This window comes from Phalacrocorax carbo, chromosome 5 (assembly GCF_963921805.1).
Source record: "Phalacrocorax carbo chromosome 5, bPhaCar2.1, whole genome shotgun sequence".
Taxonomy (NCBI): Eukaryota; Metazoa; Chordata; class Aves; order Suliformes; family Phalacrocoracidae; genus Phalacrocorax; species Phalacrocorax carbo.
Window position 1 is genome coordinate 19,063,567 of NC_087517.1, and position 62,381 is coordinate 19,125,947.

Here is a 62,381-nt window from a genome sequence, read left to right on the forward strand (position 1 = left end):
ATTTGTATACATCTTTATTCTCAATACACCTAAATAAATCACAAAAATGTAAAGGAATGGAGAATGAACAAAAGGTTAAGGTAGTGAAGAAAATGCAACTGCATGTAGAGTTCTAGTTAGTGATCTATTTAATTCATGCTTAATTAAATAGCCCTATTTCTTTGAGGAGTACGTCTACACTTTTTCTTTTTGGGGAACAATAATATGACATAGTCTTAAAACATCAGTTGTTACATGTATTCTATTAAACAGCAGCACTTCACTCTATGAAGTCCTTAAGTTTCTTAAGGTTTGTGTGTATTTCACAGTGCTTAGACAGTTCAGCCGTACAGAATAACCTGGGGCTGGATCTATCATAGGCAGTATTTAAATGCCCCAGTAGGAACCTGTGGCACATATTTAGGTCCCATGGGCACACACAGACTTTGGAAACAGAAATCTCTTTACAGTCAGTGAACCTGGAAGAAATACTCAGATGCTGTTGAAATTAATCCAAGTAACTAAGTCAAAGAATCACAGGATCTCTAGAGATCATCCCCCTGCTTAGAGCAGGGTCAGCTAGAGCAGGTTGCCCAGGGCTGTGTCCAGCTGCATTTTGAATATCTCCACAGATGGAAACTCCACAACCTTTCTGGGCTATCTGCTCCAGTGTTTGACTGCCACGACAGTAAAAACACTTTTTCTTCTGTTTAAAAATAATTTCCTGTATGTCAGTTTGTGCCTATTGCCTCTTGTCCCTTCACTGAATGCCATGAGAAGAATCTGTCTGCATCTTCTTTACTCTCCCCAACTTTAGGTATTTAGATACATTGATAAGATCTCTCTGAGCCTTCTCTCCTCCAGCTCTCAGCCACTCCTCGTCTGACAAATGCTCCAGTCCCTTAATCATCTTTGTGGCTCTTTGCTGGATTCATTCCAGTAAATGCATATCTTTCCTGCACTGGGAAGTCCAGAACTGGATCCAGCACTCCAGATGTATCTCACCAGTGCTGAGTAGGGGGAAATGATCACCCACCTCGACCTGCTGGCAACTCTCCTCCTAATGCCATCCAGGATACTGTTGGCCATCTTGCCACAAGGGCACATTGCTGGCTCATGTTCAAGCTGGTGTTCACCAGGATTCCCAGGTCCTTTTCTGTATAGCTACACCCCAGCCGGTTGGTCCCCAGACCCTAGCAGTGTGTGTGGACATTACTCGACAGATGCAGGATTTGGCACCTCCCTTTGTTAAACTCCATGAGATTCCTCTTGGCCAATCTCTCCAACATGTCAAGAACCCTCTGAATGGCAGCACAACCATCTGGTGTATCAGCCACTCCTCCCAGTCTTCAGATCTCTGCCAACTTGCTGAGGGTACAGTGTCCCATCATCCAAGATCATTAATGAGTATGTTAAATGGTATTGACCCGAGGAGTACACCATTAGTCACTGCCCTCCAGCTGGACTTTGTGCCACTGATTATGACCTTTTGAGCCTGGCATTTCAGCCAATTTTCAATCCACCTCACTGTCTACTTGTCTGGTCAGCAGTTTCTTAATGAGTCACACAGAATCACAGGTTGGAAGGGACCTCAGGGATCATCTAGTCCAACCTTTCTAGGAAGAGCACAGTCTAGACAAGGTGGCCTAGCACCCTGTCCAGATGACTCTTGAAAGTGTCTAATGTGGCCGAGTCAACCACTTCCCTGGGGAGATTATTCCAACGGTTGATTGTCCTCACTGTGAAAAACTTCCCTCTCGTGTCCAATTGGAATCTCCCCAAGAGCAACTTGTGTCCATTCCCCCTTGTCCTCTCCATGTCACTCCTTGTAAAAAGGGAGTCTCCATCTTCTTTGTAACTACCCTTTAAGTACTGGTACATGGTGATGAGATCCCCTCTAAACCTCCTTTTCTCAAGGCTGAACAAACCCAGTTCTCCCAGCCTATCCTCGTATGCCAGGCTTCCCAGTCCTTTGATCATCCTGGTGGCCCTTCTCTGGACCCCTTCCAGCCTGTCCACATCTTTTTTGTATAGCGGGGACCAGAACTGTACACAGGACTCCAGGTGTGGCCTGACAAGCGCTGAGTCCCTGGGGGACTCCTCTTGTGACAGGTCGCCACTTGGAAAAGGAGCTATTTACCACCACCCTTTGGGTGCGGCCTGTCAGCCACTTCCCCACCCACTGCACAGACCACTTCTCTAGGCCATAACGCATTAATTTCTCCAGGAGGAGGCTGTGGGGGACCGTATCAAAGGCCTTGGAGAAGTCAAGGTAGGCAATGTCCACTGCCCGCCCCATGTCAACCAGGCAAGTCACTTTGTCATAGAAGGCCATCAGGTTTGTCAAGCACGATCTGCCTTTAGTTTGGGCACCTTTGCTATGAAAAACTCAAATGCTTTTTCTAAGAAGAATCTGAACCCACATTGATCTAGATTAATTCAGTAACTACCAGGCTAAAGCAAGTTCTCAGTGTCTCCTTTTGGAGCTGATCCACTTTATTCAAAGCACAAATATTTATTAGAGCAAAGTGGAATTTAGGTCTCCCTCTTCCCTTTGCCCCACAAATGAGTACTGTTAGTACTGGAGCACAGTCTCACTCATATTCTCATTGTGACCTGTTGAATGTTTGCATATTGGTATAAAGTCTAATGGTTAGACTATGTTCCCCTCATGAATCTAGCCCTTGACCTGACAGACTGAAGTCTTCAGAAAGACAAAGTGCTAAAAGTTTATTGATCTTAACTTTAACTCGGGCACAGATGCAGAATGCAGTTGTAATCCTACCTTAAAAATAGAATGATCCAACCACTAATTTCAGAAGTGAATCCTTATGGAAACAATGACCATATTTGTTAAACCTAGCATTTATCTTTAACCTTTACTCCCACACACTTTTATAGCCATGAGCCCTGCCAGAGAGGACATGACAGAAACGGCAAAGTAGGAACAAGCAAAAAGGAACCCAAGAGTCTTGACTTTAAAAGCAAAAGTTAGTGGAGACTCTAGGTCAGAGTATATTTTATTCATCTAACAAAACGTGTTTAAACACAAACATTGGACATAAAAAGAAAGCATGAGCAAACGCAAACATAGTGCTAGAGATAACTTTAACAGAAGTTGCCTTCAATTGGTTTATTTTTATAAACAATACCATGGATTTTAAAAGATTGCTGATGCTGTAATATAACACCATAACAATGCTGTAATGAAACAAGTTTGGGATGGTAATCTCACATTTTTAACCCAATACATAACTGAAAATAGACTTCTTTTATCCGTTTCATTACATTGCCATTTTAGCTCCTTCCTGTTACTGCTATCATCCCGAACTGAGAATAAAAGTTACTTCAAGTTTAGTTGGAAAAAAGAACTTTGGAAATTAAATTTTACCAACAATTTTCTGGCAAAACATGTATCTGTCTGGCCTCAGAAGCAGTCTGGAAACAGTGGTGGAATGAGGTACTTCACACTGTTCCTGTGAGCAAGTTTCCCCTTAGTAACAAGGTGTTGTTTTTGCAATTTGCATGGTACTTGGCAATCATTCTCCCTAGAAGACCTCCAAAGAATAATTTTTCTCCCCATTTTATATGTGGAATACTCAAAGCAAAAAACAGGTGAGTTGGCCAAGATGACACAGTGATAGTAGTAAAGCCAGTAAACAGAGTCTGGACCACCCCAGCTTCCAGCATCAGGGGAATCCTTTTACCCGTACCTGCCACTAGACAGCACAACAGCAAAATGCACGTCTCTGCCCAGGTTTTTCTCTGCAATAGAGAAATAAAGACTGGTTGATTCTTGGCTGATCATTGCTTTGATGTCATTTGGCTACTTGTTTGTTATTAATATTGTAATTGCCTAAGCAAAGAAACAGCGATGCATGCTTGCACATCTTGAATAGCGCACCTGCTGGGATTTGTTTGCTTGGTTGGTGGTTGGGTTTTTCTCAGAAGGGCAGGATGAAAGCAGCAGGACCCACAACCGAAGGCATCTCATACAACTCACACTTCACCAGCAGGAGTCAGGGTTGGGTCCCTTTTGCATTAATTCCTGTGCAAATGTGAGGATGTCCCCTCCAGCCTTGAAGTGTACGGTAACGTACTAAGACTCATTTGTGGTCACTCTGAGATGCTTCAGTTTAATGCTTTCTGTCAAAAATACTACAGGTGTTCTCTACATAACCAGCTGCAATTTAAATCAGTCTGGGAGGGACAGGGGACTGTTGCAGCATTCTGGAAATGGCAACACTTTATAGTTACTCCAGTTCATGATTTGTAATAGCTGTCCATACACATACAAGTTGTATCAAAGCAACTAAAGAGTTGCAAATAATCAGAAAATGGACAAGTTCAGAAGGTACTTTGCTAGCTATTGTATTGCCTACCGGATGGGACTTTAGCTAAGCTTGTAATACCACCTACAGCACGAAAAAGTAAAAAATATGCACATCTCTGATATTAAATTAATTAGCAAGCAAATCAACTTTTAAAAGCTTGCCTAAAAATAATAAGATTTTTCTCTAACAATCTGACACCTAAAATGACTACATGCTGAATTGTGGGGAATAAAACAAAAAAGCAGTCCACCATCCCGCATGATCTATTTGTTTTAAACAATAATGCATTCTGCTACATCTATTTTGGAACTTACTTGCTAACAGCAGATGCCCCTATGCTGCAATCAACATATCAAGCAGGAAAAGAGCTCCAGTGTTATGCAAATGGTGAAAGTTGTTCCTAAATTTCTTCTCCCATCTTTGGGGTATTTTTTGTACCAGGATGTTTTTTCCCTTTAATCTGTTTTTTTTTCTGTTTCCATTCATGATATAATTATAGCTAAGACTGGCCACAAGTTAAACACTGAACTGTGCTGGAATTTGGTATAGTGCCCATTTCTGACTCTTCCTTTCTTCTATTCCTAAAACACCTGAAATGGAGGGGGGGGGGAAATACCTGCACATACTATAGAGCCACCTCTCTGGCCAGGTTGTACAGGAAGTATTAGAGCATCCAGGTGGAGTGAGATGTAAATATGTCAAAGCAGAGCCTACTGTCTAAAGACTATCATGCTTTTTTTCTCTTTTTTTTTTTTTTTTTATATTAGGTATCTGAATATTTATCACAGGAGCTTTTGAATAATATTTTCTAAGGCTTAGTACACAGTTTGATGCTCCTCTCCTCTTTCCAGCTTTGAAAATCTCCCCTTTCCTTATTGCAAAGTGGCCAAGAGGCTGACAATAGTCTTCCTCCACCCATCCCCTTATGATTTATATCACAATAAATATATAACTTCTCTTCATTCCCTGAAGCCATTCCTTAATGTTAGACTTATTTCAACCTCAGGACTGCTGAATCAGACTCATTTTCTCCCGGTAGTACAGGACTGAATTGTTACCCATCGTGAGGAATTCAGTGATAGATCACAAGTTGTCTCCTCCCTTTCTGCTTTCTGTAAGTATTTCTTTTCCAAAGAGATCTACACTATTTTTTATATTTTCCCAGAATGTTTCATATGCATATTTCCAATTCAGTCTCTTCCCTAGAGGGTTAATAATTAGCAAACTGGCTTCCCCAGCTGGTTTTGTTCAAAGTGCTCTCATCCTCCTGAATTCAGTCAACATCTATCACAAACAAAGACGTCAAACAAAACATATTAGGCTTCAGTATTCTCTTGTGAAGTTTTGGCCTCCAGCCAGAAAATTTTGTTATTTTCTATGTAAGCTTTATTTTTCTTTCTCTGCCCAGCAGTTAGTATGGATCAAAAGAACCACCGTTTTAAAATGCAATCATAACAATAACAAACACTAGCACTGACATAGCACTGTGCACCTTAGGTTAAGACTTGCATCTGTTTTGGGTGTCCTTGTATTTGGGAATATGCTCCAATGTGGGCTCTCTGGGGCTCCAGCTTTTTTCAGCATCCCATGAATGTTCCTGTCTCCAGAGGGAGACAGAAAACCTCCTCGCTGTTCTAGGCCTCTCTTTAAATACCATTTCCAGAAACGTTGAAGAATGTCCATACCAGAACTAATTTTCTTCTTTTTGGTGTTGTTATCTAAATGGATTAAATGCATCCAATTTCAAAAAGGAAATGTTTAATGTTTTTTTTTATGATCCTGGTAGAACTGGCATCAACCGTTCCTGCCCTTTCTCATGGTTTATGGCTTTGCTTTGAATGTCATGGGCTTTTCAGTCTATCCAGCATCTCTTGAACCAGATTTGGCCACAGACACACTCCAGCAGACCCACATGGAGCTAGGTACAGATATTTGTAAGTCTGTCAAAAGCTGCCCTGTAAGTCAGTCATGTCTCAGTGCCAGCCATGTCTCAGTGCTTTGAACCAGGCAGCTGCTGTGCAGAAAGTTGCTGTTTCCACTAACACGTTACAAAAGAGGAAGAAAGGGGAGCCTGGGACATTGCTGTCTCATGCGCCGAAGTGAGGGCTGCTGATTCTCCCAGCAGGCTGTCCCCACCTGGCATGCAGCTCCACACCTGCTGAGGGAACAGGACCGCTCAAAGGTACCTCATAGAGATATCTGCAAAGTACAGCCCAAGTGAACAGCTCATCAGGCATCCCATCACCTGCGTCTGTGACTTCTCTGGGGGAAACAAAAACAAAATCAAAGAGAGTAAAAGAAATCAAAGCAAGAAAAAACATTTCTTTTTTGCATGTATCCTTTTCTTTTTGTATTCTTCGTGTAGCAGTTCTGGGCTTTCACTTCCTTTACCCTGGATGTGGATTTTAGTTACCCAGAGCAGGTCGGGCTGCTGTACTAGATGAATTGGATGATTCAGCTTTACTCTTTTCAGAATGGTCTCTTTCTATCCTGAGCCAGACCACAAATTTAACCAGAGGCGTTTCCCACATCCCAGTTGCATGGAATTTGTGTCCACAGAGATCCTAAATCCTGGCTGTTGAACACTTGTGTGGGTCAGAAGCCTAGAAGCTAGGTTTGGGCTAGAAGGCAGTGGGATGATGCATCAGCAGTCCCACAAATACATACACACCAGTATTTTCAGGTCAGGCTTACTCATGTTCACACAGACTGAGCTGAAAGGGCTGTCAAACAATGTTGTGAATCTATTCCCCAGCAGTGGTGGTGGATCGATTTGTTTATTTCTAAATCACAGTTACCCAATCTAACAGTGCATACCGCCATTGAAAGTGACCCTACCACTTACATTGCCTGCTTACTGTTCAGCCCAGCTATTCCCATGGTTATCTATCACATATTTTCTGATGTGGTTTCAGTCAATTACTACTTGTTCTAGTCTTCCCAACTAGTAGAAATAACTGATCCCTGTTCTCTTTATACTTTTGCTTTCACCTGTGATCAGCTCTTCATTTCATCTTTCCTTCCATGAGAGTTTGCTTTGTGCTACATCAGAGCAAGTAGGCAAGCAACCTGTAAGAGCAGCTGAGACTCACCCAACTTCCACTTTACATTCAGGCAAGACTGACGCAAATTTATATGTAAATAGCAGTAGTTTAAAACAAAATCATCAACACGGACTAGATTCTGGAAGGTCAGGGGAAGATGGAGGATGGATGGTCAAGGACAAGATGGAGAAAGAAGCCCACATTTGCTTTCCCTCCCTCTTCTGTAACTTAACTGCACCAGGACACCCAGATACATGGTGCGTACGCTCCAGAGGTCCCATGTTCCATGGCTCAAGGCACTCCAGGAGCTGCAGTGATAAAATCAACATGTCATCTGCATTCCTGGGTACCATGTGTGGAGAAAAGCCACTCTACTATTTATACTACAACTATTTTAAAGGATAAAGTAGCTGCTGTTTCTATAGGTATTCTATTAATCTGTTCTTTCCAAATGGAAAGCCTCCCAGAGCTGTTCCGATGCATTTCACTGAATGGTACCTAACATTTTTATAGCCACTGTGTGTCCCATATGTACAACACCATCTCCAATATTTGCTTTTGAAAGAATATTTAAAGTGATTAATTTTGCCTCTCAACATCATTTTCATCCTACAGGACAAGCAGGACACGGTATGTGGCAGCAGAAACATTACCTTCTTACCTTTTCAGAAAGAATCCTTCTGATATTCTTGAGTATTAAGTATCAGAAAATAAATATCCAGGTCACATAAGCATTTAGGTAGGTGTCAGATTTCAGATACATAATAGGTGAGCGTGCTAGTATTTGGAGAAACTTCCCTAAAGAAGCTAGTCCAGATATAGCAGTATTATGCGTAACCTGTGCTAGGACCATAACAAATGAAGCCTTACATGACTTTGAACATTCTTTTACTTTGCATTAAAAGTTTGTGTACTCCAGCTCATTGGCAGTGTCCAATGGCAGGGATTCTGCCTGCATACCTGAATGAACCTGAAAGCATCAAGCTCTGGGATGGAGTCCCAAATCCAGTGTCAGTGAAGCCACGCAGCCCAAAACTGATGATGAGGTAGAGTCTGTCTTTTATCAGCCCCGTGCAAGCTTGCTTTTGGCTTCCAGCAAGGGCTTTCCAGGGCCTTCTCACCTACAACACACACAAAGTTTATGGGAGGAAGCAGCAAAGCAGATTTAATCAGGTCATGACTGGGTTCAAAGGCCTAAGATCATGCTTTAGAACAAATTACCTGAATAAATAGCTTCACAAGAGGAACATACTTGACAGGATAATCTTCAGTATTCACTATAAAACTGAAAGAAAAATACAGAGGATTTTTTGTACAACATAAATGGAAACTTTTAATTTAAGATGAACCTCCATCTATAAAAATCTGAAAAGGCACAGGGATAGTTTTATTTTTCAGATGTGTGGTCTGAGACATTGACCCAGCTATTGCCTTCTACCTGTCAAACCAGTGGTGGTGGATGGCCTTCAGGTACCCACTGACTGTCACCATGAGCTGCAGGATGGCTGCCTCCATGGAAAGCAGGTTGCTAGTTAGGCCTTTATGTGCGTGGTTCAGAGAAAGGTCTTCACTGTTTGCCTGGGCTAGCATGCAGAGGAGAGTAACTTCTAGCCCACTACACAGTGCAAAATTTATCTTGTATCTGCAAACTTATCTGTTGTTCTCACTAGAACGATGTTTTGAAGCATTTATTTCTGAGAATTGAAGTGGAGATTTAGTCTGTAGGCTGAGGTTAAGAAAAGAATAGGATTTGTTACAATAGCAACAAGCCAACGAACAAAAATAAGCATCAGAAATAATGGAAATGGTAGTAGAAGCATTTTTGCCAATATCTAGCTGTACACTTCTGGCAACGATTGCAGTTGAGGATCACTTTTGTGGTTATAAATTACCATGGTGTTACCTGCAAGCACTGCGGCAGGCTGGGTCTAGTACACTTCCTTAGACAACTGCAGCTGCTTTGTCACAGAAGGATCAGGAAAGTCTAGAAGAGCTGCAGTATAAGGCAACAAGATTATCAAAACTAAGACTCCGAAGTGAGGCTTTATTAAAAAAATGATTCTCAATGCCCTTTTTCATGGTTAAGTTCCTAAGATCAGAATCCAAATCATGGTTATCCTGTGTAAAGATAGTGGATATAGAAAGGGATCAGCAACTCTTACTCTGAGTAACTTATGGAATAAATAGAGGGGAGGAGAAAATAAATCTGCTTTCAACAGTGCTGTGGAATGATTACTTACGCAATGGATGTCTAAAATGTCTAATAGTTTTTATTTCTATGTCTTCATTTTCATTTTCCCACATAAATTAGTAAGTAAATGCCTGCATTGACACAGTCAAGAAAGAAAACATCAAAACAAATCCATTCACAGCAAAGAGACCTGGCTGGAGCATTTTCAGTGAATTACCTTTCCATCAAAAGGATCAGAACCAAACATACCACAAATACATCTATATTGATTTGTTTTAATACTCAGGAACTCAAGTGGATTTTTCCATCACTCACCAAACAAAAGAAAAACACACAGACCAATGTAAGGACTTGCATTATCCCATTCCAAGCATTTCAGTGCATCCTATTAAACTTGTTGAGAATGAACACGAGGACTTGGAAAGCCGTCTTAACACAGCTTTGTAATGTTGCAGCCATGGCTAAGAACGGACACTGATAGCTGCATTCCTGCAACTTGGGACCTCCTAACCACGATGACAATGCCAATGAAGAGATACTTGGGGCACTAAAGCAAGCTTCTGGCCAACAGAACCTGGTCCTTATGGTGACTTCAACTATCCAGACATCTGCTGGAAGAACAATACAGCAGCTTGCACATCATCCACCAAGTTCCTGGGCTGCTTCCTCATACAAATGTTAGATGTGCCAACCAGGAATGAGGAGCTGCTGGACTTGCTATTCACAAACGAGAAAACCTGCTTTGTAATATCTCACTTAGTGATAGCCTTGGCTGCAGTGACCACAATATTGTGGAGTTCAGGATCCTGCTGAGCAGACTGAAGGTCAGTTCTGAGACAAGGGTTCTGGATTTTAGAAGAGCAAAGTTCAGTTCACTCAGGGCTCAGTTGGGAGGTATTCCTTGGGATGCTTCCATGGAAGGCAAAGGAGCTAGTGAGAGCTGGGAGTTCTTCAAGAACTCTCTTTTGGAAGCACAAAACCAGTTTATCCTCTATAAAGGGAAGGAAAGTAAGCAGCGCAAGAGCCCTCTTGGCTCAACCATGACCTCCTGGGTCTACTCAAATCCAAAAAAAAACCATACCAGAGATGGAGAAGTGGTGGATTATCTATCGAGAGCTACAAGGGCATTGCCAGAGTGTGCAGAGATGCAGTTAGAAAAGCAAAAGCCCAGCTCAAATTGAAACTGGCCGTAGATGTCAAAAATAACAAGAAAGGTTTCTTCAGGTACGTCAACCATAAGCAGGAAAAGAAGGAAAACATAGGCCCACTGTTAAACGGAATAGGAGAGTCAGTCACCAATGATGCTGAAAAGGCAGAGGTCCTCAACACTTTCTTCACCTCTGTCTTTACCAGCACTGTTGGGTCCCAGGCTTTGGGAACAAAATTGCTGGTTGATCCAAACACTGACCCACCATCAGTGAAGGAGGAGTTAGTACGTGAATTATTACAGGAGCTTGACCCCTACAAATCGATGGGCCCTGACACCATCCACCCGAGGGTGTTGAGAGAGCTGGCTGACATCATCGCAAGGCCGCTCTCCATAATCTTTGAGGAGTTGTGGAGAACGGAGGATGTCCCAGAGGACTGGAGGAAGGCAAATGTTACCCCTACCTACAAGAAAGGCTCGAGGGAGGATGTGGGTAACTATAGGCCCATCAGCCTTACTTCAATCCCTGGGAAAGTTATGGAACAAATCCTCCTGGGGGCCATCACAAGTCAATTGAAGCACATGATTGGGAAAAGCCAACATGGCTTCACTAAAGGCAGATCGTGCTTGACAAACCTGATGGCCTTCTATGACAAAGTGACTTGCCTGGTTGACATGGGGCGGGCAGTGGACATTGCCTACCTTGACTTCTCCAAGGCCTTTGATACGGTCCCCCACAGCCTCCTCCTGGAGAAATTAATGCGTTATGGCCTAGAGAAGTGGTCTGTGCAGTGGGTGGGGAAGTGGCTGACAGGCCGCACCCAAAGGGTGGTGGTAAATAGCTCCTTTTCCAAGTGGCGACCTGTCACAAGAGGAGTCCCCCAGGGACTCAGCGCTTGTCAGGCCACACCTGGAGTCCTGTGTACAGTTCTGGTCCCCGCTATACAAAAAAGATGTGGACAGGCTGGAAGGGGTCCAGAGAAGGGCCACCAGGATGATCAAAGGACTGGGAAGCCTGGCATACGAGGATAGGCTGGGAGAACTGGGTTTGTTCAGCCTTGAGAAAAGGAGGTTTAGAGGGGATCTCATCACCATGTACCAGTACTTAAAGGGTAGTTACAAAGAAGATGGAGACTCCCTTTTTACAAGGAGTGACATGGAGAGGACAAGGGGGAATGGACACAAGTTGCTCTTGGGGAGATTCCAATTGGACACGAGAGGGAAGTTTTTCACAGTGAGGACAATCAACCGTTGGAATAATCTCCCCAGGGAAGTGGTTGACTCGGCCACATTAGACACTTTCAAGAGTCATCTGGACAGGGTGCTGGGCCATCTTGTCTAGACTGTGTTCTTCCTAGAAAGGTTGGACTAGATGATCCCTGAGGTCCCTTCCAAGTTATGATTCTGTGTCTGCTGCTCATTTAATTAAACTTCAGAAGGATCTGGAGCAGATGCCTCTTATTTTTCTCTCTTGCACAGCTCATTTTGTCACCTCCGTGTATACCACTACCATCTACTGGCCAAACCGAGACTGACGTGTTTCCAAGCACCAAGCTCAACCTTAATTCATACCATCTCAGAACAGAGCGTTAACGCCTGTGAATTTGTTCCCGATGGTTACTTACACGAGGGCTGCATCAGATTTTAAGAGATCAGTGCTGGCCTGCAGGGGTTTAAAATCAACATTCCACTGATAACCAAAGGATATATTATTACAGCTCAAGAAGAAGCCTCATTGTTTGGTTTTGATTTTTTTTTTTTGAGCTGAGGATTTAGAGCCCGGTTGATGAATGTGTGCAATTTAGCTTTTAACCAAAAGATTTGCTTATATATAAATGCCCCAGAGGAAGGATATGCCACAGATTTCATTACAGTGCGTTTATTATTGCAAGAGACTGAGGATGCCTGTTACTACACTAAGGAAGGGGCAAGACGATGGCAAAAAAAAGTAGGAGGCTAAATTAAATAGGAATTTGTGTGATGGTGCCCTGGGAACCAGAGCTGGTCAGATCTCGCAGTGCGCAAGACTACTTTTGCCCTACACTCCCTCCAGACTGTTCTGCAAAGATTTTAAGCAGCCTCACAGCTCCTCTCTCATCATGACCCAGCCACAAGAGTGCGTGTGTGTGTGTGTGTGCATGCATGTGCAAAGACAGAGGAAGGGAGGAGAATCCCTGCATGAGGAAGGGCAGCACTGCACCCAGGAAGCACAGCTGGAAAGGGCTTTGCTTAGGTGTCATGTTGCCCACTTACAGTCTTGTGCCACAACCCTTTCCTCTGCCTGGTCATGCTGGACATCTCCAGCATACATATGCTCCCGTTGCAGACCCCTGTCCAGCTGGGATGAAATGGCTGCATCAGGCATCTCTGTCCCTCAGAGAGATGCTGCGAGGACTGCTAAAGGCACTAGGAGGTATATTTTCTCCCAGGACACAGCCTGCAAAAATAAGCACACATATCTTTTTTTCTAAACCCTGTTACCTGGTAGACAAGATTTGTCATACATAGGCCTGATTGTATGTGTTTATCTCTGGTGTGGATACACTTCCATCCTCCAAGCAAAGGAGTGGTATGAAAACATCTAACACTTCCCTTTCAGTACCCACATTCAAAGAAGCTGGCATGGCAGAGGAAAACGCAACATTCATTTGCCTGCTCAGGCTCTGGCAAACCCAGTTCTTGGATACAGGAATTACTTCAGTGTTACCATGGAAGATACTGCTCTCCCAGGGATGCAGGGAACAGACATTGGGCTGGGAGAACATCTGTGCATCAGCACCATGCTCCCATCCACCATCCTCGCTGCAGGTGCTGTGGCTCATTCCTCCTCCCAGCACCTCCTGCACACAGGTCCCAGGTCATCCTCGTCCGTGCCCTGGGAAACAGGGGAGCCTGCAGTGCCAGTGGAGACTGTCTGCAGTGCCCAGGTGTGGGTCCAGCCATGTAGCCAGAGGGAGTGGGATCCAAGCTGTCCCTCTCCCACAAGGATGACCTGGTGCAAAGCCTAGGAACTGCTGGGATGAGACACTAAAGCCTGGCAGCTAATTAAAGCTGGGGAAAAATTCAATAAGAATTACAGCCCAGAAAATTATTATTCACACTTTAATTTTCCAGTTGTAATACAGTGAACCTGGCTGCCAATGTCATCAAAGTCAGCATTAAAAACATAGTCACCACATACTCTGATCAGAAACAGTATAGGAGACCTTTGATTAAAGGAAAACAAATTAAAGCTATGGTAACAAAATCCAGAACAAGGACTGGAAAGCAATCAACGATTACGCTCTTGAGAGGATAATACCTGTGATTATAAAGGTTAAATGATGAAGGATTTAAAAATAAATATTTAAGGGCCTCTTCCCTCAAAACCATTTCAAAGTATGAAGAAAACACTGCTTGAACTATTTTTCCCTTAGTGCAAGATCATCTACATCAGAGTCAATGTTAATCAACGATCATTATTTTGAGGTTAGGGCTATTTCAAACGTATTTAAATGATTACAGCATACCTGAAGCAAAACTGATAAAATGCCTATGTCAAGTTTTGTGAAAAAAATATACACCCTTGTTAAACACATCAAAATCTGACATGAGTCTGTATAACTAGGTAACAGCACTGCAGCCTGATTAAAACACAACCTCGGAGACAACACAGCTTACTCTCACAAACAAAAACCATCCTGCAAGCCATGCTGCTTGCTGTAAGGAAGCAGCAATTACAGTTGTCAGTGAATGTGGTGAAGGGGATTTGTTGGTTTAAGTTCATCCAACTGTAGTTGAAATAGGTGAAATTCTCATGGGGAAGGGAGGGATGGTCACAAACTTTTTTTTTTTTTTGTGGGTTTGGTTTTTTTTGTGGTAGAGAAGCTACCACAGTTCATACATATAAACAGCAGATGATCTGGCAGTTGTACTGAAAAGTTGCAGCCCACAAACTCTAATAGTAGACTTCACATAAAAGCAGTCCCTCAGATAAAGCTACAGAACTAAGAACAAACTTTAAAAACATTACTGAAGACTAATGTATGGGGTCAAACCATTAGACAAAATATACACAGAAAAGCTATTTATATTTTATATGATGGAAAAATCTCAGATTAAGAACGTGTGATAGCTACACCCACAGAAGTTAGCTGAAGATGATATTGGGATCAAAACCATCTGCGGCCTCTGACAACATTGTTGAACGGTTCTGTAAACCAGCACAGAAATATTCTATGTACTATATATATATAGCCCTACACATAATTATGACATCACAGACAATTTTTGCAATGTGTCTAGAATTGGCCATGTGAAATCTAACTAAAAGGCAGTCATACATTCCTGTGCATGTGCACAAATACTATGTAAAAGCATTTCAGTTGGCCTTAGCTGCTTGCTTAATTCTCAGGAACATACCTCCATCTTAGGGCTCTTGCAGAATTGCTAGAATGAGTCATCTTAAAACAAACAAACCAACAAACCCAACAATAAACGCAGCCTTTTGCAGCAGCTTTTAGAGATGACTGAAAGCCAGTTACTTCAGCCATTCTGAAGTAACTCACCATGATTAACCATTTGTTTTCCCATGCTGCAATAAACATAAAAAATAAAATCCCCTCAAACCTCCTGGGTATTTTCAGAGGCATAGCTGGAGGACTGGTTAGGGCTGGGGGAGCCTCATGAAGAGTAAGCGATGCTTTCCTAAGGCTGCTGTAACTGAGGTAGTGCAGAGACCTGAGCTGGGTTCTTCACAACCATCAGCCTGCAGAACAACTGGTCAGTGAAATTTATCTCCTTTGTTAGCACCTTTGTATGAACACTGAAAGTGAAAAGTGTCCTTTGGAGGGTCTGCTACATGGAGTTATAGGACTATAGCACCTGTTGGGAACAGCAATGTGCCTCCCCACTTATTGTCCTTAGCTTTTGAGAGCAGGGTCTCAGAAGAGTGTACGTGAATACTACTTGCAGAAATATTGTAGGTGAACAGTAAAGCAATTTATTACCATAACTTCAGCAAGATTTTTAACAATTCTTTCTCTTCAAATGGATATTGCCCAAAAATGTCTTTAAAAGAGGTTGATGGGATTCAATTTCTGAAATAAGCTAGGTGAGAGATCACATAGTTAAATCTTTAACAGGACATTGGATACATCTCAAATGAATATGTTAACTTCAGGATGACAAAGTCCATATGCCGTTATATCTCTAGACTACTTTATCTTATAACATGAACCATCATGGGCCAAACTACCAAAACTCTACAATCCCGAGTCAAAAGTGACTTCACCTCTCTGTAAACTTGGAAATCCACCTGGCAAGACTCCACTGTCTGAAAAATAACTGTTCATTTTGCAGAAGGAATGGCTATTAAGAAAAAAAAATCTACCCCATAATTGTTGGAATATGTTTCAGTGTTCCTAAATTCAAGGCCAAATTTTAATGCTGGCTCATGAGCAGATTCTGCGATGTATAAAAAATAAACACAAAAGCCCAAACATTCCCAAAGGAAAAAGCTGCATGAAAATGCCCGCTGCTCTGGGGCCTCGGACATGACTGTTCCACGTGAGTGGTTGGAATTTTATGGTGTAGAAGTATTTTCAGTTCCTGGCTTGTCCCAAAGGAGCCAACTTCTCTACATTTCTGCCACGCATCCTCACCTCATCCTGCCACAAAGCAAAAGTGCTCCAAGGTAGGGAGCCCCTATGGCATTCATACTGATGGCTGCCAGGGTTTCTCTGGATGTGGGTACCCTGGGGGACTACCAAGAAGGAGTAAACCACTGTAGATTGCAGAGTTTCACACGGAACACATGATCACTTGCTATTTCTCATGAATTAATTGTCGCTTCTCTCAAAATCAGAAATGAGGATGCTTTCTTCCAAAGCAGGAACGTCAGTGTTGATCTGTGGCAAATAGGCATTTCTGACCCACAGTATCCTGCGGAAGAGTTGGTTATTCTGTTTGTACAGGCACCACAGAAAAAGGGAAATGGCAGCCAGCATCACCAATGTCACGATAACAGCCAGAGCTGCGAGGCCACGGTACGATGCTGAAAGGGAAGGACAGAAATTGTTATTAAGCAAATAGTTATGACTATATACAAGTCTAAATATAAACATAGGTGTTTTATGGAAACATATTATCACCCCTTACATGTCACACATTTTAAATTACAGGTTTAACAGTTACCTCACAGAATATCGGCTCAAAATGTGTTATTACTCCTTACAAAAAATTATTAAGAAAGTGCAGAAGAAACTTACATTTCTCAGAGGGTTCTGTTGCATCGATATCTGAAATAGAATCCAGAATGGTCATAAAATTACCCATAGAGCTAACAAAAGTTACTACATATATTCATGGTGAAATTGACACTGAGAAGACAATCTACCTAAAACCATACAAAAGCAGGCTGTTCTTTAACTTTCCTATGTCAATGGGATTCCTACTGGCCAAGTTAAACATGGCCTAATCTGTTATCTAAAATCCCTTAAATCTGGTGGAATATATTAACTGACGTTTGTGCAAGGATGAGCAGCGGCATTCATTAAAGTGCAAATGCATGAGCAGATCTGTGCAGCAGTAGATTAACCTAGCTATTGAGTCCAACAGTGACTCAGGCATTTTGGGTGGGCCCTCAAAACACTTTTGTGTCTCTCACGGACCCACATTCCTACTGACGTGGTGTCTGTGCAGCTCTCCTGGGCTGTGCCTGCCCGTCCTGCAGGGTTTGTGGAGGTCAGCCTGATATTCTGCCATACAAGGCGAGGCTGAGATAACTGGGTTTGTTCAGCCTTGAGAAAAGAAGGCTTAGGGGAGACCTTATCACCAGTTCCAGTATTTAAAAGGTGGCTACAAAAAAGAGAGAGACTCCCTTTTTACAAGGAGTCACATGGAAAAGATGAGGGGTAGTGGGTACAAGTTACTCCTGGGGAGATTCCAATTGGACACAAGAGTAAAATTTTTCATCATGAGAACAATCAGCCATTGAAATAATCTCCACAGGAAGTGGTGGACTCCCCAACATTGGACACGTTTAAGATTTGGCTGGATGGGGTGCCGGGCCACCTTCTCTAGACCGTGTTTTTGCCAAGAAAGGTTGGGCCAGCTGATCCTTGAGGTCCCTTCCAACCTGGTATTACACAGTTCTCTGATTCTCTGCACATGGCTCACCCATACAGCAGAAAGTCTACCACAGTTGGCAATAACGCAATGGCTGCCCAGGCTCCTCAACAGGAGGTTACCATGCCTGGTTGGGTTTTCTACAAGTATTTTGTCTAATACCAAGGGCCAGAATTATTTAAGTGAAAACTAAGAACAAATAAGCAAGTGACAGGAACACGTGAAACAATGGTTAAAAGGACACAATTACCTTCTTTTATGGAATAACATACCTGTATCCATTTTACATATGAATCCCCTTTTTTCTCTGCATGGAGATAATTGCCAGACTCCATCTGTGGTCCTCAGGCTGATACAGAAATTCCCTTTGAGATGATCAAATTCAGGCTCCCTGATGCCCCAGTTAGAATAATTTAAGGGAGAGCCATCAGACCAGGAGATTGTCTCATCTAAGGGCAGAGGTTATAAATCAGTGCAAAATACCATAGTGTTTTGATAATTATCTGTTTCAGTTGGACTTATCCTCACATCAATAAACACTGAATAAAGAATACCACTGTTTGGCCACTTTATTACTTTCTTTTTTTTAAGGATTTAAAAATATCCCTTGACAGGGAAGACAGCCTGTAGTACTTCTTTAAGAAGAAAGTAAAGGCATTCACATACATGAATACATATTGAGTGTCAGAACACTATGATTACAGAAAGCTTGACTGGTTTTACTATGTCATAAACAGGTAATAGGCAGCAAAAAACATCTCAAAAGATAATGGTGTTTCAGAAGATGGTTACACCAGCATTCAAATAAAAGCCAAACCAAAAACCAAACCAGATTCTTTACATGCAGTTCTCTTCCACCCAAAACTTACTGTCTGTAACAAGCAGGATGTCCATCCAAACCATTTGCACAGAATAACTAAAACCGTGCAATTCTTCCAGAATGAAAGCATTTTCATCTTCATCTTGAATAGTTAGGAGATTTGATCCTACAGATTAAACATGGAACAAATTTTCAAACAATCCATGCCATTAAAATGTAACATTGCATTGCAAACATGAGCCTTAGCTGAAAAGCTTAAAAAGTCTGGTTACGTGTTGAAAGTTCTTAAATTTGCAGTTAATGTGAAAATGCTCAGGCTGATATAAAACTGTTCTCACATGATTTTAAAACAAGTTTGGAAGGAAAGAAATGCATTTTATGTGTTATTCCAGAAAGCAATATTTTCACAGGGAAACAAACATTTTTTTTGAAGTATGTTTCCTCCAATTTCATAGTTGGCTCATGAGCTCCACTATCGTAAACTAGAGAAAACATACCATGATTTTAGTAATTTCAGAGAATATATATATTTTTAAGATATCACAATGATATCTTGTAGCTACAAAAAAAATCACTTACCTTGATTTTTGCAAACTTCATACGCAGTATCAAAACTTGTGCCCTGCAGAACTGTGGAAAAGCTGTAGCAACTGTTTTTGAACTTGATCCAGGGAACAGTTTTTTCTGAGCATAAGCCTTTATAGGCAGTGAGTTTCCTTTCTGTGACAGAAATAACAGCACAGCTTTATCGGCACAACAACATACACATTAATGTAACATTCCACACGCTGTTTTGGATAATGCTAATAAGCATGTTATTGCGTTATGCCTCTATTTTTTGAAGTGAAAATCTGGTGGTTGTATGTATTTGTATTAGAACAGTAAAACTGGTTTTATTTCTGATCAAAAACTCTGCTGAATTGCAACAGCAATATCAGGACAATCTATACCGATACTGATGAGTTATCCGCAAACTATGGGCACAGCAGAGCACTCCAGGCTGCCCAGGATCTCCCAGAGGGCTGGGGATTTCCAAGAGCTGCAGAGCTTCTCTCCATTAAGCCACGAAGATAACTTCATGCCAAATACCACAACACAGAGGAGAGTCTTCCACCGGGAAGCAGCAGCCAGCCTCTCTGGTGTGCAATGTGCTGCAGCAGAGTCCCTCTGATGCAGGACAACTCTACAAGCTCACTTTGCCATATCCAGCATCACCTTTTGGCAGTGCTGTAGATTCAGCTGTGTCACCTATCGTCTCACGTGCATCCTACTTTACTACAACACAACTTCTGAAAATTAAGTAAACCTTAGGCTATATATGATTACAGAGCTTGACAAACGAATGAGAAAATTAGTCAGCTTCACTATAAAAACCATGCTAGACAATAATTTTTGTCCTGAAGGATTCCAAAACAGCTTTCTTCTCAACAGAGCCAAAAGCTATAATAAGCTTTCGGTGAACCCCTGGTGATCAGTACCACCAAACAGGAACTGTTTTAAGAACTGGATGCTGCCAAAGACTCTGCAAGTCCTGGACTGAATGGAGTTCCAGACCTGAATTCTGGATTCAAATGAGGCCCAGGTAATTGACAGATCTTTGCAGGAAACACAACGTATTTTAGGATACAGGAAAATATTCTTATCTTTAGGAAAAAAAAAAAAATTGCAAAATCTTTTATATGCAATCAGTGAAGATGTGACTCGTTTTTCACTTTGCTCTAAATGCTTCCCTTCTCCCATCCCACAGTTAATTGCAGCAAATGGAATTTATTTCCCTTTGAGCTAGGTTATTAGCGATCACCATTTTTCACAGATAATATAGTGTTCCCTGAAGAGACAGAGTAAGTAATTTGCCTGTTTCTTTTCTATTATGAACGTTCTCGTTCCATTCTCCTACGGACCAGACCTGATGGCCAATATTTTATAGGGGAAAAACGGTTCCACAAAGAGGAGATACAGCAAGGCAATGCCAGAAATCTATTTCAATTTTCAATAATACTATCATCATTGCTTAACCTCAAACCAATTAATTTCCTTCACATACTTCCACTGTCAATACACACATCTGCAGCTGCAAAGATTTAAATTAACACTTAACTCTGACTTACTAGGTGGAACATGGCAAACTGCTCCTTGCAGAAGTCGTTCACACTTAGCACTTTTCCAGTGCCCCAACGTATCAATGTAAACACAGCTGCCAAAGGCCTGGGACTCGTCGTCTTCCCAGAAGGTAAACAAAGACCTAGTCCCATCTGACCATTCAAAGTGAAGCCCATTCTGCCAAAACAAATTTCAGATTAGCTTTCTGATATGCTTTAGCACCACACAAGTTCATCCTCTGGTGGCAGCCTCACCAGGTATTACAGAATGTCTTTACTTCTCTGAAGTCTGGGTGGATCAAGAAGGATCTACAAAAGGCAGATCCAAGGATCCTCCCAAGCTATTTCTGGGAGACCACAAACTACATCTAACCTGCTGTTTTCAGCAAGTGGTTATTTGGGCCATTGAGCAACTGAAAATGGAACAACATAATTTCAATGTTGATGCTACAAGAGATTTTTCTTTGTGTTTTTAAATGTTTTTTATGGCTGTTAGCTTTCAGTAGTCATTGCACCAAACTGGCTCTCATTAGGTTTATACATTATGTTGCAAAAATACAGTTAGGGCTCAAGCTTTCCAAGGTTTCATTTCCAGATGCAAACTTCCTGTGACTTCAAATGAGAGACACAGCTCATTAGCTTGTTACTGGAAAAACTCCTTTGCAACATCATATTCACAGCCAGGGAATCCACTACGTACATCTGAAGTGAACAGCCCGATCCAGTGGTTGTATCCCAGCCGATTCACAATGACTGTGAGGAAAGCTTGATGATACTGGTCTGTGATGCTGACCAACTCCGCGCCATTTGCCATGCAGGTCTTTAAAGCTGAGGACCATGTAAAATTCCCACGTATCAGTTTATACGTTCTGTTTCCATATTCTAAAGTGTCTGGCACAGGGTACATTTCAGATGCATTGATGACATGTCTGGATGTGTCTGTTATAAACAGAAGGAAAGGATTGCTTTATTTTTTTAAACAGACAGCTTGAATATAGCAGAACAGTTCCTAAAAAATCAGAACTATCCTTAAAAACAAATCTAAAAACTGCAAACCGCTTGGCTTCAGAAAGGCACTGTGATCTTAAAAAGAAAAAGATGATTACTAGAACAATATCTGAAATTTCACCACAGCACAAAACTCATCACAGGAGTGAATGAATTCAATGTATAAGAAAAAAAAAAAAGAAAATGTAGACAGAGTTAGTTCCACTGACTGGATCTTTGAAGGTCAGTAAGAAGTCACATGGGATCTGGGCATATCCCAAATGTCCAACAGTATTGGGCTGCAGAGTGCTCTGATCCCAGACACCTTCCATGTAATTTAGATTACCTCTTTTCTGACCCATTATTTTTAGTAATTTCCAAGGGCAGTTTACAGCAAAGTCTGGCCTCACAAATAATTGTACTGGCACAACTCAGGGGATGACAAACTGTGGCTCATGGTAGAAATAAGCGCTTGGGAGCTTCCTGAGTTCATCTTTACTACCATGAGCCAATGTAGGGAAGAGCACAGTACTGGTACTTAAAGAAAAATCCTCTGTGCATGGAAACTTAAATCTCTTTTTGATGATAAACTAATGCAGCAAGGTCCAAAAACATAAAAGGAAGAACCAGACTTTTTAGATTTAAGAAACAGAGTCTCCCATGAGAAAAAAAGTGTGAAACAGAGACCATCTCCACTCCAGCCCAGTCTGTGATGCTGCCACGCTTGCTTTTCCACAGGAGGCAAATGCCTTTGCTAATGTGTATGAATGCTCACAGTATACTTCAAACAAGACTACTGAAATAAAGCAATGCCTCGGTTTTAATCCCATTTGTCAGTTTGGATTCATTACTTCTGTCTATAAAACTTCTCTGTCATTACAAAATAAAGTGGTTGCTTTGCCTAGAGGTGGAGTGTTTTTAGACTTGGTTCCCTTTATGACTGAGAGGAGTGTTAACAAGCATCTTAAAATAATAAATTATTATTTGTCATCCACAAATCATTTAAAATTAGAAATTTCTAAGCCAGAAAAAGTTCTGCTCTTGAGCTAACTGAAGCACTCTTTTGTTCCATCTTTCAGTGCGTGTCACAGCTTAAAAAAAGGCAGGAAACGCAGTAAAATGTTGACACAATCCTTACTCAAGCATCACTAAGAGATCAGAGCCCAGTTCAGATCTCCTGCTGGTTTATTTCATTTTAGTCTCCTACAGAAAATAATTCAAAAAAAGGGGAGATAGGATGTGGACAGGATGGCAGATGCAAAGCACCAGCTCATCTTTCCAGGAACTGACACATTTGTTTGGACATTTGAGGAAATTTAGCAGTTCACTGCTGCCAACAAGAGGCTGTCTCACTTCTCCCTTCCTTGCTTCTCTGCTCTTCCAGTTACGTATTCCCATGTACAAGTCTGGTGTTTGCCTGAGCCTGGCACTGAGCCGATGCAGCCTGGAAAAGCTGCACAAAATGACACCAAATGGGGGTGGGAGGGGAATAAAAGGAAAAGAAAAGGTGTCACAAGGAGGAGACAGGACTGGTCCCTTCACCCCAGGAGCAGTCTGCTGGCAAGGGGCAGGCAGGCAGCACTGAGCCCGGGGCACAGCGTGTCCCCCCCACCCCCACCATGCTGCGGCCAGGGCCCATGGGCCATGCTCAGGTTCACCCAGCCAGGGAATGTGGGGAGGGTCCTGAGCACCCAGTGCAGTCCCAGTCCCCCCCCAGCTGCCCTGCAGCCCCTGCTGCCCGAAGGCAACAGTTTTCCTTCCTGCTTTTTAACACCTTTTCCATCTGTCTGAAGCAGCAGCAAGGCGTTAAAATACAAACATTTGGGAGGTGAAGGAAACAAACCAGCAGGAAAATGCAGTTATTTGGGGTTTTTTCTACACTGCCTGCAGGATTACTCCAGCGCTCCCTGCAACTCTCATAATAAATAATGTCAAATACAGCTATGGTTTGCTAGAGCCACATGTGAGCACTGCCCAAAGCCTGTATTTGTTTATTCTACTTCTCCACTCCCTCTCCCTCGCCTCCTGGGCAGGCAGCAGGAGAGGATCCTCTCTTTAGACCCAGGGCTTAACTAAGATGTTATACTTAAAGTTGAGCAATATAAAACCACCCCCGCAGTAAGTACAGCACCCAAGGACACTCCTTACAGGCTCGAATTACTGCCCTCCCTTTGCCTTAGGGTTAATAATTTGCTGCTGGTCTATTTTGGTGACATGCTCTGGCAGCTTCCCGCTGGCAGAGCTGCAGCAGCCCCTCGGACAGGCTCCAGAGCTATGCGAGCGCCCTGCGGATGCCAGCAGCTCCCAGTGCGAGAGGCAAAGCCGGAATGGGGCTTGAGGACACCAAACGATGCCTGTTCCCCACAAAAGCTTTGTGCTTCTGGCAGGTGAACATTATGGTAACAGAATTTGAGGTGTGAAAAGAAAGCCAAACTCTATTTCATCGGCCAATCGGTCTGCACTGTTCACAGAAATATATTTTCTATAGTCTATTCTGATCTAATATTGCAAGTCCCACCCCCTAAAAATATTTAAAAAAATACCAGATTTTCATCAAAATTACCCTCAGTTTTGCCTTTCGTAATTTCATGCTGTTAATCTGGTTGCCATGACAGAAAACATGAAATTTCATCTCTGTTCCTGAATCTAAGATATGCAACAGAAAGCTCTTAGTTAGGAAGAAAATTTAATAACAAAATATTTTTTAGTAATTACTTCTACATCACAGCTATGATATTAAATAGTGTAGAGCTAGTCTGTCTAAATATCTGAGTACAACTATCTTAGAAATCTTTTATGTTCCTGGTTTCATAGATACCTATAACAAGCTGCTTCTGGATGAAAATAAAGTAAGATGAATACAGTACAGGAAGAAAAGAGAGGCAAAGCAAAACAAAACCTTACCCTGAGTCTTTTGGCAGACAAACCCATAATTTTTCTGACAGTTTTCTAAGTACCATTTTCCCGTAAAATAAAAATTAGGGTTATTTGATACCAATGTACATAGTGGAAGTTCTTGTTGAATGTTTATGCTGTTATAGCGCTGTCTCTGCAATCAACACAGAACCTTATATTAATTAAAAAAGACACTGTGTAAAAACAATGCATGATTATTGCATTAAATTTAGAAGAATAATTACCTGAAAGTCACTATTACAAATATGTAGGTAGAACAATGAACACTCCCATAAATACAATTTGAAACAATAACCTCATAAAAAAGTCACAAGCTTTCACTGAACAAACTACAATGCTAAGCCCAATATGGACTAACGTGGTGTTAAACAATATATTAAAATATGAAATTCATAATCTTTTGTCTAAACTTTGTTCAGACCCAGCATATGATACTAACGATATTATTCAAACTTTGGTGCTTAAAAGCAATTGCAAGAGAATGTGACTATAGCCACAAATTACATAAATAACTGTCTTGATAGTGCCTTTTTTGCTGCCTCTCGTTATGCCCATGGATCTGTGTTCACAGGTGTCTCAAGTTACTAAAATTAAGAGAAGACTAAATTGCTGTAACAAGTTAAGCCTTGTCCTTGTTGCAGTCATGGTTTTTATGGATACAACAACTTCTCACTGTCCTTAAACCCCCTGGAATTACTCACATCCACTACTTCAACTGGAGACCAGTTGGAATACATTGGAGGTTTTTCGTTCAACCATTTTTCATAATCGTCACTCTGGAAACCTATCCAAACACTGGTTTTCCGTCCAAATAGATTCATTGTTATGAAAGCTGGAAAATGAAACAGAAATAAAATACAATTAACTGGTAACCATTTAGAGATAAAGTCTCTTCCAACACACTGAAGCACTGAAAAAATTAATTATTAATCAATGACGTTACAGAGTAACTAGAAAGTAAGAACATGAGTGGCATTTCAGTGTAATCTAACTATAAAATCAGTTACACTGAGTAACTTCAGTTGGGTTAGGATTTAGTCCATTAACTAATGAGTCTTCCAGAAATGTTCACAGCAGCTTGAACAACTGAAGTATGAGTTCAGGGTACTGTCCCACTGAAAAAGCTTTTCTCAGTTTTAGCTGAAAATAAGGTTTCTCAACTAAAGACAGCCAGTGAGATTCCTCCCACCTCCAGATAAGTGGTTTTACAAATGTATGAAACTCAACCACAGATTTCTATGAATAGGGATTATAAGTATTTCCCAATGTGCTGGCATTTATTTCTCTGAGAGCTCCAGCCTAGCGCTATGCTTATGTGCTTATGGGTAGATAAGATTTTAAGTACTATTAAAGGAAATAAACTCTAAAGGATAAAAATGAGGTTGCTTTTATAACAGTGTGATGTTGCATTCATAAGATAGAAATTTTACATAGCAAATTGTTAAATGAGTATTGCATTATTTTTGTTTTACTTCTCATGCATGGTCGTAAGCATAAAAGAAATTCTAATTACTCCTCAAAACATACCTCTATACAGCTCAGTGGACATTTGAATCTTTACATTTTGGGACACTGGGAAAGAGAAACACTAACTTGTTTAAAGCAATGGAACATGAGTAGGATCTGAGAGATCTTTTTTCCATCTCTATCCAAGATGAAACTTTACTACAGCATCCTAATGAAGATTAAATTTATTTTATTTAACAATATTTTCAGTACTCTACCTTGTTCCAGTTCATCTTCAAGGGAAGCAAGTGACCCATCATAGCTAATGCAGAAGTCTTGTGCAGAGTACCAGTTTCTCAGATGCTCTGGATCCTTCGGAATTTGTATCAAAAAGCACTGTGTAAAAAAAAAAAAAAAGGCAAACAAACAAAAGGCTTGTTTTTCCAGTTTAAAATCTACCAATCACTAAGAGTGATCACTTAAACATTTCACACACTGTTACTGAAAACTAAATATTTCCTTAGTTTCTGTCCTGCAATGGACCTCTCCAGCATCCTTGGTATCAGTTGTCAGCTACGATCAGGCTTGGATTCAAATCAGTTGTTTAAAGGCAAACACAATCTGGGTTAAATTTATCCTGTAGTCACTGCAGTTTAGCACTGCGATAAATCCAGCCACCTCAGTGCATGTTGCTATTATGGAACGTATGTATTTAAGAGGAGCCTGATGAAATAATTGCCTTTCAACCTTCAATTGCAATAGACTTCGGTTTATAATTATCTTTGATGTGCCCTATTTGAAACAGCATCTTTCGGAGAATGGCAGCAGTTAGGGACCATTTAGTACAACAAGGGGTCAGAGATCTCTTTTGAGATCATAAAAGACTCTTGGAATTGATTGTCATAAGAGAGGATGGAATAGGCTTTTTACAGCCAAAGCACAAATACATTTAGATAGCTTTTGTGTATATGAGTATTCATTTCCTTCAACTAAAGTAAAATTTTTGACACCTTATTAAGACAACTTCTGTGTGCAAAGCTACTTAATAGCTACAAACCTTTGCAACCCTGTCAGCAGTTATAAACCTAAGGGCCCTGCTTTCAAAAAGGAAGAAAATCTTCAAATGTTGAATAATCCTTAAGAAGTCCAATTTCTGTCATTTTGAATAATCAAATAGCAGAAAAAAATGTTTTACTTTGAATCCAAAGTGCAGCCAGCCTTTGGGACACATTCCTTGTTGGTTCTGGTCTTTTGGAATCTCTTTCTCTATTTTCCATGCCAATTTACGTTTACAAATACAGGGAAGAGAGACAGTACAGTTTTCATCACCCCAGAGTCCTGTGTAAAAATAAAAATCATAGTTCAGTACTGGCCTGACAACTGAAAAGGTCTCTTTTTCTTAGCTAGCTTAGATATTGTTAAGAAGGGTTCCTGTTAGTGGTTGAGGAAGATGAGATTCTACATCAAATATCTTTGGACATACTGCATCACGGTGGATTTGATGATCCATGGGGCTCATACTTTTATTCCCGGTTTGATTTTACTAAGTTAAACCAATTCCCCTACACTGAGTCACATAACATATGCCTCCATCATCATGTATTAACATTAGCTATGCAATAAAAAGGAAAGATATAGAAGTGATGCCTTCCAGATAAAATAGTTTGACTTCCTTACATTGAAAATTTTTGGCAAGATCCTGGTACTGACATAAAAGGCTGACCTGCTTAGGAGGAAAATACTTTTTTCAGTGGAACACAGCGCACTCAGCAAGTTGTTGACCAGCTCCCATCTGGTGGCCAGCTGAGGGGGGAGGGTGGGCCTCTCTTCTGTTTATCCAATGCTAACTATAGTAACACCAAACCCATGCACTCAAAAAGTCATGAATCAAAACCCCAATATTATGTGTGGAAAAATAGAAGGTTTTACATTTTTTCAGTTTTGGCTTTTGAGGCTGAGATTACAAGAGTGCAACTGGATTAATCTTTTCAGATCTTCTCACAAATACAAAGCTGGGTACTTTTTCTTTACATGGAACCTCACAGTTTACTATGTCTTGCAGATCTTCAGATAACAGAGACTGTGAGATGAGAGAAGTCACTGGAATCAGCAGCACTGTAACATTTTTTATTACTGTAGCAAAATATAGAGCTATATGATGATGTAAAGGCTAGCACCAAAACCATGGTACCCAAAAATCCCTCAGCTGATTGGTCAGGGCATCAAAAATAAGCTAGAAAGCTGAGTTATGTGCTGATAGAAAAATGGTTTCTAAACATAGGAAAAATTATTGCTTGTCCGTCTAGCTCATTTGGTTATGTAAAACTGACTGTGAAAACCAGCAATGCATTGACATTTTTGCTGTGCCACATAACAAATTCTTAAGGAAAACTAAAGATTCAGTATCAGTGGAATGTTTGTATTTTGACATTAGAGTGCTGGAACTATTAAATCCTATAACCTAGTCTCTAAGCATATTCAGATATTTTAATATTCTTTTCTAAACCATAAAAGCAGTTACGCAAATTATAACCATGTGACATCACTATGTAATACAGGACCATGTAATATGGATTGCATTTCTCTTGAAAGCAATTAAAATATAACCCCTTTGGCCAACAACAGAATCAACTCACAACTCCTGCAACAAAAAGAAATATAAAGTAAACCTGTTTGTGATGAAATGAAGCCACATCTTTTCCCTGATTTCAGCGGATCTCTCTCCCTCTCTTCATCCCAGTTCTGGTATGTTACTGGTGATTCATCTCTCCAGCTGCACAGAAACGTTAAGAGTGTAGTTACACTTTTTCCTATCCTTACCTAAAAATACAACCTCCGTTAAATGTCTTTGTAAGCACATACAGGGTAGAAAGTGCCCCTTTATTAACTAAGCTTTAAAAAAACCAGACAACCACAATGTTGATACTCATGTCTTTTGCTTGTACCTTTTATACCCTTTAGAAGAAAGACTAACATGGCGATAAATGAAGTGTAATATATTCTGAATTATATTTACATGAGAACTGAAGTTGTCTCTTGAACATCCCTCTCTGTCATCAAACCATTTTAGTCCATCAGACTGAATGGCAGCCTGTAAACAGAGCAGCTGAAGTGTAGGTATTCTTACCGAAATTCATCGCTGAGGTTTTCTGCTTGTAATCCAATCCACCAATGAACATCACTATTCGATAGCTACAAAAAAAAAAATGTTTTGCCATACGTTTAACTGTTGTTGCCCTCTTATTAAAGCATTAACAAACCCCTAAAATCAGGCTCTGTTTGTATTCAGGTGAATATCATCTTCGTTGGGTTCCAGTGGGAAGAACGGGTGCTAAATCCTGCCCGTGTTAATTTATGTCACTTCAGTAAGATTATTCATGTAAGTAGAGCATGATTTAGTCCCCAGTTTCCACTGGATTGCTGATGTATCTTCTGTAATTTAGGAATTTACAGTTTTAGGAATTTACAGCCTATCTGGCTTGAAAAGGGTCGTGGTCTTAGGCCAGAAATTTTTTTTCCCCAACTCCTAAAAACAGATAATAGCAAATACTTCTTTTAGCATTAATATACTGCTGGTCCTTACTGTTTCCAAAATGTTTTCTATGCACATTTACTGACTTTGTGTAGCTCATAAAAAGATTCCTAGAGGTGCTTTCCAGACTGATTGCTGGTCTCATGAAAGGGTCTAGACCTCCACTCCTAAAAGGCCAAGTACTACGGAAAAGTCACAGAAATAATGTAATTCAAACTGCCACTTATTGCTGTGCTGACTTCATTCTGCCTTAAACTATGAGCTGCCTTCACCTTCAGGGTTAGCCACTCAGTGGTACAGTTTTGGGGTCTTTGGGAAAAAGTCAACAAGAAAAAAAAATGTTGTGAATGTTCCGGAGATTGGAAAAGCCACCCTGTCTCTGAGAAGCATTTCTTCTTTTTTTCCCCAGAAAGAACTGGAGTACAGCCTATGTTGTGGCAGCCACACTGTCCTTGCAGTTACAGTTAGGATTTCACCAGCTTACAGCTTATATAACAATATCAAATGAAGAAAATAGACATTTCTGACAAAGAAGAGACTCAGGAATCTGTCTGATTTGGTATTGCTTAGCCCCTGAGCTTAGTTTTCTAATGACGACACTCAGCCTACACACTACAGTTTTTAAAGAAATAGTGAAAAATGTGATTTCAAATTCCATGCTAAGAAATTTTGACCAAGTTTTCCAACAACACATGCAAAGTTTATTCCAACTGCTGAGTATTATTTTGGTGATTGGCATCGTTACTCCTGCTTCTGCAGGAAACTGGTTACAATCACTTAGGGACCCACCCGGCTATTACAGAGAACACGTAAAAGAAACAGACTTAGTTTCTTGGGAATTCATCTGCTTCTACAGCCATTTCTCAGCTTCAAATCTGTTTGTTACATCGGAGTGGTTCTACAGAAATTCTGCTTTCATCCAGAGGAGGAAATTTAAAGGCAGATGTCTCTTTTCCCATATAAAAATCCATAGTCACAAAGGGGTTTAATTCAAGAGGCATCACACAAATGTGTGAACACATGGGAACGTTGCCCAAGCTGCCATATGCAGAGGAAAAGGTCATCTATTCTGCAAGGTCATAAGCCCCCACCTCTATGGTTTAGATCTCTAGATTTAATTAAGGGGCAGGGAAATTCGTAATTCTTCATTCTTGGCCAGCTCTCCCCAGGAATAACCTTTCAAATATCAGGTTGAGGATTTAACCTCTGAAGACTGTTTCTAACATCTGGACTCATGCTCACCTCGTGCTAATATACCCACTGAAATGTCCCTTGGTATTGCTACCTGCTACCTGAAAAGTAGCTGCAAGTTACTGAATGGGAACGGAGCACAACTGTGAAACTGTGCAGGATCAGGAGATGTCCCAGTGGATGCAGAACCACAGCATGAATGCCTGAGGAACCGCAATGGGTCTCCCTGGTCATGGAGGCGTGGAGGGAGAAGAAGAAACAGAGAAGGATGCACACCACATGTGGAACAAACCTTTCTCTTTAACCCTAACTACTTTCATAACTTTGGGATAGGAAGCTGGTTTTTGCTCCTCTTGGGTCTTTGAGGCAGACTGACCGACTTGCTCATTAGCAGAGAAGATTCTGCAGACTCTGAAATGGTACCAACTTCTTTGGCTAAATATGCCTTCTGAGAGGGATGTGGGAAATGAAGACAGCAAGAGAATTATTTCTGAAGTCAAATGTCTTTCGGATACTACCTGGAGCAACAGGCAGCCAGATATTCCAAAAGATGCAGCAGAAAATAGCCAGTTACTGCCTGGGGGTTTATTTTTTCAAAGGGGTAGTTTTTCTTACCTTCTTAATTTTGTTTTGAATAAAGGCTTGTTCACCAGAAGAATTTATTGTTGCCATTCCACTGCGAAGCCAGACACAGACAAACTCATAGGTTTTCCAGTCCGTAGGACTGACATGGAAAAGATATTCTGCTCCTTGATAATATGTCCATGGCAGTTCTAGAAAACAAGCAAAAGAGTCAGTGGCGTGCAGGGGTAAAAACTCATTGCAAGTCTCATTCTTTTTGACCCCGGTGGCCCACCTTCAGCCACATGTCAGAAGACAAATATGCGACAACTAACAGCAGAACCGTATTTAACGTATCAATTTATGAAAAAAAAGCTATGAGTCAATTTTTTAAAAAATATTCTCTCCTGTGATACTGCAGTAATATTAAGAGAGTTGACGCCTTTGCAAAAAGGCAGATTCAGTGTGAAGGAGAGGTTATCAAACTCCTGTGCTTATTACTAGCAAACTTCCTTTACCTAAGCAAAGTCATACGTGACGTTTCAATGTTCTTGAACAAAAGAGTGGCAGATTTCGATCTGTAGCAACAAGTCCCCACAGAGTTCCTTAATGTACATTTTTAACTCAGAACATTTTAGTTATTCTTATTTTTACCAATGGCTTAAATTGTATTTCCAAGTTATAATGTTTCAAGATGTAAAAAAAAGAAAATGTTTTCATACCAGCTATGTACCAATTTGGATTCTTTGGTTTAACACCTGCAAAAAATACGTAAATGAATTAAAACATGGTTGATTAAGAATGAAAAGAGATATTTCACTGGAATTGCTTTCTCCACACAGTAAGGTTTTAATCAAAATCATGAAGAATACTGCTATTCTTGTTCAGGGACAAAAAAAGGAGTTAAACATGGAATAAAAGAAAAAAATTGCCACGCTTATTAAAATACATTTTTAATAACCTTTATAAATAAGAACTTTGATTAACTCCTGCTAACTAACTGCTAATCATTGCTATCCATTTTTAAACTCAGTGAACACATTATACCTGTTAACTGGCCAACAAACCCTAGTGGGCACATATAGCTTTGCCATACCTTCACACAGAAGACAAATGAGTAGGTGTGGCTAACACACAGACCTTTAGGTATTTTTTTTCCTTGTCTCTCCTGAATTGCAAGTAATGGGTATAATAGACAATGTGTATAAATTAACACTTCACCTTTTGGTATTTTGCATATCCACTCACGCTTTTCACTGCAGTGTGCTGGAAAGACCGTTCTATTTACTTTGAACACAGCACAGTTTCTTGAGTCATCTTCAATATACTTGCTCTCCAAAAACGAAGATACAACCTGAAAGCAGCACATTCATTACCTTTCACTGACAATCCAGGATGAAGCATTTCAAAATCCCATTATGGAGAAAAAGGAAGGATTTGTAGATATCTGTGTGGTCAGAACATCATAAGCAACAACTAGAGGACCACCTAAATTATGGTAGTAAAATCCAAAAAATAGGGTCCACATTCATGTTCTCTCAACGTCCTGTTCAACTTTCCCATCTTATAGCAGACTCCTTCTTCGTAAAAATAATTGAATAGCTACGAAACCTAACAATTTTTTGACATGATTAGCAGTAGTTGCCCACATCTAACAGCCTTTGCTTTGGTTCAACATGTTGCATGATTGAACTTTGCTCTTGCATTCTGAAATCAGTTAAGTAATGGTGGTAGAGCTGGCACTATTTGTTATGGCTGAAAACCAATTGCAGCTTAAAAACTGTCCCTTCTTCAGTTGCTGGATGTTTAAATCCCACCTATTTACCATTAGTGTTCTATGTGGCACCAAGTTCTTCAAGGATGCAAAATCAAAAGTGGTATTAAAAAGGAAAGACATGCAGGCATGAACCTGCAGGCATGCAGCCATACAAAAAATAATGCATGGAAGCACAGGTCTAAGGCTTTCCAATGTGTGTGCGCATATATGTAAATATGTATACTTAAATACAACCACACGTGTTCACTCTGCATATGCCTCGTCCTGGGCTAAACGTACCATGCTTTGCAGGAAAGCACACTTCTGCAAATCGTTATAATCCTCCCATCCTTTCACAGTTGCACAGCCCTTTTGCACACCTGCTATTTTAATAGTAGTGTACTACTCATCCTATTGTAACAATTACTTTAACTGAAGTATGTGGACATGAAAACCAGTTTTCCTGGCCAACATTTGCTCACAAGGCTTATTTTTTCAACTTATGCTCAGATACGACTTGAAAGGTTACTGAAATATATAGTATACAGATAGTTACAGGTGTTCTGTCAGACCACTGCCACGTCCCTCCAGAAAGCACATTTCTTTTATTAAATCCAATCCAGAACTGTCTTTCTTCTGTCCTATGATGGAAACAAAGAAAACATTTCTCATGCACTTTTTCCTTAGCTATTTCAGAAATTATTTTTTAAATAGTGCAAATATCCATATTAATTTCTTCTCGAATTCAATATATAATTCTGTATGCATTTCTTAACTTTTTAGTATCTTTGAAGTAAACCCTGGTTTTCCTACTAAAATGTTAAACTGTATTTTTAAAGATTAAAACATTTAAAATAGGATTAAGATTGCCAAATCTCCATTTCAATGGGGAATGTTAACTCACAAGAATATCACCTTGACATTAACAGTTGCTCAACATCTACTACAAAGATCATCTTCAAAAACAACGACATTACAGTGTTGCTGTACAGTTCTTTTCACCCATTTCTAAGTTCATGTTAGAGACTTTTTCAGCCACTAGTAAAGAGGATGGAGGAACCTAAACTGTAGGTTATTTTTACATATTAGTATGATTAAGATAAATCTTGTTGGTGTAAAAAATATATTTACCTATCAAAAATTGTATATAATAAATTGTTTAAAAATATCTCTTCATAGATATGGCTAAAACTAGCAAGATGTGCTCCAAAATCTTGGCATAATGCTTCTGCTTCATGCCATGTTCTTCTCATCAGAACTTTTTCATTGTGAAATATCTGCAATAAAATAAACACTGTCATAAATGTAGTTGATTTTGGAGACCACTTGTTTCAGAAATGCATAAAAATAAATATTTGCAGTTTTTCCTACAGAAAAGTAATTTATATTCCAAGTATAGTTCTGTTTCTTAAGACTTTGACTCACTTTAAAATGCAATGAAGGAAGGGAACAATTACCTTTTGCTTGTTGAGTGGAAGAAATAATGCTTTATCAAAAATATTTTAGGAATGGTGTATCCTAAGCTGATGTAGAATTGGAAAAATTCAAAGCAACTTTGTCAGGTACCTTGTAGCAGCTGAGCAGATGAGGTTCCGACTCCCATCCAAAATAGCAGGAACTCAAATGTTTTTGAAAAGTAAGTTCAGGTTCTTCATAAGAATTGATTTTTTGCTTACAAATTGACATTGCTTTGAAGTTCTTACAGCTTTTCACCTCCCAATAACCAATGGGTTGCTGCCCTCGCATAGCCACACATCCTCCAGAATGACCTAGACAGGGCAATAAGTGTTGAGTATCAGAAAAAAGCATTTGAATTTTGTGAATGTTTGGTGAAGTGACTGTTTTATTGGCATCAGGTTCTGGATAAAACCTCAATGAACTTACAAAAGTAGCAAATTCTCTGGTCAGCAACCAGTTTATAAACCTGTCTTGGCCAACTTGAGCTTATAAAATGAACCATGATGAAGGGCTCCGCTCACAAAATGCAGGAGATAAAACAGGATTTAAAATAGTACTTTTGCAAACTGCAAGTAGTATAGCAATAAATGGAAAGAGTCCAAAAACTGAGAAGGAATTAGTGAAATGGAATGTCTATATTATTATTATGTCTCTTTTTTTCCGTTGGATTACTATAAAACAAAATCAAACAAGCAAACCAAATATCAGCAAAGTAAAAGGGAAGAAGAGACTTCCACACAGGGCTCTTTATTGACAGAAATGCATCTAAGGCAATCTCTGCCCTCTTTTTTTCATATAAAATGCAAATTACAAACCATGACTGCTACTGTATAAGATTCATTACTTGTCCGGGACCTTTTGCTTGGAGTCTCAGGAAGCCCTGATGACCTCCTTGAAAAGGCCATAAAGAAATGTATGGAAAACATCTCACAGAAAAAGAAAAATTTCAGGGACTAGCTGGAATGAATCTGCAAGGAGAGCATGGCTGTTCATTTTCCCTCCCGCCACACCGGAGGGTGGGAGGAGCAACATCCTGCATCCTGCCACAGCCAGGGAGCCCACGATAACAGCACCCGGGTGGAAAGTGGGGAAGGGAGCTCCGGCTTCTCCACAACTGCTAACTCATCTAACTCAATCCATGGTAGGAAGCTACAGAGTCAGCAGAAAATGTAAGCTTATCTCTCTGCTCTCTTGACCACGCAGGCAGGAAAGGACAGGGACTCTTCAGTCACTGCTAAGCCACTGCTGTCAGGGGGAAGAGAGCGCACTGCCCCCCTCCAAGCCACTTCTTTTTTTTTTATCAGCATGTTACTCACGTGGCTGGTACTTGTTCCAGTTTGTGTAGCTCATGGAGCGATTCTTTCCTGCTGTACTTAGCCAAAAGTATTCTCCTGTGTTGTTAAGGTCTTGCAATCCTATCCAAAAATAAGTTCTCTCAGATGTTACCATGCTATGGATCATGCTGTTGATAAAAGCTTGTTCAAACCTTAATAAAATAATCAAGGCAAAAAGTTTATTAGATATATATAAAATAGGTCAATTGGTATTTCAATGAAGAGCTCACATGAAATCATTTAAATTAGGCAAGAAGAGAAAAATATATATGAGGTTCTTAGTTTACTTTATAGAAGGCTGAACTTCAGGCACAAGTCTGTAGCATAAAGCACAATTTTTCCCTATTTTTTTTCAGCATTTGGGCACATAGAAGAAACAGTACATTAAGGTCTTATAAGCTCAATGCCTGAACTACAAGATGTAAAGACAGAATACATTAACGATGCACAAATAAAAATAAGAAACTCCTTGTATGAAGGATAAAAGGTAGAAGGGTCTGAAAAAGCTGCAGAAGAAAGAGAAGAAAAAGCTCTGCACAGAAGTATCCTACTGGAACTGGAGACACAAACTAGCACTAGGAAACCAGAGCTGAAGGACTCAAAAGCACTAGCAGATCTGACTATAGGTGGAGTCACTTTTACCTTCTTTAATTTCTTCATTAAAGTTATGTGAGAGATTTGCACCTTTTTGCAAGTAATAACTGTAACCCCTTTGTCACTTAAACATAATTTATTCAGATATAATTGGTATACCATTATACAAAAATGCTTCAGTTTATGAGCACTTTTATTCAGTTTCCTATGAAAATATATAGAGCAAAGTAAATTCCCAGTTTGATAAAGACTTATACAACTTCTTGGTTTTACGCACTGTGAAAAGAACGGCTAAATACCATAAGGATGACATTAATGTAGAAAACTGAAAGTATCTGTAACACTGAGAGTGACTGGGGACTTTAATTTTCATTTCCTCTGCAGGTTCTCTTTTTTTTATCAACTGTCCTTCCTCTACAACCTACTTTTTAATGAATATTTTAGGATCAATACACTGAAAAGGTTTTGCATTTTTCTCACCAGAACAACAAACCTCAGCAGTAATTAAAAAATAAAAAGCAAAAAAAACCCCAAACCTAAACTAACAACTAGCTTCCTTTGCCACTCCAACATTGGAACTGGGAACTAACATAATAAACAGTGATGGCTACACCCAGCAAAAATAAAATAAAAAGAAATAAGCAGAAGAAGACAGAAGCCTCTGCTTCCAGTGATGTGCAGCTTGCCCTCAGCTCCCTGTGACATCTGAGATGCAAATGCTCAGCTGCAAGAATTTGTCCTTTACCCTCCCCTATGCAGTACAGCGCTGTATGCATTGTGCGCAATCCTGAAACCATACTGCAGGCCAAACTCCCATCAATGTAAAACCTTATGTGGGGTAGCCGGTGTTTTCCTAAAATTTCTAGGTATCAGTCATCTGACTGCTGGTGGTTACAGTACTTCCCACCGTCCTGAAGAGAGGGAAGATTTCCTCAAGGTTTTGGGTTTTTTTTACAGTACATATGTGGAGATTAATGTATGTATGCAATATATCGATAAGTAGGTCATAAACTTTAATGGGAATCAAACATATAGAGTAAATCACAAAGAGATCAGAGAAAACCCAAGCATCTGACATCTGCAGAGGTGAAAGCCTTTGCTGAAGCTGGAATATAGGTAAATAGGAACAAAGCAAGGGAAGACAGACCTCAAATGCTTTCAGACATTTACTTTCTCCCCCTATTTGCTGAGAACTCACATAAAATGCATACATAAATAGAAACATTTATAAAATATTAACTGATTTGCATTAAAATTTGAAATATTCTGATTATAAAAATGAAATATATTTTATTTTTTCAGTATAGTTTCCAAGTACGCTGATAAAGTTTCTTAAAGATGTTACATACCTGTGTAGAAAGCATTTTGTTTAGATTCCTACATGCTCATGTATGCACACTACTCTGTTTATTAGCCTAAAAATTGCTTTTTACTAAATTTATTTTCAATTAAAGAATAAAGCAAAGCACACCTTTGATTTTAGCCAATGTTAGTAATTATGCTTGCCTCTCACACAAATAGTATAATGGTAATATCTTTTGCCATGCAACACTTTCTAAAGTTAGAATAGCTCTTGTTAGAGGTATCTTCACACTGTCTCATAGGATTAACTACCTGTTTGTTACTGATACAAGTGCAGATGGGCAGAAATAACCACTGGAAGCATGTTCAAAACTTCGAGGGGTACTGTCGATTTTGTAACAATATCCACCATGTCTTTCCCATCCCTTAAAAGAAATGAACATTATTTTATAGATTATTACTTATTATATTGTTAAAAACTTGCTTCCCTTTTGTACTTTCTGTCTGATCATCACTGACGACCCTATAGCCTTTTTCCTTTCCACTGTGGTCCAAAAGTAGTTACCCTCAAGGTCACTGAAAACATGGGTAAATTTAACCAAAGTTTAAATCCTTAAACTGTGCAAGAAACTGGCCTCACACACACACACGAGAACACCTTTAATGGGTATGACAAAAATGTGGGCAAGAGTTAAGGCACTCTCCTCACATACTCCTTTTGTTTCAGTTTTATACTTCAGATATTGTTTTACTGACTGGGTGTTGGGGTGGTAAGCCAGGCCCCTCAGACAGCCATCTGCTTGGCATGAAGCGTGTAGTAGCACTTGTTGTTTCCTACTTGTGGAAACTCATTGCTCATATCCAATACCTGAAGTGCAGGGTAAACACTGCCATGTCAGACCCAGTTAAGTTGTTACAAAAAAAAAAAAGGATCAAAAAGGATTACAGTTGCCCATTGTCTTCAACTGTAAACAGAAATATTAATTCCAGAAATTACTGGCGTTTTATACAGCAGTGCTCTCTAGTTTCTTCCTTTTCTCAGCTCCCTTTCTCATTTTCAAATAGAACTTCCAAAAAAAGAAATTTTTTTGAATTAACAATCATCCTACTCTAAAAATTCAGAATTAAAATGACACATTTTCATGGTTTATCAGATAAGCCAGAACACCCGGTCAGTGGTCAGCCTGCCTTATTTCTTATTATTAATCTTTTATTTCTTATTATTCATCTCTAAGTGTCCAGAAGATGCTACCAGGACTGGTGTGAGTTCTGCCTCTGTGGGTTCACGTGGTGTACCTGCCTGGTCATCCTGCCTGAGTGTTTTAAATAATCAAGAAAATAAAGAGATAATAAACCATTTCTGTCTAAACTTGAAGCCACACACAGACAGAACCAGCCAATCTCACTTTGCCTCTTCCATGAGGGAGGTGCTGCTTGCAGAGGAGATCTCAAAGCAGCACAACAGGGAGCAAGCACAGCACCCAGGCGGGTACTGCTTGACAGCAACATTAATAGCAAAAAGAGAAAAAAGAGGAAACAGATAAGCTCTTTTTCTGCTATCCATCCTCAGGTACAATAAAATGCACAAGAAGATGCTGCAGACCTATTCAGGACAGCAATCAAACCTTATGCACATCCTTCAGCCCTGCTGAACACGGGGAGGCAGATTTCACCTTCTAGTTAGGAGTGTGTTTGCTGCCAGGTAGCTGACAGCTCTGCTGCCATTTACTATCACCCCCCTTCAGTGCTTGGAAGACATCTGGGCACAGCCCTTCGTATGGCACGAAGGCACAGCAGCAAAACGAGCTGTACTACCAATTTCTGTGGTTTCACCGAAGAACAACATGTATGCATTGCTCAGACGCTGGCTTTGCAAACAAAAATAAGCTGGGTTGATGCTCTTCCCTGTCTCTGTACCAATGAGCTGGGACTTCCCCGTGGGGAAAAACGTGTTGGCAGATGCCGAGGCCTCTGCAGTTCCTGGGGACCCAGCGGGCTCTCAGCAGTCCCATGGGGTACACAGCAACGCTGCTTTCACTTTGATGTGTGCTGGAACTAGGGAATGTGGGGGCTGGAAGAGGGCTAAGTATTGACCAAAATCTCCTCCATGGGGATGCAAGTAAGAAACAGCAAACGTCTCGTTTCCTTCAGCTGGAATTCTTGCGTAATAAATGCACTGGTTCAAATGAAGCAAACACAACCATCCTAACCTCTCGGAAATTTTAATCTTGAGCAAATGGCACTGCATAACCTTCCTCTTAAAGCTTTCTTGGTGCTGGAGTAAAGTAATTTGACACTAATCTTTACTTCAAAAAAATTAACAAAATTGTGGAGTAACTGGATGCCGATAAACTTGCATTGAGGGCAAACACAGATTGAGAAATTCCAAACTTAAAAGGCTGAGTAATTGGTCAATAAAATGGCAGATGGCATTTTGTACGGATAGATATGAAGTGGCGTACATGGGGACCTCCTCTGCACCCCCCAATCATTTTATGTATGAAGTGAGAGGGACAGCTATCTCACTCCCACCATGCAGGAATGAGATTTGAGGGTTGTAACGGTTGAGTTCCATGAAACATCAGCTCAGTCAAAAAGACAAACTGAACCTTAAGAACTGTGAGGAGAGCAAGAACAGAGAAGGTTACTCTGGCCTTTTAAATTCACTTTTTGCTGTCTTTTGGAGTTCTGACCCCCAATCCCAGAAAAGGATATTAGAAAAGAAGGGCATAAAGGGTAATGAAATGTATGGAGCTGCTTCCACATAAGGAGTAACCGAGCAGGCTGGGACTCTTCAGCCTGGAAAAAGGAGATGCCTTAGGCAGGTATGACACAGGTCTACAAAACGGTGGGTGCCGTGAAGGTGGGTGACTACTTCAATACAAGACCTTGGGGACCACGAACAAAGCTAAGCCAGCAAAAGGAAGGTTCAACACGGTAAGAAGGTGGCATTTTTTCATTCAAAGTGTAGTAGGTTTATAGATCTCCTCACCAAGTAATGTTGCAAAAGCAAAGAGTTCACATGAGTTCAAGGGGAAACCAGACAGGCACATGGAGGGGATACCCAAAGCAGGCTGATAGACGCACAAATCTTAAAAGGCTCAGGAAATCCCCTGAATGGCTGGAGGTCAAGGGAAGGCTGGGGGAAGCATTATCTGTTTTTGCCCTGTCCTGCTCTTCCCCAAACATCACTTGCAGCCACCTGTGGGAGGCAGAACATGAGGCCAAATAGGCCCTTATTCCAAGCAGCTGCCTTTCTGCTCTTTACGAGGTTTTGTAGTCTTAATAGCAACTCTCTTCTTAAAAGTACAATTCTCTTCAGTTACAACAGCCACAAAGGCACATGCTTGATTTAGTATTGAACTGTTATCTTTTGACGCACTAATTAAAGTGCGGAAGACCAGAGAAAGTCACCAGTACAAATACAGTCAGTTCTGCACACAGAAACCTCCCACTCAATTATAAGCAGCTGACAGCTCCACAACCTCTTTCAAAAGCTGGTTGAAAGAAACTGTTTAAAACTGTTATTTCAGTGTTGGGGAAAACTGCCCAGAGAACCTCACCCTTGCAATAAAATATTTATTCTCAGTAATAGCCTGCTGACTAGGAAAAAAGAATAGTTGACCTGCTAAAGGAAGAAAGTGCTTAGCACTTTTTATGTCTTAGGATGACAGAAGCGTAGGAAAAAAACAGCTCAGGTTTCTGGTAACTTGATATGGACATAGTGCAAAAACTGCAATAAGCAGAACCACAGAAAATGTTAAAGGCTAGTTCATCTGATGCACAAGTCATAAAATCAACACAAGATGAAAGCCTAGTAATAACACATAAGACTATAAAGTTTTAGAAAAGCAAACAACTGTGCCCGAGGCCAAAGCTCCCTGAGAATCTGCTAGCAATCCAACATGAATGACAGTACGAGGTTAACAAAGCAGAAGATCAAATGTGAGAAATGCCAATAGATATTCTATGCATTTAAGGCAAGTCAGCAACAGAAAAATGGGGGAAAAAAGGTAAATCTGGATGAAATAAAGACTTAACCCTGGAAAATTAGGCCAATAACTAGCAGCAACAAATATACTGAATGTTAAAAGAGGGTGAGTTGTCAAGACAAAATGTCTGAAATCAAACATAGCTTTGAGTAAGCTTAGTCCAGACTTCTTCTGATTAAATGAATATAACTTTTTTCACATTAGAAAGAAAAGGATGTATTGAAACCAAGGGACTGTAACAGGGTTCAGCACATGTTTTTACAGGGTGTGAAACATGAACATGAAGAAATGAATCCTGAGTAGGAAGTTTGCCAGAGCAGACCAAACTACTTCTGACCAGTGACTCAATCTCTTGAGTCTCAATCCTGTGAGGTACTAGAAGCTGAAGCGGTGTCAAGCTCCTGACTACAACTGCAGGTCTTGGTGCTCTGCACATTTTTCACATAGTCAGGACTGTGACAAACCTTTCTTACACTAATAACATACAGAATTCTTGAGTGATGAAATACATTGGTCCAAATGAAACGAATGCAGTTACCCTGAACTTCTGGAAGTGTTAAGCTGGAACTAAGCAATAACTTCTGCCTCCATAATGGTATGACCAGAAGACTGGGTCTGACCACTGTACATTTGGGGAAAGACTGCATCCAACTCAGTTCTGTTTCAACCGCTGAAACAGTTCCTCCTACTGGTTGTGTTTCTTGGCTTCTCAAGAAAAAGGATGGGAAATTAAAAAAGGAAGGCAACGAGCTAAAGAGTAAAGCAAGTTAGAGATGGCAGGTTTTTGTTGATAGAAAAAGAGGTTCACAAAATTCCTCCAGAGTTTTGAAAAAATTTTTTGCTCTTTTCACTGTGAAAAGGAACCAATGGCAAATAAAATCATACTTTAACACGTTACCTTTTACTACCAGAATGCAGAGACTGAAAGCCTGAAAACCTGTTGCAGTGCCCTATTTACATAGCTGTGCTCCTTCCCATTTGTGTTTGAAAGCAAAAGGAATGTGTGTGTGAGTGGAAGAGTTCACTCTACGTGTCAATGAAACCGACTGTTTTTCACCCTGACATTCCATTTCAATGTATGAAAACCATGTGTGGGATGAGGCATCATATAACAGCCATTATTTGCACAGATGGTGGACAAAAGCATTTTCACTTTTGATCTAGAAAGAAATAGGAACTTGGGTCACAACCACTGACAATGCAACAAGCCATGAAAGGCATCTTGGGAAAGCTTTTAATCTTACATGAAAATTTAGTTTACATACTTTTAAGGCAAACAGTGAGATTTTTCCTAGCAAAACATGCATGTCTTTAATATGAAAAACTAAAATTATCTATTTACATCCATATGTTCCGTAGCTACATTTAGAGCTTTCTTATATAACTCTATTTCATTAGTAAGGCTCTAAAACAAACAACCAACAAAACCCCTTACCTCTGGACAACTTGATTCCTGCTCAGGAGAGACAGTATTAAATTCCCCTGCTTTTTTGCAAATGTAGAAAGATGTGTCTTCACATTTTTTAACCTCCCAATGTCCCTCCTAAGGGATAAAAAGAAGTACATGCTGTACATACATTCTCATGCATATCTATACACACATTAGATTACACCCCCGCTCCTATTTTAACTTTTCAATAAAAACAGGTTAATTTTTCTCACTTTATTAGTTTATTTATACTTAGATGGACCATTCATTTCTACCAGCATTGTCAGCAGGACTTTTCAAATCAATCATACAAAAGGATTTGTCTCTCTGTATCACTCTCTGGGATGTAATGCATCTTAATTAACTAACACTATGGCCATGCCAGAACACTAACTTTTCAGAACAGGTAGGAACTTTCTTCCTGTCTATTATAGTTCTTTATAATATTATTCTTTATATTTGAACAGTCCTTACTCAAGATATTACAAAGTTTGTATGATAGAGTTTTCAGACATCTATACACACTGGATATGTACCAAAAATAGTGCTTGAAGAATTTTATCTTGAACCTCCTTTTCCTTTGTATTTTACATTTCATTTATTTGTTTACCCTTGCAAACTGAGTAAAATATGGTTTTGTGTATCTAAACCCCATAATTTTACTAAAGTCCTATTTTCTGCTTCCAATGGGAATCCGTTTTTCCAGGTCACTGTTATTTTTTTGGCTTTCCTATGAGTTAAAGATTGCAACCCAGTACTGGAGAGACAACAGAAACTCTTTTTGATACAGTTTTCACACTTAGACAAAACATACTTTACAAAAAAGTATTACAGTGCTACTTGAGTCATGTATTAGTGAATTTAAGTACTGTTAATTGTAAAAGTAAATTTATGACCAAATTATGAAAAAATTGACAGTGCCAGGAATATTGATAAGACAGGACATAGTGTTATTTGAACATTACTCCTGGTTTTACACCACCTGACTGATTTGGGGTCAATCTTACTGCTGTCAACTTCTATAATTTTATGTAGATCTAGACTACCGTCTGTTTTTGAAAGATGCTACATACAATTTTTAAGTATTGACAGGAAGATAAAATAGGCATATCTGACAGTTTTGAAAAACATCAATTTGAAGCTTTCAAGACCAGAACTGATGCATCATAAATTATGATATACACTACTTGGGTTTTAAATTACTATGTCTTTATCAAAATACCTACTCGTATTTGTTCTTTTCCACTTGGCGAGCTTTATGTATGCAATGTTCTTTTATTGAACGTAAGCTCAAAATCTATGATTAATTTTCTGTACATTAGCGCTGCAAAATATATCGGTTTCTAAAGGCTACATAGCATTTATCACAACAAGAATATATTAGGAATCAAAAACCAAAGTCATACTACAGGTCCTGTTTTAAACAAAGTACGCACAGTGGGAAAATAGATTATTATGAGCTAACATAAAAGTGCCTCATTCTTTCAAAAAAGAGAAGGAAACTTACAGATCCTTGTGCTGAAACACAGAGTTGTCCTGTTCTTTGAAAGGTGTTAGGTTCTTGGCTGTGCCAGTTAGAGAATTTTACTGGGGTGCTATCTGACCACTCAAAAACAATGGGGGTGTTATTACTGTATAACCCAATCCATGTTTCAGTTACATTTTCTGTAAAAGAGTGAGTTCAGATTTTAATGGTGAAGAAATAATGCCTGTTGTTCCTGTAATTCAAAGCAACCATTAAAAATTATTAATGGAATTTTCATAAGAATTACCTTATTTCAGGAAAAAAAAAAGCTGTAAACTAGGAAATCTTACTGATGAGATAATGTTCTACTGCCCTTGAAGACTAGATTTTTCAAAAATAGATCAACATATGTGATAATAGGCTTTGAATTCCTGAAAAATACAAATCAAGAGTATGTGCACTTTTTAAGTGCATGGTGCAGAAAGCCTGTCATGGAAGGTAAAGATTTTTTCTTATAATCTTCCATGGCACACTCAGCTTTAGGTTTCTCTGATGTTTACAAGTTCCATTGACAGCATGGTTGCAGCCACAGTGGCTGGCAAGCACAGGAAAGGCAAGGCTTGCAGGTCGATGGGATATATTACTTGACCAGCTACTACCAGGAAGCTCCCTAGGCTAGTAAAAGGATCCAATTATTATCCACTAGTGGTTGTTCAGGTGGGCAGTGATGAGGTAGCTGAGAGAGGTGCAAAGACAATCAAAAGGGACTTTAGAGAACTGGGGTGATTACTTGAAGGATCAGGAGCGCAGGTAGTGTTTTTCCTGCATCCCATCAGTAGCTGGGAGACCTACGGAAAGGAACAGGAAGTCCCATCTCATTAACACGTGGCTCAGAGGCTGGTGCCAGTGGTGGAATTTTGCTTTTTTTTGATCATGGGGCAGTTTACATGGCACCAGGCCTGCTGGAGACAGATGGGGTTCATCTGTTGCAAAGGGGGGAAAGGATTCTGGCTCAGGAGTTAGCCGGCCTCACTGAGAGAGCTTTAAACTAGATATGAAGGGGGAAGGGGATAAAACCAAGCTTGCTAGGGTTGAGCCTAGGGGTGGCATGCCTGTGTTGGAGAAGAGATCAATAGATCAACTGAAGTGTATTTATACCAATGCATGCAGCATGGGCAACAAACAGGACGAGCTGGAAGCCATTGTGCGCCAGGGAAACTATGATGTGGTCACCATCATGGAAACATGGTGGGATGACTCGCACAACTGGAGCAGTGCAATGGATGGCTACACGCTCTTTAGAAGGGACAGGCAAGGAAGGAGAGGTGGAGGGGTAGCCTTGTATGTTAGAGAGTGTTTTGACTGTCTAGAACTCAACGACAGTAATGATAAGGTTGAGTGCTTATGGGTAAGGATCAGGGGGAAGGCCAACAAGGCAGATATCCTGGTGGGAGTCTGTTATAGACCACCCAACCAGGATGAGGAGACAGATGAAGTACTCTACAAGCAGTTGGCTGAAGTCTCACAAACTCTAGCCCTTGTTCTCGTGGGAGACTTCAACTTACCAGATACCTGCTGGAAATACAACACAGCAGAGAGAAAGCAGTCTCAGAGGTTCCTGGAGTGTGTGGGAGATAACCTCCTGACACAGCTGGTAAGCGAGCCAACCAGGGGAGGTGCCCTGCTGGACCTGCTGTTTACGAACAGAGAAGGCCTGGTGGGTGATGTGGTGGTTGGAGGCTGTCTTGGGCTCAGCGACCATGACATGATAGAGTTCTCGATTCTTGGAGAAGTAAAGAAAAGGGTCAGCAGAACCGCTACCCTGAACTTCAGAAGGGCAGACTTTGGATTGTTAAGGAGTCTGGTTAACAGAGTCCCCTGGGAGGCAGTCCTGAAGGGCAAAGGAGTCCAGGAAGGCTGGATGTTATTAAAGAAGGAAGTCTCAAAGGCCCAGGAGCAGGTTGTCCCCATGTGCTGTAAGTTGAGCAGGTGGGGGAGAAGACCAGCTTGGCTGAATAGGAAGTTTTGGCTGGAACTCAAGAAAAAAAGGAGAGCTTACTGCCTCTGGAAGAAGGGGCAGGTGACTCAGGAGGACTACAAGGATGTTGTAAGGTTATGCAGGGAAAAGGTTAGGAAGGCAAAGGCCCAGCTGGAACTTAAACTGGCCGCCACCATTAAAGATAACAAAAAATGTTTTTATAAATACGTCAGTGACAAAAGGAGGACCAGGGACAACCTCCCTCCTTTATTGGATGCAGAAGGTAACATTGCCATGAAAGACAAGGAGAAGGCTGAGGTACTTAATGCTTTCTTTGACTCAGTCTTTAATAGTCAGACTGGTCATCCTCAGGGTTGTCAGGCCCCTGTGCTGGGGGATGGAGACAGTATGCAGAATGAAGTCCCAGTTGTCGAAGAGGTGGCAGTCACCGACCTGCTCCTTCACCTGGATGTTCACAAGTCCATGGAGCTGGATGGGATCCACCCAAGGATACTGAGGGAGCTGGCAGAGGAGCTCGCCAAACCACTGTCCATCATTTATCAGCAGTCCTGGTCAACCGGGGAGGTCCCAGATGACTGGAAACTAGCAAATGCGACACCCCTCTACAAGAAGGGTCAGAAGGAGGATCCAGGGAACTACAGGCCTGTCAGCCTGACCTCGGTGCCGGGAAAGGTCATGGAGCAGATCATCTTGAATGCCATTACGCGGCACATGTGGGACAACCAGAGAATCGGGCTCAGCCAGCATGGGTTTATGAAAGGGAGGTCCTGCCTCACTAACCTGGTCTCCTTCTATGATAAGCTGACCTGCTTAGTGGATGAAGGGAAGGCTGCGGACGTTGTCTACTTGGACTTTAGTAACGCCTTTGACACTGTCTCCCACAGCATTCTCCTGGAGAAGCTGGCTACTCACGGCTTGAACAAGTGCACTCTGCGCTGGGTTAAAAACTGGCTGAACGGCCAAGCCCAGAGAGTGGTGGTGAATGGAATCAAATCCAGTTGGTGGCCAGTCACGAGTGGTATCCCCCAGGGCTCAGTGTTGGGGTTGGTCCTGTTCAATATCTTCACTGATGATCTGGATGAGGGGATTGAGTGCACCCTCAGTAAGTTTGCAGATGACAACAAGCTGGGTGAGGTGTCTATCTGCTGGAGGGCAGGAAGGCCCTACAGAGGGACCTGGACAGGCTGGATCTTTGGGCTGGAGCCAATGGTATGGGATTCCACAAGGCCAAGTGCCGGGTCCTGCACTTGGGTCAAAACAACCCCATGCAACGCTACAGGCTTGGGGAGGAGTGGCTGGAGAGCTGCCTGGAGGACAAGGACCTGGGGGTGTTGGTTGACAGCCGCCTGAACATGAGCCGGCAGTGTGCTCAAGCAGCCAAGAAGGCCAATGGCATCCTGGCTTGTATTAAGAATAGTGTGGCCAGCAGGAGCAGGGAGGTGATTGTGCCCCTGTACTCGGCACTGGTGAGGCCGCACCTCGAATACTGTGTTCAGTTTTGGGCCCCTCACTACAAGGAGGACATTGAGGTGCTGGAACGTGTCCAAAGAAGGGCAATGAAGTTCGTGAAGGGTCTGGAGAACAAGTCTTATGAGGGGCGGCTGAGGGAGCTGGGGTTGTTTAGTCTGGAGAAGAGGAGGCTGAGGGGAGACCTTATCACTCTCTACAACTACCTGAAAGGAGGTTGTAGTGAGGCGGGGTCGGTCTCTTCTCCCTAGTAACAAGCGATAGGATGAGAGGAAATGGCCTGAAGCTGCACCAGGGGAAGGTTAGGTTGGATATTAGGAAAAACTTCACCGAAAGGGTTGTCAGGCATTGGAACAGGCTGCCCAGGGAGGTGGTTGAGTCTCAATCCCTGGAGGTATTTAAAAGAAGGGCAGATGTGGTGCTTGAGGATATGGTTTAGTGGTGGACTTGGCAGTGATAGGTTAGCAGTTGGTCTCTATGATCTTAAGGGTCTTTTCCAACCTTAACCATTCTATTCTATAGCCAGAAAAAGTAGACGGGTTTTCAGGCATGTAAGCCCTTCTCCTGAAGAGAAGCCCAAAACAGGTCTGAAACAGAAGCAGCAGACTTTGAAGCTAAATGCAAGTTGGGAACAATTACATCACTCCATTACAGCATCTCTGGAAATAATGGTATTTGGCACCTATGGAGGGTGTTAATAGAGGAGAGGAAGATGATACAGCAGTTAATGTCCCGAGAGAAAGACAGACAGGACAGCAAAGAGGATGGGTGCCAGGAGGGATGATAATGGGAGATAATGTCCAGTAAATCCACTGTAACATACCATCCTGCAATGACAGCTGATGGGGCAGAGTTTATAAAACGTCACTGTGCCCCAGCTCTGGGAAGCTTAAACCCATGGCCAAACTGTGCAGCTCTACCAGCACATCAATGTCAGCTGGAGGCACAAAATATTCACTTTTCTTTGCTGCTATTATGACAACAAAAGTCTTGGCATTGCTGCACCAAAGAGCTTTTGTTCATTAAGTTCCTTTGTAATTATGCTACCTCTTAGGACAATGTGGACTAGCAGAACTCCTTTGATACGCCCTGCTGCCAAAGGGGACTCTGCCAACAAATTAGCAGCAGCAGCTTTGCAGTGTGGACAAGGCCAGCTTGAAAGCAAAAGATACTCTGAATTGTTGTTGCTTCTAAGCATAATTCTTGCATAAGGATAATCACTGAATATTTTGCAACAGTTTGCAAGGAACCAGCCAAGAACAGGAAAGGACAAAAGCTAGCTTGTTTGCTTTTCCCTCACTGTGTTTGCTTTGTCAATGCATTTCTTTATTTTAAGTATGGTTATTAGGGAAGGTGACGCTATGCATTCTTAAAGACTCCTAAAAGAAGCATGCATCACACTTTCTTTTTTGGTAAACATAATTTGGCTGTGCTGTGTACTACAGTGCTTAAGCGGCTCACAATGTTAAAGGGCTGCACAAAAGAGCATCACAAAACACTTCAAGAAACACTGCACACTTTAACTCCCAAAACTCACCACTTTCAAGCAAGTTAAGGAGCAGCTCTGCATCTGCCATGGAGGATATACTAATAAGCCCGCTATTGTCACTTTGGCATGAGATAAAAGCTTCGTCCCAGCTCTTCTCCTCTTTATGAAGTCTGTAGCAGTTGCGATTGTGTGGGTACCAGCCAGAGTCACAACGAGTGGCATAATACTTCCATGTATCTTTTAATTAAGCATACAAAGTTTGTGTATATTAGATAGAATTGCCAGGGTTAGGGTATGTTCATAGCACATTCAGAACTATTTTTTTATCTTCAAATGCTGAAAACAGAGTCATCCAAGATGACTTAAGGAGGCCACAACACTCCTCCATGGAACATCACCTACCAAGCAGACTGAAATTCCTCCCACTTTATTTTATGATTCAACCATTTGGGCTGCTGGACCAGTGCAAGCACACTAATGGATCTATTACCTTGGAACCTGATTAAAAGCCAGCTAAAGCTTTTTCAGATGCATTACCTACAAAAAGGTTGGGTAAGTCCTTTCTCATTATATAAAACAAGTAGGGAAACTTCCTTTTAAGTTATCAGGAAGAAGTTGAACCTACATAAGTTGCTCTTATCAAAACCAAAATTAATGATCTAATAAACCCAATTCTGTGTTTAACCTCCCCACAGAATGGGAGTCAGGCATTCTATGTACTATATATCCTATACTCATTATATAAACACTTTAAAAATATATGTACAATGCTTCTTTTGTATACCAAAAGTACTGCATGCCATAAAAATAACTGTAAATTTTGAGGTGCATTTATACAAGTTCTTCTCCATGGGCACTGGTTAATTCCATCTGAAGCTTAAAACCTATTTTTAAACTCAAAAGTGTAGCTAATATAATATAAAGAGAATGAGCATTCTGTAAGCCTCTGATCATGTGAGGAACCCCTTAAATGCTATGTGTATTAAAATTGTTAGTTTTAAGACTCTCAACATGTTTTCCAGGACTGCTTTTAAACAGAAGAAAATGTTATTATGTCAGTTAAAGTGAACAGTATTCAATTTAAACTAGCAAACCCATACATTTAGTCCAGCTAAAACTCTGTTCTGTTGACTTTGTATTTGGTGGCTTCCTCTTGTTCCCCTTCCACACCCACAAACAGGATACAGTAACACTGACTTACCCAATGTTTCATGCTGTGTCTTATTTAAATATTTTTTGCATACAAAAGGCAATCCAGATTCACATAAATAACTTTGCCAGCCGTATTTCAATTTTGAATTAATCACTGCACAATGATTTTCTCTAAAACGGTTATCAAAGACATCTGCAAACACATTGAGAAGCACAAAATTACAAAAAAATAACTTCTTACTCGTAAAATCGTACTGTAAGGCTCTCTGCATCGTATTGAATGAATGGTTAAACATCCCTGCACATCCAAACTTCTAGTAATATTACACCAATACTATGGACAGCTGAACATTGGCCATGATTTATACATGTGTGGCAATCCCTCCTTAGCTGCTGCTATCAGATGAGATGCTGAAATAAGCTCTAGTGTCTATGCTTTATCTGACAGTGGACAGACCTCAAAATGTAGCAAACCCAGTCACAAAGCTCATGTTAACGTGTTAACGTTAATTACAGCACGTTAATGTAAACAAATTGAAACTCCTTTCCTCCATGAAACCAGCTAGAGCACAGCTTTTAAACATGCAACTGGAATCTTAAAAACACCTTTAAAAGTGAATGACAAAACGGCTAGATCATTAATGCTTTGAACAGATCCATCTCAATTGATGCTGCAACCCTAGAAGGGGCTTTTAGTTCATGTATACAAATAAATATTTCTACAAAAAAAAAAAAAAAGAGGTACACTCATTCACTTCATTCACTTTTCAAACACAGCTATAGGAACAGCAGCCTTGTATCAAGCTGCAGTTACAGACAGCGTATAATTACACTGCTATAACTTATTGAAGAGGAATATCAAGTACTTGCTCTCCAGTTCACAAACGCTAGCGGTGCTCCATCTGACCACTGCCAGCCAGCACCTTCCTCCAGGCGATTCAGACCCATCCATAGCATCATGTCTGTGGTGTTTAACTGCCCTGAAACAGAAAAAATAAACAAAGGATACTTCACACTTTCCCCATGTTTTAAAATATTTACAGATATAGATCTGATGTCCTGATTTGTTACAACAGGAATAAAACACAACTTCAAATCAGTCTCCAGAAAGTTCAGGCTGTTTCTTCTGTCCTTAGAAAAAGTCTATTAATTTGTTAACCAACACAGAGATGGAAAGGAATAAACTCAGAAGTCTGCATCCTTCAGAAGCTACTCATCCTGCAAACCCTTCCTGCAGAAGTTGTTGCTGACTTTAGCAGTTAAATCCAGAACAAGCAACTACATAAACACTAGCCTGTTTCAGCTTTCCATAAAACAAACAACCTTCAGTCGCTCTATAGCCTGCGGGCATATCAAAAAGCTAATTAAATAATTTTTTAAACTTCCTGTTAGCTTATATCCTGCAATTAAAAATCAGCAATAATGGGAAGCAATGGGCAAGAAACCTGAGGCAGCCTTTTGCATCAGGCTCCACCACCCATTCCTCCGCTTGGTCCCCTCCACACATGCTAAAATACCCACAAAAGCCATGCTCTCAGAAGGCTCTGCAAAATTCATCTGAGATGCTTGGTGCACAGGGGAAAGCAAAAGGCTTATCAGAGAAGGAATACCATATATTTATGAAAACAGAGTTGGCAGTTTTCCCGTACAGGACATGTACTTCAAAAGCCTGCAGAAATGTTCTTGTCATTCACATTTGGTGAAGTCCAGCTTGCAAAGAAAACTTAACAGGAGAAAGGGACACCATGGTACATTGCAGAGAAGGTAAATATTTGTATAATTCTCCAAAGAAAACAAACACACTCCATATAACCACAGCTGCAAGTATGAATGGGAGTCTCTGTGAGGAGGGAGAATTAAGACAATTACACCCTCACATAACACATACCACCACTTCTGTACTCGGGTTATTAAGGTGGTAACTTACCTTCACCCTCGCTTTTGCAAACAGCTCTACTGAGATGTATTATGTGACGAAGCCTCGCAAGCAGCACAATGGGAGAGATGTCACACACAGTTTTAAGCTCCAAAGTTTACCCCTTTTTCACAGGTGAAGAGGAAATCTAACTACAGGTTTCCTCCAATGTCCCCAGAGAAATGTCTACTCACTGCTTAAGTTACTTATGTAGTTCTGCTCTTCAGGGTCGCTGATACTCAGCAGGTCTCCTCCTTGCAGCTGGCAGGCAGCCCGTGCCTCATGCCAGGTAAGCACAGATGCGAGGTTGAACTGGTAGCAAAGGTGCGTGTTGGGGTTCTTCTTCCAAAAAACGTCACAGCCACTCTCTGCTCAAGAACAGACTCATCATCAACAGCCCAAGACTACAAACTAATCAGAAATATAACACATTGAACAAGTCAACTAATTAGTGACAGTACCATGCCAACGGAAGCATGATTATGAACTTCTTTCATGTTCCTTTTTTAAAGAATATATGGAAATAGGGCACTAATGGAATAAAATGTTGCTCCATATTTCATTCAGTTGATCAAATACTCAGGAGCTGATCAGCAGCTGGTGGTGATTTTCACAGCTCTCATGAAGCCACCAGAGCTACATTTTCACTTACACCAGTGGATTATTTGTTCCTAAAGCTGAATGTTGAAATATTCAAACTATGAACACTTCACCCAACTTGTGGAGGAGCAGTCACTGGATCTCCTTCTATCTTGTACTCAAGAGAATAAACTTGCTATAATTACGAAGTATAAGCAAGGCTGAAAATATCATCTATTGTAATGGTTGCCCAGAAATCCCCATTACAAAGACGCATTTACAAGTGTTTTTAAAATGCTTTAGAACAGAGAACTGAAATGCAGCTTGAGCAGGGATGGCTTTTCCACACCACTTCTGCTGACAGAAGATACTATTTTGCTTATTTATGCAAAAAGCTGGAATATTCATGAAGATTATACACCCAAAATCTTTCCGATAACAAGTATTTTTAAAGCTATTGCTTCTAGGTGTTTCAGGCCCAAGACACGTCCAAGTAGTGCACAGAAGAAAAGGAATGTGCAAGATGTAACGCATTCAAAAGCAGAACATGACTTTGCAAGAGCAACTTTACTTCAGAGAAGCTCCCTGTATATCACTGGGTCAGGGGAGAGAGAGGTTTAGTTGCAGGGTGAGGTCAATGGGCTGCACACAATAACGTTCTTTTGCTCACCCCCTGTAGTCTTGCTTTTGGGATGAGGACTTGGATCTCCAACGGCTAAACATGATAAATTATGACAAAATTTGTTGAAGTTGCCTTTTGCATTTTTTAAAAGACACTCCCCTTTAACAGAAAGGAAGGAATCCAAAACAGAGTGCGTCCTAGAATCACTAATACAGAGCAAAAGTACTCTTGGGGGCAGGGGGAGAGAGAAGACAAGCAACATCTTACCAGCATTTGGGCAAAACCCCCATTTTTCATCTTGTTCATAGTGAGTTGTTGTGGCACACCAGTCAAATTCCCTTCCATCTCTGGTACACTCATAATACCACTTGTTGTTATATTTAAATGGAAAAATGCATGGGAAACCAAAAGAATTTCCCAACAAGGTATATGTTTCTGGAATAAACAAAATGCAGAGATTAAAAGAATGCAGACATTTCTTTGCCCCCATATTTCATGATTCCAGTTTTTTGCAGCAATGATAAAAATAAAATGTCTAAAGTTGATTTCTAATTTTAACTCATAATTGATAACAGTGTCACAAGAATGAGCAGCATAACTTCAGTGAACAGCATTTGGAAGCAATAGTTTATGAAATTTGTCACCATGAAACAAGGCACATTCTCATAACTTACTACAACAGGAAAAAAAAAAAACAGAATCTGAACAATTAACATATCAAATCTGCACTTACATTTCAGAACTACATAAAACAATAGTTAGCAGAATCAGTACACACTCAGATGCAAACCCTACTTATTTTATATTTGTTAGTCTACAACAGATGAGCAAATTCAGCATTATTTCCCCTGCTCCTCCCAGTCTTTATAAAGTAGATTTCTAATGGTTTTTTTTTTTCATTCTCTTTGTCATTCTGTGGGAAAGGAAATGTGAAAGACAAAGGAATATTAAATAAACTTTTAAAAATAAGTTTTTATACCACGGGGAAAAATAATCTAGCTAAAGAACTGATGTTACAAACATCTGTTGTCACAATCAATTAATGCCTTATAAACTATTTAAAATGTTTTCCTATTGTACTTCGAGTACCAAAATATTGAGAGAATCCAGTGCAACTGAAAGCTGTAAAAGCTTTACCTCAGTGAGGGTCTCCTTAACCTCAGAGTTTCTACAAAAGGTCAAAGGACCACAGTCACACTTAGAACGAAATTGTTTGTCAAAGATCCCATGTTGATAGCCTAAAGATCAAAGTCCTTCAACTACAAATCAGTACATACTGCCAAGTTCCTAGAGGTTTGCAGAGTTAATGGCTGGCTGCACACATATAAAAAAGCAGTGTACACATTGTAAATCCCCTTTAAAGCCTTCTGATATGAACAGATGATACAAAGAACACGGATTAAAAAAAATAATCAGGATTGCTTCTCTGTCTGCCCACTACCATGCTGCTAGCTACATTGGTGCAAGGGATTATCTCAGTCCTGGCAAGAAATCAAATTTGACAGCTATAGACCTCTCACCACAGTTATATATATTTTTGATTTGAGGGTAGAGACGCCCCCTCCACCAGCCTGGTGGACTAACAGGCTGGCGTGCATTTGCATGTTCTAAGGTAGAAGGAAGGAAAACAGAAATTGGAAGTAAAAGAGATTTTGCCAACATAATTAATTACTTTGGTCCTGAAGCTAGGCTAGAAGCACCTGCCTGAGGATGATCCTCTTTTCCCAGATGTTGCAGTACTAGGGCTAAACCAGCTCTACTTCCGTCTCACTATGTGTACATACCAAACGTGTAAGACTTTTTGTAGGTTTAAATATTTTCTGTCTGGTCTTAAGTATAAGTTCTGCTAGGTTTTAAAGAAGAGTTTGGACACTACAGTGCTTTCCCAGTTATCACTGCTCCCAAACGAATGACTTTAGAGTTAGCAGAGGCCAAGCCCAGGTACACCTACAGAGGAAACCACCAAGATCAGAGGTGCAACCCAAACACCCAGTTCAGACGGGGAGAATTGACAGTTGCAGTCTCAGACACACTGTGCAAACATCAGGTCTTTCCTTCTACAGAAATGCTGAGGAAGGAGTCAAGGTACAGTCTGACTGTTGCTGTTTGTGTTCAATGGGTTTACCTTAGTTGTTATACCTGGAAAACTGTTCAGGTCTGCAGACCTGCATCTTGACATACATTCCTATGCCTTTGCTAGCTCTACAGCAGGATTAATCAAAAGCTTGATCTCTGATACAAAGTTTGGCACGTTCAGAGTCCAGGTGCTGAACGTTGCAAGTATTTGGTTCGTGCATGGGAATTCCAAATCCTTCATTATCTCTCTTCGGGCTTACCTGATAATGAAAGCTATCCCCTTTTCATTTTAGAGAGGATTTGAAACGAGCATTTCCTGGTTTGCAAGGATACTGGTGCTGTTTTGGGTCTACATAACAGATAAGGAAAAAGATCAATTGTGTGGCATGCTCACATCAACCACTGCACATAAAAACCCAAACTTTGAGTCCCAAACCACAACAGAGGCTGGAAGGGATCATGAGCACCTGGCCTTGCTTCAAAAGAACTTTTGAAAACTTTTTGCATCTGCATTTCTATGACAAAATTTTATTTTTACCTTGGAATGGGTGTTCACAAAGGCCTTCATCAAAGGACATGTACTGTTTCCACTGTGAAGTAGATTTTTTTTTGGCCACAATACGTTTGCTGTTTTCAATGGCTAATTTGTACTCTGATACGCCAACTAATGCTTTTCCATCACAGTTCCACCATAACGAGTATTGAGTTGAATCACATTCAAGCATACTTAATGGCTGTTCAGGTCTATTGATTTTCAGTCCTAGACAGGTACTTCTGCCTATGTTGAAAAGACGGCGATTGGATACCCATTTCCATAACATGTCTTTTGAGAGTTGACCGCAGTCTTCCAGAACAAGGCCAACTGTGTCTGCTTTAATACACAAGTTGGAGTCTTCACTTTGGATAATAAATACCCCTTTATCTGTATGGGAGGACAAAACAAAAAGTTTCAGTCTGTAGAATACTGCACTTTGATCAGAGTATCACATGACAAATGTTTTAGTTGGAGCTATTCAGGAAGAAAACTGAAAATATCCATCAGAATAACTGGCACTTTAAAAAATAAGAGTACTGGTCTAAATTTACTGCCAGCTGAGTTTTTAACATGCGGATCACTTGCAAGATCACAAAATTAAGGCTAAGTAATATTTCTCAAGTGGGATAGCAAAAAAAAACCAACCCCAAAATGGGGTACCTAGAACCATCAGTCATATTCAAAGGAAAAAAAAAAAAACACTGGTCACCAAGAAATACCCAGTAACAGAGTACAGGTTTAAGTGTTACAAGAAGTCATACTCTATACTGTAAAATAATTCTCTGAGGGGGACTGGAAAGTGCAATTAAAGCAAAAGCTAAAAAGTTTAAGACTGACATTGCCATATTCTCTGCTATATTAATTCTTTACTCTCTACAACTACAGAGGCAGAAAGAAAATATTTGGCACTGTAAATAGGATACAGAAAAGGTAGGATTCATCTATACCATAAGAGCTGGTGGCCAAGGGTTAAAGTATGCCTTCCCTATTGGATGCATATTGTTCGACCATACATGACTATCCTGGACCACAGCAGATGTTGAGGGGTTAGCCTGACATCCCAGCTTTCTTGGAATAATGTAGAAATTCACTGAACTATGTGACATCACATTATAAGTATGTGAAAAAAAGTCAGCTGCTTAACGTCTTGGGAGCAAATGTTTAACTGAGCATATAGACTGAAAAAAAGTGAGGGCAACTGAGGAACTGGGAATTGGCAAAATATAAACCTGTAACAGCTCAGCTATTCCATCCACTCTGAAAACCAACTATAATTAACCCATGGAGTTCCTCTCACGTTATAGGTGAGATATTTATTTTATGCCTTGGGAGATTATGCATTGAAAACTGAGCAGCACTTCCATTTTGCCTTGAAATTTTGCAGTGATGATTTCTGCCGCATGTGCTTTCTGGCTGCTGTAATTCACTACACCTAACATCCTGAAACAGTAACTATAGTAAAAAAAAACTCAAACTGACATAACCCACATCTAAAGTATGAGATGCAGAAGTCCACCCAGATGCTGTGTCTGGTTTTAGTACATACAGTTTAGGTGCAGCTCTCAAAAAGAAAGATTTTTCAAGCAGCAGTGGCACAGTACTGTGGAACAGACATACAGGAGATCAGCCCACCAATGTAACATGCACGCAACAAGCAGAACAGGGAAGATAAAGATTATGGAGAGGCTTTCAGTTACAGATTCTGCACAGAGCACATCAAGCACTCTGACTTACAGAGAGGACAAGTCTCACTGCAGATTGTATCACTGGTAACAGTGGCTGTTTTCCACATGGCTGTAGGCATTGGTAGCTTGTGATGGTGTGGGAGCAGGGACAAGCCTTTCTGTCTGGCAGCAGGTGAGAATCAGCCTATTATATGTAATTGCATCTCCCAAGCACCTAACAGCTGTCCTACATTAAGTCCTTCACAGTTTGGGACAGAGCAAGGTTCCTTCAATCCATCGTATTTCTACAGCTCTCAGGTATCTGAGCTCACTGAAAAACCATCAGACAACCCTTCTTCTGTGACAGATACCCAGCTTGGCCCTTTGCTTTTGAGTTTCTGTGAAGTTGTGCAGTTTGTGCTGGTTTCACCCTTCTTATCTAACCCAGTCCTCCATGGGCAACTCAGGCGTCTCTATCTACATGGCCAGAAAGAGGTTTTGCCTCTCATGCTAGGGTATGTCTTTCCCACAGCAGTCTTATCTTGGTTGACCAAGAAAATACACAGTTAATTTGCTACCTAAGTGGAAGCTGGGATGTTGTTAGCACCAGTAAACACTGATTAAGGAGGTTAATTCACCGTGATACTAGGATTCACGCTTAAATAAAGTCCTTATGCAAACTCCCAGTCTATCTCCACCTCATCAGCCCACAGCAGCTCCCATGCAGCAACTTCCTGGGGGTGGGGGGAGCAACACCACAACCCAAAGACGAAGGATTTTCAACCTTTGAATGGCTTTTATCTGTAAGGCTCTTAAGAGTTGCAATGAGTGCTGAGAAAAGATAAGGGTCTTACAGACTCTACCTACACAAATAACCCAGCTGCAGAATCTCTGTGAATTTAAAGCGCTTCCCATTTTCATTCTGCAGCAACTTATGCCAGGAACAGCCAATCCCTAATTCTTGAGCGACACAGCCTGTTTTGGAATCTGGTTTCCGCTCCCCAAGTACAAAATACAACTGGCAAGAGAGCTGTGCTGGCTTGAGGACTGCCAGGTAATGGCCCGCTCAAGGCAGAAGTAAGGCATGAGAGCTGGCAGGCTTGGCAGCTTAGTCCTTTCCTCGAGTGGGGCAATGAGACAACTGGAGCAACACCAAGCCTCGGGAACATCTCTAGGCACCACACATTTGACAGGTACTCTCACAGAGCGGTTTTGTTACAAAGCTCCTGGTGTCACGGAGGACTTGGTGCCCAAAATCCTGCAGATGAAGAGCTGCAAGGGGATCTATAGGCTTGCAAGCCCCAGACAACCCAAAGAAATGATAGCCTATGCTTGAGGAATTGACAGGGTGGAGAAAGGCCTTTGGAAACATCCCGCTTCTCCTGCCATCCATGAACACCTGTCCATACAAGAAACAAACTCCCAGAAGCGAAGCCACGCTGGTCAGCTGGTAGCTGACCGGTACCAACTTCCTGTTTACTTAGGTTCAACACAGCTAATAGTGAATAAACGGCTGTAGCAAAACTAGAACAAGATATCTTCATTTCCTTCCTCCTCACCTCCCCCTTCCTTCCTCCCCCAAAAAGGAGTGAGCATTGCTTATATGGTAATAGAGAAAATGACTGGAATTTATTGGAAACGAGGAAAAAAATCAGCTATGTTCCCTCCATAGATGCACTGCATGCACCTCCAGGTGCAACAAAAGCAATGGGCAGCGGAATAATAGGCGGGGAGGACGAAGAGGGCGCAAGGCGCAGGCAGCGGGGCAGGTCTGCAGGGGTTCAGCGTCTGCCCTCAGCCCCCCACTCCTCCTCTGCGGGGTGAGACCTTCCCCCTGCCCGAGCCCTCCGGGGCCGGCGCTGGGGTCGGGGTCGGGCGAGACCTCGCCTCCGCCTTGAGGCCTCCCTCCCGCAGCGCTCGGGGGAGACCCCGCGGGCTCCCTCCCCGCTGGGAGCCCCGCACGGGGCTGGGGGCGAACGGCTCGGCGCGGAGCCCGGCCGCTGCCCCACCACGGGCGCCCCCCGACCCGCCGCGCCGCCCCCCGGCCCCCCGGGCCGCCCCCCGGAGGCGTCACTCACTCCGAAGGGAGGGCACCTCGTCCCGGCGGAGGGCGGCGGCGCCCCGCGCCAGGCCGCCGCCGAGCAGCAGGCAGCACGCCAGGAGCCGCAGCCGCACGCCCAGCATCGCCGCGACACTGCGCCCACCCGCTCCTGCTCCGCGCCGCGCCGGGGGACCGGCCCCGCCGAGCCCTGCCCCGGGGAGGGCGGAGGAGCGATCCCACCCCGGCGGCGCCCCGCTGCGGGGAGCGGAGGGGAGGGGAGGAGAGGAGGGGCGGCCCGGCCCAGGGGTAGGCCCGCGGGCTCCCGCCGTGCGGGCGGCGGAGGCGGGAGGTCGCGGCGGTCAGGCTGGAGCCGCCCGCCCGCGGCCCCGGCAGGGGAGGCCGCTCGGGCCATCTGCCCGCATCAGGGCTGTTGATTCCAGCGGACAAAAAGCTCTGTATTAATCCTGTTCTCATGTGAAAATACTTAGTTTGTCATGCCTACGATCCGAGTCGTTCCATCCTAAAAAGACCCAGAAAATGACACGGAGGCAGGGGAGGTGGTAGACCACTGATGGCACAGTCTGCGTTCACCGCTTCGCTGCTCTGTCCCTGAGCATCCCTGCTTTTACAGACCCTGCTCGGAGACTTTTTTTTTTTTTTTTTTTTTTTTTAGCTGGGTCAGCTTGTCAACTCGAACTCATTTTACATTTTGCCATGGGAGAAAATAATTGCCTTCTTCCATTTTGTTTACCTCTGTCTTCAGTTGAGTATTTGCAGGAGCTGCCCCACTTGGGTTGAGTTTCAGTCTTGCAGAAGCTATGGACAGCGGAGGGAAAGCTGAAAGCAGAACCTCTGGGTTAGAGATAGGGTAGTTTTACTGAAATCAGTGGAACGGTTCCTTTTTAATCTGCATAACTGTGTTTCTGCACTGTTCGTTATGCATAGTAGACAAGTGTGTAAATGTATGTAAGTGTATGCATGAATGTATGAAAATAAATGTAGTGTTGGAGCATAACTGAGCTGAGCCTCTGTTCCCCCACATCCACCTCGATCATGATACACAGATGGGAACAGAAACTTCTGGGCTTGGGGGGAGCGGCTCACTGTTAGTTTGGTAAAAGAAGGTATTGAGTAGCAAGGGAAGCCAAACGCTTAGAAAGAAGCAGATAACTGGAGGGGTTTCTCCCAGTTTAACAGATGATAAAAATTTCTGGCAGAGAGCAAGCAGCAGGGAACATTGCTGAACAAGCTGTTCTATAAGTGACCTGACTGGAAAAACAAATGGGTTGTAACTCTCAAGGAACTGAAATGCAGATCTCAGGAAAGCTGCAGCTTCCTGGGAATTTCACGTTTTGAGATAAAAGCTTGTTACTGAGCCGTTAATGAAAATCCGGCCACTTGGAAATGTTTACATCTCTTCAGGAGTATTTGGCCACCGCTTTGAATACTGAGCTCCAGAAGTGGGCTGTCTTGTTCCAGAACCTGGTTCTGGGTGACACTGAGAGATCACGCTGTGTTCCTGGTACTACATTCAAAAATAAAGGTGCCAGTGAGCAAAAACGAGGCTGCTCTGGGCTGTGGGAAGGAGTCCCACCTCAAGTGGATTTCTTTGCTCATTTCAGTAAGATCAAAGTAAGCACATTCTGATTAGAGAGTCCTGATAATGAACATCTCAACAGTGTTTTTGTAAATATTTTACTTAATGCAAATTAGCAACTTATTAATTCTGAGTAGTTTTCCTAGCTTCTTTTTTTTCTTTGATATTCAGATCTTCCTCTTTGAACAGTTTTTTACTGTCTTGAATCTATTCTGTTCTTACTAAACTGGTAGATCCTTTCTAGTGCAGCTGCAGTTATACTGGCCTGGCTATTTATAGCTAAGCTATACCTAGTTAATTATAGTAATAAGGTATATTTGCTGCAATAGTGGCTTGTAAAACCAATGCGGTTGGCAACATTTTCTGAAGTAAACTTGATGGCATAGTTTATATTGTCTTGCACATTAAATTGTATAACTTTCCAATTTATTTTATTTATTTATTAATCTGAAGCTTTACCTGTCTTTCTTCAAGGCATTTGCTGTAGTGTTTTGGCTCCTTTATTTCATTTTGTCTCTGGAATCCACTTTTCGTAAATATTTTCCTCTTCATTTCTCTGTT

The 62,381-nt window shown here is 41.2% G+C and overlaps 1 protein-coding gene and 1 long non-coding RNA gene across 3 annotated transcripts; both read right to left on the reverse strand.

Annotated features, from left to right (window-relative positions):
• Positions 1-2,849: 2,849 nt before the first annotated feature.
• On the reverse strand, positions 2,850-11,235 carry LOC135313369 (uncharacterized). The gene is made up of 4 exons (XR_010372986.1): positions 9,261-11,235; positions 8,579-8,642; positions 8,318-8,478; positions 2,850-6,575 (listed from the first exon to the last, which is right to left on the reverse strand). It is a non-coding gene; the product is annotated as an uncharacterized LOC135313369 (long non-coding RNA).
• A 2,548-nt stretch (positions 11,236-13,783) lies between these two features.
• PLA2R1 (phospholipase A2 receptor 1) lies at positions 13,784-60,480 on the reverse strand. 2 transcript variants are annotated; one of them, XM_064451445.1, is made up of 30 exons: positions 60,261-60,480; positions 56,522-56,905; positions 54,175-54,342; positions 52,901-53,074; positions 51,658-51,771; positions 50,841-50,984; positions 49,688-49,876; positions 44,727-44,884; positions 43,226-43,333; positions 38,111-38,223; positions 35,885-36,054; positions 34,677-34,879; positions 34,242-34,387; positions 33,667-33,751; positions 32,603-32,708; positions 32,077-32,112; positions 31,409-31,566; positions 29,198-29,262; positions 28,740-28,843; positions 27,266-27,408; positions 26,349-26,466; positions 25,326-25,456; positions 24,613-24,757; positions 21,422-21,660; positions 20,731-20,899; positions 19,202-19,342; positions 18,672-18,788; positions 18,075-18,251; positions 16,944-16,973; positions 13,784-16,729 (listed from the first exon to the last, which is right to left on the reverse strand). In XM_064451445.1, the coding sequence occupies exons 1-30, from the start codon at positions 60,364-60,366 to the stop codon at positions 16,515-16,517; spliced, it is 4,356 nt and encodes a 1,451-aa protein (XP_064307515.1). In that variant the 5' UTR covers positions 60,367-60,480; the 3' UTR covers positions 13,784-16,514. The 2 variants fall into 2 exon arrangements, with proteins under 2 accessions (XP_064307515.1, XP_064307514.1); XM_064451444.1 differs by having other exon boundaries at positions 32,576-32,708; positions 60,261-60,479.
• Between the last annotated feature and the right edge of the window lie 1,901 nt (positions 60,481-62,381).

Coding starts and splice junctions, on each gene's coding strand:
- PLA2R1 (XM_064451444.1), bottom strand. CDS start 60,366: ATGCTGGGCGTGCGGCTGCGGCTCCTGGCGTGCTGCCTGCTGCTCGGC. Junction 34,388..34,676: donor ATCTGCTCAGCTGCTACAAG/GTACCTGACAAA, acceptor ATTTTATTGCAG/ATATTTCACAATGAAAAAGT. Junction 16,730..16,943: donor AACAGAACCCTCTGAGAAAT/GTAAGTTTCTTC, acceptor CTTCCCTTTCAG/CATCGTACCGTGGCCTCGCA.